Below are 72,089 nucleotides of genomic sequence, written 5' to 3'. Positions count from 1 at the left end.
TGTAGGCAGTTTTGGGCTTTTTTCTTAGACACCTGATAGGCCTTTTGTTGCAGATGTTTTAAAAAGACATGGGTTCCAACAGCACAGCCTTGGTAGTTGGCACTTCCAAGGATGAGGTCATCTACACATTGGAGGAGAAAACAGTTATGGCTTCTGGTTTAAAGGATTTGAAATCACTGGCCAGTGCTTGTCCAAAAATAGTGGGTGCATTTTTAAATCCCTGAGGGAGTTGTGTCCAACTTAGCTGCTGCTTTTCACTGGAGGTCAGATTGTCCCAGGTAAAGGTGAAAATCATTTGACTCTGGAGTGCTATCTGAATGCAGAAGAAGGCATCTTCATGACCCAGTCATGAAAAGTACATTACCAATGTGCATATCAATCTGAGGAGGGTGTGCAGATTAGGGACTGCAAGATATAGAGTTATTACTGCTGAGCTGACTGCTTGCAAGTCCTGGACTGGGCAGTAATCCCCATTAGCCTTTTTAACGGGGAAGAGTGGAGTATTCCATGGAGATTGGCATGGCTTTAGTATGCCTTCATTTAGCAATCTCTAAATATGTAGCCAGACTTTTTCTTGCCCTTCAGGTGAAACTGGATATTGCTTTATGCTAACTTGGCTGGGTGTTCGCTTTGTTTCAATAATACTTGGAAGAATGTCATGTACCATCCAATTTGGGTTGCCCATCTGCCCATATTTTGGGCACATCTTTGAAGGGGAGCTGTGTGGCCACAGATTGGCAAGTTTCCCTGAGGCCAAACAGTCTCCATTCCTCCTGCAGAGGGAGGGTTAGCTCTATTTTTGGAGGGTTTGGTGGCTCAGTGTTACTGTGGATTGCCCCGTGGCATTAAAGATAATTTGAGCCTGTAGTTTAGACAGCAAGTCTCAATCCAGGAGGGGGCACTCTGGGAGATATAAGAATTCATGAATGACGTCCTAACCTCCAATGTTACAGGTCCTGGTATGGAGAAATGGCCACTGGGGACTCTAACCAGTTGCCCCTACGATAGTGGCTTGTCTTTTTTATATTTTTGTAATGACTGGTTTGGTCATTACAGAGAGCTTAGTCCCAGGGTTGACTATCATATGTATGGAGAAACCCCAATTTGGACTCCAACCATAGGCTCTGTGGGGCAGAGAAAATAGGAACCTGGTTTGTCCTAATAATCACAATCAGTGTCTTCTATTCCTATAAGTCCAATGAAGTGATCTGCAGGTCTTCCTACTGAATTTCTGCTAACTCAGTGTTTAGTTTTTGACACTCGACTAGCTCTCCTGGCTAATGTTTTGGTTGCTTTTTTTTCCAGTAATGGGGTAGAGTGGCCTGCTGGTACATTCCTTCTTCAAGTATTCCTCCTCCCCACAATATGTACACTGATTTCACCCTAGGGGTGGGCCCCTCTCTCTTCTTGGGGCAGGGGTTTCCCAGTTTACTTCCCTTGACACAGGATTGCTTCTTTTAATGATTGTTGCTGGGAGAATGTCTACTTTTTTTCATCTTCTGGTTCCCTTCCCTCCTTGTCTTTATATCGCGGTTGATGTAAACCTTGGTGGCTATCTCCAAGAACTGAGAAATATTCATTCCAGTGAAGCCATCCAACTTTTGTAGTTTTCTGAGATGTCAGCCTGTGATTTGGCAACAAATGCTGCATTGACCATTGTTTAGCTTTTGGGAGAATCTTGATTAAAGATGTGTATACACAAAATGCCTACCACAGTCTCTCATAGAATTGAGCCAGACTTTCATTGAGAGTTTGTAGGACTTGTGTGGTTTTTGCCATGTTTACTGCTTTTTGGCTCCCAGCTCTGAAACCTTCAACTATGGCCCTATGGAAAGTTTCTGGTCAGTTGAACCGAGTCATGTTACTGGGATCCCATTGGTGGTCCTTGTCTGGGAACTGGGTGTGGGCATTTTGGTCACTGCCCAAGGTTTCCCCAGGTGGGTGCTCTTTGAGGCAAGTTATAGCCCCTTGTGTGGCCCCCATTCTTTCTTAAAAGTTAAGTAAGGTCATAACGAGTTGTTTACAATCAGCACTGGTGGGTTTGATGGACTGGAAGAGGTCAGCCCTGAACTGAGGCTTCTCCAAGTATGGTGGGGTATGGCTTTTCCAGTTAAATTAGTCCATTGTAGTAAAGGGCTGTACACATATGTATGTTTTCCCCTTGAATCTGGCCATCTCCATCATAATAAATTTGAGCTTGGGCTTCAGAGTAGGGATGCCCTTCTCCCTGCTCCCCCTGCCTCTGAGGCTCGCCATGATATGAGTTTTTGTTTTCAGGGATTCCTTCTTCATTGATGGTCAGCACTGGGCTGCTAGGGGCAAATGGCTGTGTGGGTGGCTTTGCTGCATTTCTCAGTGCACATGGTGACAAAGAGAGCTGAGGGGACGGTGTGGGTGGACTTCCTGGTGCAGATTGCAATAGAGGCAGCTGTGGGGATGGTGCAGGTGCAATCCCTGGTGTGGATGGTGGTAAAGACAGCTGTGGGGATGGTGTGGGTGGTGCACTTCCCAGCACAGATGACAACAGGGGAGTGCTGCTTAGGGAAATTGGCTCATCACCGTTCCTTAGCACGACCACTGTAGGAGCAATTGCATAGGGTGGTAGGAGGTAATTTTCATTTGGCCCTTCTAGAATGGGTGGGTTGGCACTGCATTTGGAGCTCACTTCCTCTGGACACTTTATACAGTGCTTGTTTGGCCTGGTTCCTGGAACAGCTCTCCTGGGATTTTGTATTAGGCAAATTCTCGTTTCTTTAGTTGTAACTTTCCCTAATCAGGGTGGATTTTGACTTATAACATCTTGCAAGGCATCAATGGAAGGGAATTGGTCAAGGTGTCCTGGTTTTCTGGTTACTATGTTGTGGACTTTATGGATGATCTGGGGGTCAAAGGTGCCCTCCTGGGGCCAGCCCATGCCAAAAGTTGGCCATTCTAATTCAGAATTTTAAACTTTCCTGCCTGGAACTTCATGATAAATACATCTCTACAGAATGCTCAGGGAAAGTTTTTTAGCATACAACCTAATGTGGTCCTACTTTGTGTGTTTCCCATGTTTCCACCCTGTGCCAATGCTGCACAACACACACTCAGCCTTAAGTTTCATCCATTTCCAACCACCTCCCTTTCAGGAGTTTATGACACCTCTTAGCCTTAGCAAATCGGTATAAACCTCCAACTCAGAAGAGGGTCCCTTTGCACGGAGGCTATCCAAACCACCCTTGACCAGATGAGCTCATCAGAGAACCAAGGATCAGGACTCTGCGATGGCCCTGCAGAAGTGTGTTTCTGCATCTCACTCAGTCTCCACAATCACACACACACACACCACCCCTTTTCTTTTCTCGGCCCTAGAGAAGACAGCTTCTTCTCTTTTCCCCAGGAGTACTGGGGTCTCCTCTCAAGAGCTGATCAGGATCCCCTCCTATTTTTTTCAGAATTATGCTTTTCCTGTGTTTTGCCCCTGGGTGTCTTACATTTCTGGCATGCAGCACTCATTGATTCATTCTCAGGGTCTCTTGAACCCTCCAGTGACTCTCGGTTCTGCAGGAGGGCTCTTGTGGAGTCCACAACCTCTTTCTAAAGTAAAGGAGAGTCAGGGGCACCCAGGGCAAGGGTTCACCTGGGCCCTCCCAGACTTCCTAGAGATGTTCTGGAGGGGCAATCAACTGTTGCTGCCTCTGACCATCCCAGATGAGCTCCCAGAGATGTTGTAGCAGAGGGAAGTCAGATGTCCATGATATTGAAGTCCAGGAGGTGATAATTCTGAGAAGAAAGATATATTACAACTTACCAAATTTGGAAGACTCTTGTTCTAATAAAAACTGAGACCTGACTAAGAATTTTGGGTCCTTTTTATACAGAGGTTGTAGGAGTGGGGAGTCAAATGGTGCTTATATGCAAAAGGAATGTTTGTTAGTTTCTTCAAGTGTTTTATCTGTGTATCAGATATGCTATATCCTCTAGGTGAACTTCAATTAACACATATTCTCTACATTCCAGGCAAGCTTTTAGCATGAATCCTCCACATTCCAGTTAATCTTTAAGTAACACCTCCCTGAATATCCAAAGCCTATAGAGTTTATTCTTCTCAGTTGACTTTCCAGGGAACTAGGCATACTTGGATATAGAATAAGTTTGAATTTATGCACAGGCCATATTAACATGAGGTTGAGTGTGTAGGAAATGAAGCCTAGGCTTGGATCTAGACCTGGCTTAAGTACAAGGGGTAGTGACAACATTTCTATTAATACTTGGGTTCCATGTGGGGGAAAAGAGGCAGTAGGCTGGACCAGATCTTGAAGGTCTTTTAATGCTGGCCTAGGAGGCAATTATTATCTCTGGAAGTGATTAAGTCATACCTTCATCTGGTAACCATATGTGGTTTAAAGCAGAATGATCACAGACCCTAGCAGAAAAGGTAAAAGGAAAGAGAATTGATCAGAATTATTGGAAGTCTTGTATAGAGGAAAACTGCCTGGTGTTTGGCAACTACTTCAGGGTTTTATCTTAACTAGAAAGCAAAAACAAACTATATTGAAGCAGCATATGTGGGATCCAGTGGGGGGTGAAAGGGAAAAGAATTAAGGTAAAGCAAAATAGGATGCTGAATTGACCCCCATTTCAAGGGAAAAAAGGATTATTGCCAGAAAAGTGACCAAGCTCAGGAATGTGTTACTTCTAACATTTAAGATGAACACCTTCACATGATTATTTTCTTCTACAGTACCTTCATAAGTGTTTCTGGAAATTCAATAAATCCTGAATTCAATGCTAATATTTTCTTGCTTGTTTTATTGTGTTATAATTTGGCACTTTGTCAGTAATCTGACCATTGTGGTTCCTGGAAAAACTAATAAATCCTTCATAGCCTGCAAATTCACCACAATGTATTTATGGGTGGCTTGATTTTTATTCACTCTACCTATCATATATTGGCTATCTTTTAAATGCAAAAAAAAACCTATCATGTTTTGGAAATTTCTCTTACATTATTTCTTCAAATTTGGATTTTCAGTTATTCATGCTGCTTTTTCTGTCTCAAACATTTTTAGTGCTGGAATTACTCTAGAGAAACTCTGTCAGTCTTATTTTCTTAAAAATATTCATCTCTTTCACACTTTATTGTGATGTCTTGATAATTTCCACAGAATTATGTCTCAATTGTCAAACTTCTGATGAGAATGTTCAGCTCCAGTAAAGAATTTGCTCTTCATATTTCAATTTGATAATTTATTTTGACTAGTATATTCATTGTTTTCATGCTCTCTATTTTTCTTTATCATATCTGTTCATGATTTGTATATGCCTTTTAAAATGTATTTTTAATTGTATTTCTTGAATAAACATGCAACCCAAAAAATGTTGCCTTTCTACACATGCCTCTTCTGTCACTTTTATGTAACCTGTGGTTGGCACTAGGGTTGGTGTATACTCAGGAGACTTGAATCTCTGGACTGTCCATGTACAAGCTGGGCCCTGAGCCTCTGCAGTCTTGCAAATCCTACCCTCAGGTTCACTGGACTTACACAGGCCAGCTAACAGGGAGGTGAAGATGGTCAACCACCAAACCAGGGAACTGAGAGTGCTTACAACTGCCTGCAGGAAAAATGCATCCAACATCCGTGTGGAATCTAAGCCCCCTCTTGATATAGATGTAGAGTGGACATCACCATCCCAGGGTCCACAGGATGGAGGAATAAATATGGATTAGAGGAGACTTAATGATATTCTACTATGGAAATATTGTGACCAGTAATGGAAGAAATTATAGCACCAATCTGGGGAAAGAGGTCACTGTAGTTGCTGGGAGCACATTGAGGGAAGAAATCATGTGATAAGGGGACATTTTCAGGACTTGGAGTTACCATGAATGATGTTGCAGGAACAGATGCTGGACATTATACATCCTGCTACAACACACTGGATAGACTATGGAAGAGTGTAAACTACGAAGTGGACTGTTATCCACATGGCGTGGTGGTGCTCCAGGGTGTGTTTGCCAAATGCAATGAGTGTGCTGTGGTGGTTGAGGGGGGTTGTTGATGTCAGAGGTTTAGGGTGAGGGTGGGGGTATATGGGAAACACTTATATTTTTAATGTAACATTAATAAATAAAAATAAATATAAAAGAGAAAGAAGTATATGAGGTGCCCATATAACACACACCCCACCTTACCCTACTCCCCCCACATCAACAATCTCTTTTATCATTGTGGCACATTCATTGCATTTGGTGAATACATTTCATAGCATTGCTGCATTGCATGGAAAGGAGTTTACATTTCTGGTTTACACTCTCTCCCAGTCCAATTAGTGGGTTATGGCAGTATGCATAATGTCCAGCACCTGCCTATGCAATATGCTTTAGGACAACTCCAAGAACCATAAATGTCCCCAATCATATCTCAAAGAAGCAACGAATGTTATGTATAAAAAGAAACAAATCTTATGAAACCTGAAATAAGAACAAGGCCTAGAACTGCAGGGTGCCTAAGAGTTACCTCCTGAGAGCCTCCATGTTGCTAAAATGTGTCCAGTCTCGAAGCCAAATTCAGCATGTAAAAGTGTTGCTTTCCTCCCAGGCATGGGACATGACTCCCAGGGATGAACCTCCCTGGCACCGAGGAATAACTACTAAGTACCAGCTGATGATGTAACTCGAAAATGACCTTAAATAAAGGGTCAACTCAGATCAGCAGAATATCTCAATCTGCATGTAATACCAGGAGTTAAAAATGCTTTCTGACCTGAATAAAAGGGGGAAATGGAAAGGACAAATGAGTTTATATGGCTATGAGTCTCCAAAAAGAGCTGGGAGGTTATCAGATGGATCACCCTTATGCACACCTCAGTGCAGCCCCAGGGATAGATAAAGTATATGTGAGCTCAGCTATTGGTTTTTCTGAGGGCTGCAGAGACCCACAGGTTCTATGGACATGGTAGATGGACTTCAGTGCCATGTCAGTTGGCCCTACTTTGGAGTTTGAGTTTCTGTGTGATGGAGCTGGACTCAGATGTGATCTTTGTTCACAAGCCTCTCCTGTTACTTTTATCGGATCTGTAGTTGGCACTGGGGTTTAGTGTATATCCAGGGGACCTGAATCTCTGGACTGACCATGTGATAGCCAGGCCCTGAGCCTCAACAGACTTGTAACTCCTACACTCTCTTTTATTGGACTTACCTCGCTCAGCTAACATGGAGGTGAAGAAGGTCAACCACCACACCAGGGAGCCAAGAGTGCCTACACCTGAAAGCAGAAGAATTGCATCCAGCATCCATGTGGAATCTAAGCCCTCTCTTGATATAGATGTTGACTGGACATACCCATTCCATGGCCACAGGGTGGAGGAATAGAGTAAGGATTAGAGTGGACTTACTGATATTCTATTCATGAACTATTATGATTAGTAATCAAAGAAAATGTGGCATTGGTGTAGAGAAAGTGGCCATGGTGGCTGCTGGGGGTAGGGAGTGCGAGGAAGAGATGCGATCTCGGGGGGTTTTCGGGACTTGGAGTTGTCCTGGGTCATGCTGTGGGGACAGTTACCAGACATTGTTTGTTCTCCGAGGGCCCACTGGGTGGACTGTGGGAGATTGTGGGCTTTGGTGTGGACCATTGACCATGAGGTACAGTGGTGCTCAGAGATGTATTCACCAAGTGCGATGAACGTCTCATGATGATGGAGGAGGTTGTTGTTATGGGGGAGGAGTGGAGTGAGGGGGTTGGGGGGTATATGGGACTTCATATTTTTTTAATGTAACATTAAACAAAGACAAGAAAAGAAAAAAAAAGCACACATGTCTATCACATGCTTCCTTGAGGATCTTACTTACATTTCATTTAAATTCATGTTTAAATTCACATTAGATATATTTTTCCTAAGTGAATCAATCTCCCATTTGTTGACTGCTGAGCTAAGTTTATTACTAATAATTTTCCTCATGTGCACTGCAATATTAATATGCTATCTTAAGTAGTACACATTTTTCTCTCTCCGTTCAAGATTCACTCCTGTGTGCGTCAATGAACTCTCATGAACATTTAACACAGAAGTAGGATTTCCATAAATATTCAATTATAGTTTTTAAAATTACAAGCTCAGTCCTCTGTGATCTGTTATTTTTTTAAATCAATTTTATTGTCACATATCAATAAAATATAAATTCATCGAAAGTGTACAATCAATGCTATTTGATGTAGTTACATATTTGAGCATTCATTACTTCATTCTTAGAGCATTCTCATTATTCCAATAATAAAAAATAAAAAAAATCATGACCTCTCAATCTCCCTATGCTTCCCATCATACACAACAGCTCTTCTTTTTATTCTCTCTATTTTATTTGTATTTATGTTTTTCAAAACTGTCCTATAAACACAATAAACTGTTATCCTTTATGTATGTTTATATTTTGTTCTGTATGTTCCCCCAGTGTCTTATTTTTTTCACTCTATTTTCAATGAACTTTTAGGTTACAGAAAAGTCTCTTTGAACGTATAGGAAATTCCCATTTCTTCCAATCCTTCCCTCTCTCATATTTTCCCCTATGAATAACATCTTGTAACACTGATATAAAGAGAGTTGTCACCAGAGGTTCTGAAGGGAGGGAGAGGGAAGAATAGGTACAACATTGGTCATCTTGGGGACATTGGAATTGTTCTGCATGAATTTGTAATGAAAGATACAAGCCATTATAAATGACAAAACCCATAAAATTGCATGGTGCAAAGTGTGAGCCATAATGCTGACTATAGTCTATGGTTTACAGCAATTCTTCAATATACATTCACCAATTGACACAAGTGTTTCACACTAATGAAAGATGTTATTCATAGGGGAAAATATGAATGGGGGAGTTAGAAGAGCCATTGATATTCCCTATGTTTTTGCTCTAACATTTCTATAATCTAAAACTACTTTAAAAATAAAGTTAAAAAGCTCCAAGCTCACACTCTGAAAACTCTATTTATACCTGATTCAGAAGATTTCAAGGCTTTAATCTTCCTCTCAGATTCTAGAATTATCTCCTTTCTGAGCAAATGCATTGCTCAGTCCCATGTCAAAAGTTGGAATCTCAATTCCTAATCCCACACTATTGCACATTAGCCTCCTTATCATATCTAGACCCAAGCAACAAATTCTTGGAAAAGTAGTATCATTGAAATTTCAGTCACAAAGTCAGGAATTAAGAAGAGAAAAATTCTATTACTTGGTATGTCTTCTTTAGTCCATCATGTATTGGAAAAGGAGATATTTTACCTCATTATCACCAGGGAAGTAAATGCGATATGATTGCATTTACATTTTGATACCTCTTTCTGCTAATTTTGAACCCTTGGACCACACACATCACATTAAGCTTTGGAAAAATATCCATCTCTATATATCCTCAAATATGAAAGGAACTTGCCAGCATCTATGACAGCTAAATAGCCACAGTGGAGCACAGTGATATGTGACCTTCACTCCTACCTGGAAGGGAAATAATAAGTTCTTGTTTTCTGTTTAGGTTGTCTGTTTGTTTCTGGGGTTACATGAGCTCTACTGTCCATAGCTTAAAGGATCATTAACTATCTCTAGTCAGAGAAGGCAAACTTGAGTGTGGTAGACCTTAAATATATGTGGCATTCCCACAACTTAGAATTACTTGCCTTTGAGCATTGATTACTTGTAAGTGGATGTGCCCGCCTAATGGGCACATATTTAAATTCCCTTCAAAGTCAGTTGTCATACGCCCCCCCCCTCTTTTTTTAATACCAGGGTAATAGAAATCCATACTTGTTGCATGTGCCATAGATGTTCAATGTGGTAGAGAGTGTGGGGAGCTGTCCAGCTAATTTTCTCTGTCTTATGTTGAGAAAAAATAAGAATTTCCAGCATAAGGACATGCTCCCACGAAAGTGCAAATATTAGAGGAAAGCAATCTGGAGGTGGAGGAATGGATCAGTATAACTTGTTGATCTATGGGTTTAAGATGGTTTATAAGGACTGAGGTGTAGATACATGTGTCAATTTCAGTAATTCATAATGCACATTTATTTCTACATTGTTCTTAAGTTATTGATTTGTAAGTTTTTACTTTAGCATGAATGTTTCTTATCCAGGCACAGACACATTGACTTGTGGGTGACTCTGATCAAATGAAAGGCATGCAGACTTGGGTCTGCCATATTGTATATGGTGTGTACTACAGTGGGACCTATGTGTTTTAGGATGCCCATCTCTATGGACTCTGGAGTCCATGATCCCAGAATGCTCTTCCGAAATCTTGACCAGCATAAGTCCTTCCTAACACAACATTCTTTTGGTGCAATGGGCACTAGTTCATTGAATACACTTATTGTACTGACTAGGCTTAGGCTAAAACTTCCTGGAGAGAAGGAAGTCCCTGGAGCTTTATTATCCATGGACTTGATGAAATCATAGCACCTATGGGTGAAGAGGATAATCCAAACATGTTTTCAACCATTGGTTTTCACCTGGGCACAGGACCTCAGATGCAGAGCCCAAGGGCAAAATATGTTCAATTCCCCCTATTGTCTTTGAGGATTTGGAAAAGCTTAGCAGAAAGAGGTCATTGAAGAAATTAGGTCCCCTTTCCAGGTCATAATATCCTGCACAAACACACATACACACACAAAAACACACGCACACTTATATAGGTATATTTACATATATATTTGTTTGTGGCCACAGGAACCATTTCAGCTGTCTGATGAATAATTTGCACACACTTAAAGATTTGGCTGTGATTCATGGAGACACTTCTGTGATGTACCCACTGATTTTTATTTTCCTGCTCCTTCAGCTTCCCCTCTCTGCGTGGCGATTAACTGATCCTAACTGCTTCCACAGAATGAAACCCAGTGTATTTAAGGATGGAGATCTGATTATAGGTGGCTTTTTCCCCCTTTATACATTTCTAACAAATGATGGGATCACCCAGCCTACAAAGGAAGTCTATTTACAGCAGTAAGTGCTTTTTCATTCATTTTCTGCATTATTATTAGGTTGAATGCTGCCTAGGCAATTTGCAGATGGCTCGATCAACATTCTCCACATTACCTGCCCTCCCATTCGCACCTGCTACCCACATCCCAGAATGTGAGTAATTTATTTTGTTTCTTCCCACTGCTATTTTTTCTTTCAAAGGGGAATGAGAATATTCTATTTTTCTTCCTCTTAGTTCCCATGTCTTTCCCTTTTCTGTGCTGGGATACAAGTGGGACAGTCCTCTCCAAAATGCTCCACTCTCCTTGCCTTGTCTACTGACTCTGCTGCCACAAGCAGTGTATCAAGTGATATGTCTTAGAAAACCTGTCCTTTGGCATTAGAGCTTGGCTAAAAGGTTTCAGGTAAATGTCTGTTTCCCAAAAAAGGGTTTGCTAATTATTCTTTCCCCATGGGGATAGTGGCTAATATTCTTACCAAGATGACCCAGGTATCTATATCCCCCATGCATGGTCAGATTTCTTACCGTAGGCATCTGGCTACTGTTTGAAATATCTCTGATCATCACCTCTCAGGCTTCATTCATGCCTCCTCGAACAGCCTGCCTGACCAGGTGTAAGAGATGAATCATTTGTGAGATATTTTCAACTCCAGCTTGATTCTGATTCATGTGGGCATTTAAGCTACCTCCGTTTTTAGATTTCTGTGACTGCCAGTTCTATATCTGATGGTGTAACTAATGAATTGATGAAGTGAAACGTCAAGGGATCATGTTTCAAAAAAATTGATTAAAAAACTTTCAGGAGATTCCAGCAGATAGTTCCTGCTCATGTGAAAAGAGGGGATTTCACTCAGTAAAATGATGTGTTAATGCTTTTCTGAATGTTCCTGAAGCATATAATTTGCAAGCAGTTCTGCAAAATTTTGACAGGTGATGGAAAGGTTAGAAATTTGGAACCTTTCTCCTTCGAAGGAGTTTGCAGCTAAATTTTCTGTCTTTCCATTTCTGGATATTGGTCTGCCTATCTCTTCCATTTTTTAATACTCCTCCAATGCTTCCCTGCTTATTTCCTCTCCACAATTTTCCAAAATATATTTGTCCCTTTGTCATCCATGACTGATGCACACACCTCATTCTGAAGGATGCTGCTGGTTGCTGCCTTTTAATGCAGGAGTAGAGCTTGGCTCATTCAGGGACATTTCGACCTGCATTTCATGCGGTAGAAGGCCAGATTTTCTCATCTGTCCCAGCTTGCTTTAAGAACCCTATAAGGCCGAGGGAAAGAGAGGTGTAATGCCTGACAGAAGGGGACTCACTAACTGCTTTTCTTCTTAGACTCTGCTATCCACTCAAACCACCTCAGGGGTGGCGATTTGCCTTTCAGGACTTTGGCCATTTTTCTATTCACTTCTAGGCCTTTTCACTTTTTAAGAATATTGTTGTTAGTGGAATTAACAAGAGCATTTTCATTAAAAATTCATTTCATCATTATTTTGTTGCTAGCTTTAAATATTTTTCCATAAGATATCTTTAAATTAAAAAAAACATGAAATTTCAGTTAAAGTAAATTAGGTATATTTTCTTTTATTTTGAGTGCCTTTCTGGCCATGTCTCCCTAATCTGCAGGTTGCTAAATAGATGTGCTTATTCTACTACTTGTGTTTCCTTTGAGAACTGAAAAGATTTTGCCTCAAGTATGTAGTAGATTACCTCATTTTATATTCCAAAATTATTTACTTTCACCACTAATGAAACAGTTCATTATTCCAAGACCAGCTTGATAATGTGTGAAACAGTCACTTAAACACAGATTGGTTCTCCATTTTCTGTTCTGTCCTGTTGATATATCCATATCTTCCAATGCCATTCCCATTCTGTTTAAAATATTGTGCCTAATTAAATATTGCAATTATTGGTTTTTCTGTTATATTCTCCCCTTAGTGTTCTCAATTATGTCAATAATTTCCTGAACTTACCATATTTCCAGAAACCTCAAGCTGTATTAACATTAACTTTTTAAATGTCTCAATGATTTTAAAAAATAGTTTATAGTAACATATATACCACCCGGATTTTCCAAATGATATTCACATTATTGTGCTGCCATCACCAACATCCATTACTCAAATGTGTACATCATCTCTAAGAATATATCCATACCCACTAAAAAATAATTCTACCTTCTCCTTCACCTCCTCCTCTGTGCCCTGGTAACTGGTAATCTACTAATTGTGTTACCTTTTTTTTAAACAATCAATTTTATTGATACATATTCATAAAGCATACAATTCATCAAAAGTGTACAATCAATGATATTTGGTATTATCACATATTTCTGCATTCATTACTTCAATCATTATTAGAAAACTTCATTAATTCAATAATAATACTACTAAACTTTTATAGAACATTTGTAGATTATTGATGTAGTTGTAATATTTTTGGGGATGTACGAGGGATTGAGTGTGGACATCTTACATGGGAAGCGTGTGCTCAACCACTGAATTAGACCCACTTCCCTGTTTGTTATGCATTTACATTCCTCCGTAGAGCTTTGTGGTCTTGTTCACACGTAACAGACAAATTGATTTATAGGTAAATTTACAGTGAATTTATTGTTAAAATATGTCTTAATAATATCAATTATTAATTATATTAATTATTACTTGTATTAAAATATATAAGTGAAATTGCCCAATATTATACCATTATTAATATTAAGAATTTATTATTAGTCTATTACTATCATATCTATTTCCCATAAAGCTTAATAAATTATTGATATTATATTTAAACATTGTTAAGAGTTGTATATATTTGATTGACTACTTCCTTATCAATTACAAATATTTTTCACATTTTTTCTTGGGTTTCCTATGTGAACCATCTTGCTTCCAGCAAGATTGTGGTTTGCTTCTTTCTTTCCATTCTTTTTTGCCTGTTATTTTACTGCATTTTGTAATAGGCTAGCAATGCCAGTAAGGTACAAAGCAATCCTGGAATTAACAGACCTGATGCTCCCCTTGATTTTAAAGAGAATGCTTTTTGTTCAGGGATTCTTCAAGCACAGGACATACCGCAATACATGAAGCATATGACATTCTGCATCAGCAAACTTGGCTAATGGTTTTGGATCATTCAGATCATGAATGGGGAGAGTATTAGACGTGCAGATCAGCCCCTGTGTGGGGGTAATCCTTCCATGCCTGACCTTCAGCCACCTCCAATTTTGATTCACTATCTTTGCATTAAGGAAAGTCTAATTTCTCAGTTTATGTGCATTTTTGTTTTTGTGTTTAATCATATTAAGAAATTCTCTTCTCCTAAACAAATATATTCAGTTAGATGCTCAATGTTCTTTAATGCTTCATCTACTTATTTGAGTGTGTACTTTTTTGTCATTGCAGAAAAGTGAAGACTGATAAACTATTAACTAATTCGCTAATAGTATTTTTTATGATTATTCCGTATTATTTTCTGCTTGGTGTTTGTCATGGCTACGGTGCTCCTTCTTTTTCTATATTGTGGAAGAGATTCCTACTATATAATTCATTTTTTTCCATAGGGACTATACCATCCTACTTCCTTGTAAAATGTGTTTATAAGACACATGTAAAGAAAAATGAAAACTTGAAAGCCAAAGTGTGTAGCTATAAAGATACCCTAGTTTACTAAAGTTAATAACCATAATTAACCAGAGGTAAGTATATTTATATATGGATGAGGATAAAATGCATCCTTAGGAATTGAGCAGTACATTTGTAATTAAAAAAAGTTCATATCTTCAAAAATGAATAGCAATTATTATAAATATATAAATATATAATATCCTCAAACAAATAAATAATGAAACAAGGTATAAACAAGGCAACATAGTGAGAAATTTCAATATTTCTCTCTAAAATGACAAGATATATCTACTAAACATAAATTATATTTGAAAAATTTGACAAGTTTGATTGATTGAGCACATGTGGAAACCTGTGTCCAACTGTTGAAATATACAGTAAGCGATAGCTATTAGTGTGTTAATCAAGCCTGTGAAAAAGGATGTTTGAAATGGATGCAGGAGACTTTTGTTCTTGGAAATTCAGTTGCCAGGTAAAAATATGAAAGAAATTTCATTTGTCCTGCAAAAGGAGTTATTAATAAAGGAAGTGGAACTGTGCACAAATCAACAATAAAGATGAAAGAGTAAGGGTCATATGAAGGGAGTACAAAGGAAGATCTTGGATTAATTGTTAGTATTATTAGGATTGTAATATTTTGATTAAGAAATGGTTAAGAGACTTTCTAGGCATCATGACACCTTTCCCTTTAGTACACTACAGTGTTTCCAGTCCTGTTAGGTACAGGTAGGGATCACCTTGCACTTCATCAGTTTTCTTCTCCCAAATATTCCTGCCTTGCATGATTCTTCCTATTCTGTGCTCTGACATTCTTCCCAGTATGTCACCGTTGGAAGAGGGCATGTCCACAACTTGATGGGGTAGAACCTAAGGCTAATTGATTATCAGTCTTCTTGTGGACACTTCTCACCAAACAGATGTTACGCCCCTCTGCCTCTCTCATCCAATTCTGCTTATGCTGTGGAACTGAACTTTTGAAGAGATATACCCTTCAGTTGGAATTACTCTAAACTCATAACAATAATCCTGCTATTATATAAACCATTTAATAATGTGATAATGTGAAAAAATAATTCTTGTTTCCTGATATAAAGAATAAATTAAAAATTCTTTATGAATTTTTTCACTCATTACACTTTCTTTTGTATATAGTATCATCTTCCTCCAACGATTCAAAATTCAGTCATAGCCTTCAAATGTCTTTTAGCCCTTTTAGGATTAGCTGATTTCCAAGGCTTCAGAAGAACTAATCTAGAATGAGTCCATTTGTGCTTTCATCCTTAATTTGGTCATTTTATTGAATTTGAATAGAATCATGATTTGAGTCTTCTGCCTAAATATAACTTTCCATTCCATACAGGTTTCAGACCAAGAACTACCAGTATGTTCTGGCCTTGGTTTTTGCTATTGAAGAGATCAACAGGAACCCCCATCTTTTGCCCAACATTACTTTGGGATTTGATCTGTACAATTCACTACACAGTGAACAGAGGACGTTGGAGAATCCCATTATTTGGCAATCAGGGCTGGGCAAGGACATTCCTAATTACACCTGTAGGAAAGAGAGCAAGTCTGTAGCAGCCCTGACAGGAACAACATGGGCAGTTTCTGCCCAGATTGGGACACTGCTGGAACTCTACAAAATTCCACAGGTGAGCCTCAATAGATGGGAGGGAAGATAAATTAATTTTTCCTTTGCTAATTTCAGGGACCTTAAAAGAAAAGGTCAAATGAAGAAATTGTGTTTACTCATATCTCAAAGGGTACAGCCAGTACACAGTGACATGGTGGGATGTTCACATGTCATTTTCTAGAACATATGTGAAACCAAGTGAGTAAGAACCAAAGGAGTTTCCTAGACTGTTGAGACTGATCAAGTAGTTTCCAATATGCTCTCAGGGATTGGGAGATTATTAGAAAGTAAGAAGAGCAAATCTTTCCTTTTTACTTTTTAAAACATTTTTTAATGAACGAGTGAGTAGGATTTACAACTCTTCTGAGGCTCAAGGCCCAGCTGCAATATGGTCATTCTTGACGTTCAAGTCTCCTGGATATGCACCAACCCCAGTGCCAACCACAGGTCCAGTAATAGTGACAGAAGAGGCATGTGTAGAAAGGTCACATCTGAGTCCACCTCTATCACATTGAGGAACACAAATTCCAAAATAGGGTCCACTGACAAGGCACTGAACTCCAGAGTCAGCTGTCATGATTGTAGACCTGTGTGTCTCTGTAGCCCTCAGGAGCACCAGTACCTGGAGTAGTATCTACTTCCCAGGTCAGCTAACAGGGCGGTTGAAGATGGTCAACCACCACAACTAGGAATTCAGAGTGCCTACAACTCAAAGTAGGAGAATCACATCCATCAACCATGTGGGATCTGAGTGCCCTCTTGATATAGAGGTGGAGTGGATTTCACCAATCTAGGGTCCACAGGATGGAGAGGTAAAATATGGATTAGAGTGAACTTACTGGTATTCTACTAAAGAAATATTCTTACTAGTGATGGAAGAAACTGCAGCATTGATCTGGAAAAAGTGGGCACTATAGTTGCTGAGGTCAGGGAGAGTGGAAGAGAGATGGGATGTAGGGGCATTTTGGGGACTTGGAGTTGCCCAAAATTATATTGCAGGGACAGATGCTGGACATTAATATCCTGCCATAACCACTGAATGTACTGGTGGGAGATTATAAACTAAAATGTAGACTGTAATCCATGTGGTGCAGCAGTACTCCAAAATGTATTCACCAAATGCAGTGAATGTGCTACACTGATGAAAGAGGTTGTTGATGTAGGAGGAATGGTGGATTAGGGTGTTGGGTATGTGGGACTCTCATATTTTTTTAAGGTAACATTCTATGTGATCTATGTATCTTAAAAACAAAAGACAATTTAATAAAAAAATAAATTAAAAAATAATACGTTGTTTAATATTCATCAGGGCTGATTTTGTGCTTCTGACCAATCTTCTTTCTCATACCGGCTCTTTCACTCCTACCTTTAGCTTGCTTTTGGCCTCTACGACCCACAACTGAGTAATGATGGCAAGTGGTCGTCTCTTTATCAGATGGCCCCCAAGGACACAACTCTGGCCCTTGCAATGGTCTCAGTGATGCTCCATTTCAGCTGGAACTGGGTGGGACTAGTCATCTCAGAAGACAAGAGAGGTGAGAAGTTTCTTTGGGACTTGAGGGCAGAGATGGACAAAAATGGAGTCTGTGCAGCCTTCTTGGAAATGATCCCTGTCACTGAGAGGACAATTAGCTCAAAAGACTGGCAATATCATTTACGCATCAGAGAATCATCAGTGAATGTGACTGTCATTTACGGTGATTCCGACTCCCTAATGGGATTGAGCTTTTGGAGATGGAGACTCTTAGTTTTAGGGAAAGTTTGGGTTACAACCTCACAGTGGGATTTTACCACCAGTGAGAGAAACTTTTTACTTGACTCACTCCATGGGGCTCTCATTTTTTCACACCACCTTGCTGATATGCCTGGTTTCAAAACTTTCATCCAGACAGTTAAACCTTCAAAATACCCAGAAGACTTTTACCTCACTAAATTGTGGTATGTCTCTTTTAATTGCTTGGTTTCTGAATCTGACTGTAACACTCTGGAGAATTGTCCTCCCAATGCCTCCTTGGAGTTGTTGCCTTGGTGGCTATTTGACAACGACATGAATGAAGGAAGTTATAATGTTTATAATGCAGTGTATGCTGTGGCTCAGAGCCTTCATGAAATTCTTCTTCAACGAGTAGAAATACAGTCAGTGGAAAATGCATTCGGACTGGTGGTTTATCCTTGGCAGGTAATACCTCTTCCATTGAACAGAATGTGTATTTCACTACATGTCATAATCATAAATTTCTTGGAATGCAGCATATGCTCAAGTCAGGAAGTTTAGGGCTGTCTCTTGAAAAGTGCAAGAGATGATTTGCTTGTTCACTGTCTAAGAGGTAAATCTAGCCCTGTGCAGAAACGGTAATGAACAGGAAGGGGCCAATGGCAGGGAGGGAAGGAGTTATTAGTCAATGGCAATGCTTCTTGTTACTAAGGCCCTCAACATTCTGCCCACCTAAAGTTTTAATATAAAATACCTAGACCTCTTCCATTGAACAACTGCATGACAGCAGGGACAAACTAGTTTTTGAATTAGCTTTAGGCACTTTGTTAGATACTGTATATAAATTATATCATTTAATTCTGCAAGCTCTTCAGATATTGATGGCTTTGCTTGGGGAGAATTCAGTTAGCAATTGAGAGTGTTTAGATATGATTCTTCTAATAATGTTTGTCTGTATCCCACACTCACAGATTGTTTTCATCTCGTTGTATTTGGAGTTTTCCCCTGAAACTTAATATTTTATGCTATGACATTTTAGTCCTCCTTAAGGTTTCTTTTTTTTTACTTAATTGAATGTTAATAATAAAATTGCCTTAGGAAGCAGGGATTACAGAGTATCAGGGATGTTCTGACGTTGGTGATCTGTCCTTGATCAGAGGACCCACTTCCTCACAGGTGTGTCTCTTTTAGCTTCACGCATTTCTGAAGAACATCCACTTTAACAATCCTGCTGGTGACCCAGTGTATTTTGATGATGAAGGGAAATTGGAAGCCAGTTATGACATTCTCAACTTTTGGAATTTCCCAGAAGGTTTTGGACTTAAAGTTAAAGTAGGACATTTTGACTCAGCTGTGCCACGAGATCAACAATTGTCTATATCTGAGGAGGTGATAGAATGGGCCATAGGATTTTCAGAGGTGGGTAGGGCCCAATTACCATGCATAGTATTACAATAAAATATCAAAAATCTTGTCATGGAGATTGTAATAGGCAAGTTTCTCTAAGGAAACAGAATCAACAGGAGGTATCTGTGAATAGTATGAGATTCAATAAAATCCCCTCATGTGAACATGGGGATGGCCAAGTCCAGATTCTGCAGGCAGGCTGAAAACAGGGGCTCCAGTGAAGGTCCCATGAAGGCCCTTGATCAGTTCCCAGGAGACGCTGCCTGTCCAAACAGGAGCTGGGAAGTTCTCTCCAAATCCTGAAATCAATTCCTGTTTTAAGGTAGTCTGATTGTAAAAACCTTATTCATTGTTGACAGAAATCTCCCTGGTGGATTGTACATGTAATCAGCCGTTTATGCAGTTTATTACATGATGATTAACATCCATAAATATCCTTTATAACAATTAGCCCAGAGTTTACTTGACGAAACAGTGACCGTGTTAATACATTAACCTAACCAACACAGAGGCTTTATACGCTCCTTCCAGCTAAGTACATGACCAGATTATTAGTTTAACCACTTACCATTTCACTTGATAAATTTTCTCACCTACTATCCAAGGATGGAAAAAGAAAACATTTATTTAAAGATACATATCTAATTTATTATATTTCATATCATGTAATAAACCTGATATCTATTCAATTATTTTGACTTCAGTATTTGAAATTTAAATTTGTTGGTGCTCCAATACCCCAACTATCTAAATACTGATGAATTAAAGGCTCACTGTTAAGAGCATGTATCTGATTTCTTTCCAGACTCCCAAATCTGTATGCAGTGAGGAGTGTTCTCCTGGATTCAGGAAAACCTTTCAGGAGGGAAAGGCTGCCTGTTGTTTTCTTTGCATCCCCTGCCCAGAGAATGAGATTTCCAATGAGACAGGTAAGTTTATGCCCACAAAAAAGTCCCCAAATCTCCTTTATAGCCCCAATTCATACAAGGTATTAGAAAGAATCTGGAGGACAACTACAGAAACAAAATTCTTCCTTCCTTTGTATAGTAATTTCATTTTTACAATAAAAAATATTTCCCTTTGAAATGACACCAATTCTCTGCCCAGAACTAGCTTATCTGAGTCATTGTTCAGACACATGTAAGGCCAAATAGTCTCTAGGAATCCCTTTTGTTGATGCCACCAAATTAATACACCTTTCCTCCCTCTCTTGGAATTTAGTACATGGTGTTACAAGTACCTGATTTTCGTATTGAGTGAAAGCTTGTTTAGATTATATTTAAGCAATGTGTTTAGACCTTCCTCAGTTTTTGTGCCTAAAACTGTTCATGACACAGAGCAGATGCTCAGAATGTTTGGGAATGATTTTAGAAATATTTATTTCTACTGTGTACAAAATGAGGATGATCTAACTTACCCTTAATGAGGAGTTTCAGTTTCCACTCTCCTCAAGTTCCCAGGTAATTGGGGAGAAAAACATAGACTTTTTTTGTCCATGCTTAAAGCACACAGTGAATGTTTGAACAGGAACCTGTTGACCGCATCTTCATTGGGAGGACGGGTCTCATGGGTTCTTCAGAGAGGCAGGAAATTAGTATTATGTAAAATGAGTCAAGGGAGGAATAAAATCTTGGCCAAATTATTATAAATGAAGAAAAGGAAACCACCACTGCATATAATATTCAGAGATTCAGAGTACCCGAAAAGAGTTTCAATGTGACAGGATCACACAGAATATTGAGGATGGGGTTTGAGATATGATATAGAATAGTCTTTAATATTCTTTTCATAATATAATTAACATCTTGAAATTATTCATATTCATGATATTAAATTATAGAATCACTTCTATGGTGGTAAATTTCTAAGTTTCTTTTGGTGATTAGTATGCAATTTAATTCCCTGAAATGGTTACTCTTGTTTCAGTTTTTTGAAACATGTTGTTCTAATGATATAACCTGGATTTAGTCAACTTGGGAAAATGATTCCTGTACACATTGGTTATAAGCAAGTTTGAGTAAATGCTCCATGTGCACACGTAAAAGAATAGTATATCTACAAAGTCAATTCCCACACATTTGGAGATTAAGAAATACACTATTAAATAAACCATGGTTTAAAGTAAATAGTATGATAGGATTTATGAAATGTTTAAAATTGAAATTGCCACATTTTATGTCTTTTATGATAAGGCTAAAGGTATCCTCAGAGAATAACGTTTAATGTTAAATTTTATATACCTATGTATGTATTATTAGTATGCATATTTAAATGTAAAAAAAATCTGATGTTTAAGTATCATGAGCTAAAATAAAAACATTAGAGTACACATAAAGAAAGTGGAAGACTGAAAATAATAAGTATAAAAAGAAAACGTAATAAAAGACAAATATGAAAGGATAAAACTCAAAGCTAAATCTAATGAAAGACAAATTGTTAGATAATGATAAATTGATAGATAATGATTAAGAAAAATTGCATAATAAATAGTGAAAAGACTTAAAAGTGGGATATATGTACAGAAATATTAAATCATAAAGGATAGTAAAAATAACTTCATGTCAATATATTTGAAAATTTAAATGAAATTCTCAAATTTCCACAAAAATAAAGGTTAAGTGTCCCAAGAAAAATGGAAAATCTGAAAATATTCGTATCTACTTAGGATATTAAACCCTAGTTTAAAATGACATATCTACTAAAAAAAAATGGGGGGACCAATGACTTCACTGAAAAATGCAACCAAACTTTCAAGGAAAAAAGAATCCTTATCTACTCAAACTTTTCCAGATATTAGGAAAATCTGGAAAAATGCACATTTAATTTTACTAGAAGAGCTTAACATTGGTACCGAAGTCTGATAACATTGCTGTGAGAAATAAAATATTTGGGTCAATTTTTCTCTTGAGACTAAACTCACATTTGCTGTTAAGAAAACCTGCAATCCAAATCCAGCTGTATAACATAAAGAACTTATTGTGATGAAGTTTATTTTATGCAAAATAAATTGGTACATGAGCACCTCAAAAAGGAGAAACCATCATTTCAAAAAAAATTCAGGAAAACATTGAATAAAAGTGAGCATCCATTCAATATTTAAAAATAAATAGCAAAACCATTGTTTACCAAATTAGAAATAGAAGGGAACAACTTAAGTTGGATAAAATGTGTAAAATAGATCTAGCCAGTGAGAAATCATTCCTAGCATATATAGAGTGCTTTTATTAAAGCACAAGAGAGACAGAAAATACAGCAATAAAAAGGGCATGGCTTGAGCACAAGCTCTTTCCTTAAAAACATCTTGAAATGTGCAATGAACATATGAGCTCGTGTTCAGATTAATTACTCACCAAGAAATTCCAAACAAAAGTCATAGTGAAAAAGCTCAAAGCATCCCCCATTATAGCAAAAATTACACAACATCCATGTCAAGGATCTAAGAGAACATGGTACAACTGGAAAGAATGTTGATTGTGGGAGTTTAAACTAGTGTAACTAGTTGGAAAAGTGGATGGCATTATTTACAAAGATGAATATTTATGTAGCTTATGGCCCAGTAATGGAACATCATATTTGTACTGGATGTCTAAAGATGCCCTTATGAGTATATGTTATCCACCAGTGTATAAGTTTTAAGAAGAACTGAACGAAAACTCAACATTGAATGAAAAGAGCAACTCCTATCCAATTGAAGGTCTGAATGTCGAAAGAAGGTCAGAGCTCTGAGAGAATTGAGGGAAGAAAAATAAACAGATTATAACACACACTTTCTTGAAGTCAATGCAAGTTGACAAAAATGGATAAAATTACCCAATGTGTTTCTTTTAGGGACTTATAAATAAGTTAAAATTACTGAACATGAGCTGATGACACATTGCTTTTCTCACCAGATATGGATGAGTGTGTCAAGTGTGCAGATCATCAGTATGCAAACAGTGAGAGAAATCATTGCCTCCAAAAAGCTGTGACCTTCCTGGCTTATGGAGACCCCCTTGGGGATGGCTCTGGTCTGCACAGCTCTTTGCTTCTCTTTTCTTACTGCGGTTATTCTTGGGGTCTTTTTGAAGCACAGAGACACTCCCATAGTCAAGGCCAATAACAGGATCCTCAGCTACATCCTGCTCATTTCCCTCACCCTGTGCTTCCTCTGCTCCTTACTCTTCATCGGTCGCCCTAACACAGCCATCTGCATGCTCCAACAAATCACATTTGGAATTGTGTTTACTGTGGCTGTGTCCACTGTGTTGGCCAAAACAATCACTGTGGTTCTGGCATTCAAAGTCACTGCTCCAGGGCGAAGGATGAGGCAGTGGCTGGTTTCAGGGGCACCTAACGTTGTTATTCCCATTTGCTCCCTGATCCAGATGGCACTCTGTGGCATCTGGCTGGGAACCTCTCCCCCATTTGTTGATAAAGATGCACACTCTGAGCCTGGTTATATCATCATAGAGTGCAATAAGGGCTCAGTCACTGCCTTCTACTGTGTCCTGGGATACCTGGGCTGCCTGGCTTTTGTGAGCTTCATTGTAGCTTTCCTGGCCAGGAACCTTCCTGACACCTTTAATGAAGCCAAGTTCTTGACCTTCAGCATGTTGGTGTTCTGCAGTGTTTGGGTCACTTTCCTCCCTGTCTACCACAGCACCAAGGGGAAGGTCATGGCAGCTGTGGAGATCTTCTCCATCTTGGCCTCCAGTGCTGGATTACTAGGCTGCATCTTTGCCCCAAAGTGCTATATTATTTTTTTAAAGCCAGATAGGAACACACACCATGGGTTATGGAATAAAACACATTCTGGGGGCAATAAGTCTTCTTAAGTTTTATCTCATTTGGTTCCTAAAACAAATCAGGGGACTGATGAAAATCTACTCCATGCTTGCATTCAGCTATTAGATAAAAATATAATGTAATTTACCATCAATTAACACATGATTTTCCTACATTCTCTCAAAGTGTTCAGGAACACATCTTTCAGCCATCTAAATTTTTAACTTTAAATTAGGTTTTTGTTTCCTCATATCAAATACACTGATGAATATGGGTGCTCTGCATTCATTGTGTGTGTAATAACCAAATTTACACATATTCTCCCACTTTGTTTTGCACTTCTGTTTTTCTAATTTCCCTTATAAACACTATCAGCATTTCCTTTCTTTCATCTCTTTATGGTAGTCTTAGTGATCCAATAACATTTATGGAATATTCCTTATTAGCTCCCAGATTTCCATGACCAGATTTTAAGAATAATAAATTCTTATGTATAAATAACTCATTTTTCTGAACTCCCTAATGTATTTATTTGACTTTCCCCCTCTTGAACAAAAACCACGATGTTTTACTATGCTCAATATGATTACAACTTTTATTTTATACTTGATAGTACATTTCCTTCCTAATTACAGCACCATTTCTGGATTTGTATTGGAGAGAATAACCTCAATGTGTCTAAGCCACTCAAAAGCCTGTCTGGCAGAAATGCTAATTGTAGTGAAGATGATCTAAAAGAGACGGGATTTGTGTTCTCCTTTCTAGCTTCTGTAAATTCCAGGTCTGATCATTCAGAGAATGACAGAAGCTTTATGTGCTGAGCATTAGATTCTGAAATGCAGTGAGTTTAATGTTTTACCCTGATTTCAAGAAATAATCATGGAATATTATTCCATTTTATTAGTTGTAAAACTTATGATGTACTATGTTCACTTTGCAATTCAGATTCTTAATTAAATTAGGGTTCCTAATTAAGAACATATTTTAGAGATGATTTCTAAGAATATCTGACATTTTTTTTCTGAGAAAATAACATATTCTTCTTTTCCGATTATTGAGAATTGAATTACTTACTAGTATCAAGTAACTCAGAATCAAATTTGATTCTCAGCCTTAGCAAGTAGATCAAAGAATTTGAATCATTTTCCATCCCATTGTGTTGAATTTCTCTTTCTCTTTTATTAGCCAAGTATGTAAATTTTGTTGAAAAGAATGGAGGAAAAAGAAAGTCAATAAGAGAGAGAGAAAGGGAGGGAGGGAGGGAAGAAAGAAGGAAGGAAGGGAGGAAGGAAGGAAGGAAGGAAGGAAGGAAGGAAGGAAGGAAGGAAGGGAGGGAGGGAGGGAGGGAGGGAGGGAGGGAGGGAAGGTAGGGTAAGAACTCTATTGTAATTAATTTGAAGATGCAAATTTCTGCCCAATGGAAATACAGTGGTAATGATGATATTTATGATCCTTTCGTCTTACTCAGATTGTTCATTTTCAAAGAGCCTTTTTCAAGATTGTTACCTCTGAGATTTCACATAAATGAAATGGATCTGCTTTATAAGCCTAGACCCTATTTGGTCTTTGAAAAGTCACTTAATCTCCTAAACCTCAGTATAATACCACCTGTCATGCTTATCTAATATAAAGTGCTATGTGGATCAAACAAATTGATGACTGCCTTTTTTTTAAAGATTTATTTATTTATTTCACCCCGTACTCCAGCGCCCCCCCCCCCCCCCCCCCCGCCAGCGGTTTGTTCTCTATGTCCATTAGCTTCACCTTCTTCTTTGTCCGCTTCTGTTGTTGTCAATGGCACGGGAATCTGTGGGGTGTTTTTTTGTTGTTGTTGCATCATCTTGTTGTGTCAGCTCTCCGTGTGGGTGGCACCACTCCTATTCAGGCTGCACTTTTCTTTGCACTGGGCAGCTTTCCTGCGTGTCAGGGCACTCCTTGTGCACATCAGCACTGTGCTTGGGCCAGCTCCACACGGGTCAAGGAGGCATGGGCTTTGAACCATGGACCTCCCATGTGGTCGACGAGGTCGACGAGCGCCCTAACCACTGGGCCAAGTCCGCTTCCCGATGTCTGCCTTTTGAAATGAGGGACTTTGAAAAAGTCTTTGGGGTTAATTTTCAAATTTACGTAAGTACTGCTTTATGAGAAAAATGCAACTGGAGGAGGAAGGACGAGCAGTAAAATTAATTAAGCACTGTGCTGTATACTTTCTGTTTGCCCATCGCATCCATTCTCCAGCTTTCTCCCCTAGGAAATCAAGATGGAATAAAACAATTTAAGTAAGGAGGACTGGTGTTGCTACCTAAGGCTGTTTTTGTTTATTTTCTTTCATTTGGCCTTTGGAAATGGCTTGTCAGAAGCTATAACAAAATACTATTAGATTTGGGTTGGAAATAAATTTAAGTCATCGATTAATTTGTGGGAAAGCTGATATATTTGCAACAGGCAAGTTTTCTCTCTCAGGGATTGGCTATCTCTTTCCATTCTCTCCTCTACTAATCACCATTCATTGATAATTTATGTAAATATGTGTATTTTGCATATTTATTTTTTTACATACAAGGACAATAAATTCTCCTATTGGTTGTAGGTCATATGAAGGTCTTTTTTTCTCTGCTATATTTTCAAAGGTTATTCATGTTATATACAAAAAGTATATCTCTTACTTCTTGGTTCATATATATTTTATAGGCAACTTCACCTTTCCTTTTCTTTCCAAATCTTTATCTCTCTTATTTCTTTATTTGTTGAATATGATTCGTAATCTTAGAGTTGCTAATGGAACTCCTTCTATTTCTCATGTCTTAAGTGGGAAATTTGTCAAAGCTTTCATGATCACCCAGGTTTAGTGGCAAATTGTTTTATCATAACTGTTTAAGATAAAAACTATGTCTTTCATTTTCAGATTGTTCAGAAATTTATAAAGATTTGGACAATGTATTTTTTTCTTTTTTCATAGCGTATATTTTTTCCCTTTACCTGTTAACTTTAAAAATTTCATTAATAAAACTGAATATGAATTATTGGGAAAAACTTTAATGGGCCATTTTGTGATGTTCTTCTATTAGACTGAAGTAAATTTGCATGAGGAGTATATTGCATCTGTTTAAATTTACATTAGCTTATAATTTTTCTTTCTAGTGCAATCCTAATTGGATTCTTAAGCATACAAATGAGAGTAAAAATGTTCATTAAATTAATGAATGGGAGGATTGACTGGATAGAAGGGTGGATGAATGGAGAGAGAGAGTCAAAGGGAAAAATTTGGAATGAATTGAGGGAAAGACAGAAAGAGAGAGGAATAGAAAAAGGACTACATAGAGGAATAGAAGATTAGTACAATTGATGAATAGAGAGACTAAATTAAGGTAGTGTGAGATAAGACTGAACAGGTGAGCAAATAGAGGAAGAAGAAACAGAATATCTAAAATAAAATCAGTCTTACTTTTGACTGTCTATATTAGATAGACCCAGTGATGCTCTCATAAATTCTGTCATAATTATATAAAGTCACTGAATAACCTGGATAACTTTTGGTTTCAAGCAAAAGAAAACAAAACTTAAATTTGCTTAAGCAGAAGAATGAAGTTCATTGCATGTATAAATTATGTCTTCTCCATCATTCTTGAAATGTACTTCCTCCCATTGCTGAAATTGGACCACATGCTCATTTTTGACCCATGGACTGTACCAGATCAAAAGGAATAGTCTAATAGCTTAAGACAAAAGAGGTGATGCCGGGGGTGTAGGTCAGTTTGATAGAACCCAACCACGTATTTTCTGCACAATGAGAAAGAAGCAATTCCCTCAAAATCTGGGGTTTCAGAATTGGAATAAGACTCACATAGATATTGGGAGGTATTCAATAATTGTTCAAAGCATACACATTATTTCATTTTAAAATTCCAACCATGGTGTTAATGTTAATATGTTAATTAAACTGAAATGCTTTTGAAGAGCATGTCTGCATGGATCACATTATATCACACCCACAAAGGAAATAACTGGGTTGTTATATTAGGAAGAAATCCTCATGGCAATAAGAGATAAAAATAAAACAGAGTACTGTATAAAATGAAGGGTGTCCACACTCTAGGAGAAAATATTCTCAATACATATACCTGAAAAACTCCATGATGCATTAATATATGCTGAATAGCCCACATCAGAAATGGACAAAAACTTAAACAATTTTGCAATTTATGATATAAAAATGGCCAATAATACTTACAAAGGAGCTCAATATATTAAAAGCCTTGATGACCACAAGGTATTCTAACCTACTAGAATGACTAAAAGTGATTTTTTTTTCCTTTCAAAATGAAGAAATGAATCAGATGATGACATAGAACAGCTTATAACTTTTAGATTGATCTATTACTTCTTTTGCCAAATGATTTGGCTGGTTTTTCCATCTCCATATGTGAGTTTCTGGGAAGGGAATAAAGAGAATTAGAATTGAAAGAGTAAGAATAGAGTGATATCTGAAATCACCTGATAAACTGCTAAGATTCTTAGGAAGTGTAGAGCCCAGGGAATGTTTCAGTGTATTTCCTTCTATGTTTTATGTATTTCATTTACTTACAGCAAGTCACAGGAGCACTGGTCTGAAACTGAGCATAAGGATGCTGTAATCTGTACACCTTGTCTCTCAGATGAGTCAACTGAGCCCCAAACCACAGCAAATTAGCTGTGGAACAGTAAGCAAGATCTACTGTTAAAGGAAATCCATTTATTTATCCCTTAATTTTTCCATCATCATCATCATCATTAAGAAGAAGTGGTTCAAAGGCCTTATCACTTCCTTCATGTACTATTTTGCCTGTACCAACATGATAATCTATGTTCTTTTGACCACTGTTGTACAATGTGTTCCACAATGTGCAAAAATGTTTTCTATGGGGAAAAAATACAGGACATTCAGAAAAAAAACTATTGCTTTTGTTTTTCAGTCACAAATCATAAGCAAATGTGTTCAAGGTCACTGTAAATTTAGAGTAAAGCAACCTGTCTGATACCTTTGAGGAAATTGTGAACCACTTATCAAAGATAAGTGTTTTGTATAACTCCAGGGTTTGGACTCAAATAGAAACCAATAATCCTAGAAATGAAAAATCATTCCTAGCATAGATAGTGCTTGGATAAGCACCACAACATTCCTAGCACTGGAGATTGTCACAGTCGAGATATAGAGTAAGCTAACAAATAAACATTAATCGGTTTCTGTGGCAAGAACCAGAAAAAGATCCCATCACTACAGGCAGGATGACCAACTGCAGGCAGGAGTGAGTAGCTCATACACCCAGCATGAACTGGGGGGTGAAGAAGCTGTGTTCCCACATGGGTGTGGGTGGTGGAGGTGGGCAGTATACAGCTCTCAGATTTCGTCATCGTATCATCCTAATCCACCTTTGTACACCTCTCTCACCTGAAACATTTTTCAATGAGCACATTTGCTTAGTAAAATTACTAAAGTGGAAGTTGGGATCAGATTATTCTCATACTTCTTTTGAGTCTAATTTAAGTGCATACTATTATATTATTGATACTGCATTATTGATCCATAAGGAATTCCTCTCTGAAGTGAAATTATGACTATAAATCCTCAAATCTTCAGAGGAAATGCTTTCTATGCACATGGCCTGGTGCATAATAGACATCAATATATTAGTTGAATAAATTTGTAAATGTGTATTTTCATTCACTCAACATATAGGATATTAGTATCTTTAAAGTATTGTGTTTTGTGTTTATATAAAAGTGAACACAATAGGACCTCATGCTCCCCTCACAAATCTAGTTGAAAAGATGATTGGATGGCATTGGCTTGTGAAGGGAAGTTGAGGGTGCAATGAGAGAATAGAGGGGAATGTCTGCACTTAGTTATAGCAAGTGAGGAAAAAGAAAAACACGAGAAGGTACCTGGAGAATGAGCAGGAGTAGGGTAGAAACTGGCACTTAGGAGTAGGCAGGGGAAAGGAAAAGAGAGATAGAAAAGAAATTTACAAGCATGGGACATCCTAAGCAAAGGCCCTGAGGTTGCCAGGTGCAGAGAGGAAACAGAGTCTCCAGGACTTAATGAGGAAGGAGAAGGTGTGAGATGAGAAAGCCCCTAGTCAGATTGTACAGATGGTGTAGTTCATTTAAGGCTTTGAAATTTATTCTAAGAACAAGGAAGGTCATTGAAAGATTGACAAGAGGAGTGGGAGATGTTTGTTAAAAAGGCTCTCATTTTGGAAGCACAATATTTAGAGTATAATTACCAACAGTGAAATTTATAGGTAAAAGGCAAAACTTTAAGTTACATAGGTTATTAGAAAAAATTAAAAGATAAAAAAATTAAAAGATAAAATTAAAAGATTTTAAGATAACACAGAACAGAGTGAGCCTTTTGGAGACAAAAGACTACAATTAATAGTGTTAGTATAAGGATGTTCTTGTATGAATTATAATGGGTATATGGCATGTTTAATAAAAGAGGTAATTATAGGCTGCTATATGTGAAGAAATAGATATTATGTAAACTTTGGTTGATAGTGAATAATACTATTTAAATAATCTTTCATGAACTATAATAAAGGAAACCCACTAATGCAAAGTGCCAAGGATATGGGGCCATAAGGGAATGCTGTATTTTTTTTCAAACCTACAACATCTCAAATTTAAATTAATACAATAACCACAGGAAGCATTTCACAGGCCTTTGTATTGGGTGTTTTAAATGAAGTAATTCATGTAATTTGCTTTTCATGGTGTCTAGAATATAAACTCACTCTTTGAGTTCTGGCTACTTCTGTAAAATATAGGACATTATAAAATGGTGTTATCATCAATTGTAATCAATGTTTCATATGAATGGGAGAGGTTGGTGGTGGGGTGCTATAGGGAAATCCTCCATTTTCTGCATCAATGTTATGCAAAAACAAAATTTATTTAATTTAAAAACTAATCTTATGTATTCACTGAATGCAATGGATGTGCCACAATGATGAAGGAGGCTGTTGATGTGGGAAGAGAGGTGGGTAGGGTGTGGGGTACGTGAAAATATCTTACACTTTTTTCTCTTTGTTATTTTCTCTTAAATATTACATTAAAAAATATGAGGCCCCATATCCCACCCACCCCACTCACTCCACCCCTCCCACATCAACAACCTCTTCCAACATTGCGGCACATCCACTGCACCTGGCGAATACATTCTGGAGCACCACTGCAGCACATGGACAGTGGTCCGCATCGTAGTCCACACTCTCCCCCAGTACACCCAGTGGGCCATGTGAGGGCACACAACGTTCAGCATCCATCCCTGCAGCACCAGCCAAGACAACACCAAATCCTGAAAATACCCGCACACAATATCTCTTCTTCCATCTCTCTACCATCAGCCACTACCGTGGCCACCCTATCCACATCACTACTAAAATTTCTTCCCTTACTAATCACAATAGTTCCTCAACAGAACACCAGTAATTCCACTCTAATCCATACACTATTCCTCCATCCTGTGGATACTGGTTTGGTTATGTCCAGGCCCCTCTACATAAAGAAGGGGCTTAGATTCCACATGGATGATTGGTGAAATTCTCCTGCTTGGATCTGTAGTCATTCTTCGCTCCCTGATGTAGTGATTGACCCTCTTCACCAGGGTAAGTCCAAGAAACCAGAAGGTGGAGCTGCAATGCAAGTCTGCTGATGTCCAGGGCTAGGCCAGCCTATAGACAGTTTAGAGATTCTGGTATCCTGAGTATACACCAACCCCTCTGACAACCACAGGTCCTGGAAAAGTAACAGAAGAAGCATGTGTAGAAAGGTCACATCTGAGTCCAACTCCATCACACTCAGGAACACAAACTCCAAAGTAGGGCCAACTGACATGGCCCTGAATTCCAGAGCCATCTGCTATGATGATGGTAACTATGGTCTCTGCAGCCCTCAGGAGAACCAGCACCTGAGTTTCAATCTACCTTGGCTGTCTCTGATACCCTGCTGAGGCATGCATAAGCATCACCCCCTAATGACCTCCTGAGTATTTTTTGGAAACTCTTAGCAAAATAAACATACTTGTCCTTTCCATTTCCCCCTTTTTATCCAAAGTCAAAATGCAGTTTTTAACACCTGTTATTACATGTAGGCTGAGATATTCTGCTGATCTGAATTGACCTCTTTGTTCATGGTGTATCTGTAGTTACATCATCAGCTGGTGCTTGGTAGTAATCCCTTGGTGCCAGGGAGGCTCATCCCCGGGAGTCATGCCCAATGCTTGGGGGAAGGCAATGCATCTGTATGCTGAGTTTGGCTTAGAGAGTGTCCACATTTGAGCAACATGGAGGGTCTCAGGAAGTAACTCTTAGGCATCCCAAAGCTCTAGGTCTAGTACATATTTCAGGCACACGGGCTCATAATCGGAGCCATCAGAATCAAGGACTCATCGTTGCACCATACATCTTTATTGGTCTTTGCCATTGCACTTTGGCTATTTGGGGCCTCTTTCCTTTCCTAATAAATTTCATAGGTAGTTTTTCTAGTTCCTTAAAGAATGCTGTGTTGATTTTTATTGGAATTGCATTGAATGTGTAGATTAGTTTTGGTAGGATAGACATCTTAATAATATTTAGTCTTCCTATCCATGAACAGGGAATATTCTTCCACTTATTTAGGTATTCTTTGATTTCCTTGAACAGTCTTGTGTAGTTCTCTGTGTATATGTTTTTCACATCTTTAGTTAAATTTATTCCTAGTTATTCGATTTTTTTATTGACTATTGTAAATGGTATTTGTTTCTTGATTTCATTCTGAGCTTGTTCTTTATTGGGGTACAGAAATGCTACTGAATTTTGCACATTGATCTTATAACCTGCGACTTTACTAAACTCATTTAGGAGTTACAGAGGCTTGGTTTTAGACTTCTCAGGTTTTTCTATGTATAGGATCATATCATCTGCAAATAGTGAAATTTTGACTTCTTCCTTTCCAATTTGAATGCCTTTTATATATGATTCTTGCCTCAGTGCTCAAGCAAATACTTCTAAGACTGTTAAATAGAAGAGGTGATAGTGGGCATCCTTGCTTGTTTGTGAAATTAGAGGGAAAGATTTTAGGATTTCACTATTGTAAATGATGTTGGCTGTGGGTTTTTCATATATACTCTTTATCATGTTAAAAAAATTTGCTTGTATTCCGATCTTTTGCAGTGTTTTTATCAAGAAAGGGTGCTGTATTTTGTCAAATGCTTTCTCTGCATCTATAGATATAATCACGTGGGGTTTTTTCTTCAATCTGTTTACATGATGTATTACATTGATTGATTTTCTTATGTTGAACCATCCTTTCATACCCGAAATGAATACCACTTGGTCATGGTGTATAATTCATTTATTGTGTTGTTGAATAGAGTTAGCAAGTATTTTGTTGAGGATTTTTGTGTCTAGGTTCATTAGAGAAATTGGTCTGTAATTTTCCTTTCTCGTGGTGTTTTGTTTGGCTTTGGTACTAGGGTAATGTTGGCATTATAGAAAGTGTTAGGTAATGTTCCTTCTGTTTTGATTTTTGGAAGACTTTTAGCAAGATTGGCATTACTTCTTTCTGGAATGTTTTGTAGAATTCACAGTGAAGCAGTCTCGCCCAGGGCTCTTCTAAGTTGGAAGGTTTTTAATGACTGATTCTATCTCTTTACTTGTGATTGGTTTGTTGAGATCGTCAATTTCTTCTTTCATCAATAGAGGCTGCTTATGTGTTTCTAGGAATTTGTCCATTTCCTCTGAATTGTCGTTTTTGTTGGAATATAGTTTTTCAAAGTATCCTCTTATGATAGTCTTTATTCTGTGGGGTCAGTGGTGATATCTCCTTTCTCATTTCTTATTGTGTGTATTTGCATCTTCTCTCTTTTTCTTTCTCAGTCTTGCTAAGGGTTTGTAAATTTTATTGATTTTCTCTAAGAATCAACTCTTTGTTTTGTTTATCTTTTTAAGTGCTTTCTTATTTTCTATTTCATTTAGTTCTGCTCTTATCTTTGTTATTTCTTTCTTTCTTCCTCCTGTGGGGTTACTTTTTTGTTTTTTTATGAATTCCTCCAAATGCACAGTTAGTTCTTCAATTTTTGCTCTTTCTTCTTTTTTGATGTATGAATTTATGGCTATAAATTTCCCTCTCAGTACTGTTTTTGCTGTATCCCATAACCTTTGGTATTTTGTGTTATCATTTTCCCTAGTTTCATGGTAGTTATTAATTTCTTTTGAGATTTCCTCTTTGATCCACTGTTTTTCTAAGAGTGTGCTGTTTAATTTCCATATCTTGGTGTGAAATCTGTGCCTCTGGCCCTTGCAGATTTCCAGCTTCACTCCACTGTGGTCAGAATAATTATTTTGTGTGATTTCAATCTTTCTGAATTCGTTGAGCATTTCCTTGTGACATAGCATATTGTCTATCTTGGAGAATGATCCATGTGCACTTGAGAAAAATGTATATCCTGCTGTATTTGGGTGTAAGGATCTGTATATATCTATTAGGTCCAGCTCCTCTAATATACTGCTCAAAGTTTTTGTTTCTTTATAGATTCTCTTTTGAAATGATCTGTCCAAAGTTGATAGTGGTGTATTAAAGTCTGCCTCTATAATTGTAGAGGCATCTATTCTTTCACTTAGTTTTTCCAGTGTTTTCCTCATGTATTTGGAGGCACCCTTGTTAGGAGCATAAATATTTATGATTGTTCATTCTTCTTGAAAGATTATCCCTTTCACTAATATATAGTATCCCTCTTTGTCTCTCACAATCGTTTAACATTTAAAGTCTATCTTGTCTGATATTAATATAGCTATTCCTGCCTTTTTTTTTGGTTATTATTTGCTTGTAAGATTGTTTTCCAGCCATTCACTTTCAACCTCCTTGAATCCCTGGGTCTAAGATGTGTTTCTTGTAGACAGCATATAGATGGGTCATATTTCCTTATCCAATCTTCCAGTCTGAGTCTCCTGACAGGTCAGTTTAATCCATTGACATTCAGTGTTATTACTTTCAAGGAATTATTTGTGTTAGCCATATTTTCTTTGGACTTGTGTTTGTCATATTTTGTTTGTTTTCTTCCCTCTCTTTTTGTCTTTTTTGTTGCACTTACACTCTCCTCCAACTCTGCTTCTCCTGTTTTTTTCCTTTCTTCCTTCAGAATTCCCTTTAGTATTTCTTGAAGAGCAGGGTTCTTGTTGGCATACTCTTTCAATTTCTGTTTATCTGTGAATATTTTGAACTCTCCATCATTTTTGAATGTTAGCTTAGCTGGGTACAGTATTCTTGGTTGGAAATTTTTTTCTTTTAGTACCTTGACTATATGATATCACTGCCTTCTTGCCTCCATGGTTTCAGATGAGAAATCAGCCCTTAATCTTATGGAGCCTCCCTTGTATGTGATGGTTCTCTTTTGTCAATTTGCCTACAGGGCAACACTTATTGCAGTGATGGCAGGCAAAACATCAAAAACAAAGCTTTTGCATTTTAAAATTTTTAATACCCCAATTTATGTTTACCTTAATTTTTCTAAATTAATATGTATTCTATATCTATCCTTCAAACTCATCACTATATTCTGTTTTACTATTAATGGAACCTGGCAATATATTGGGCTTTATTTTTGAAGAAGTTTTGGATCACAGAGAGTTTCAACAATGGCAGGGGAGGAATACTAGTGTGGGATGTTATTGACAGGGAACATATGTTTGGGAAGGAGTTCTCCAGGGCATGTATCCAGGGTACATAAAAATGTTTGGATATTTTCATAGTGGTTACAATTAAAGACAACAACTGAGTGAGTGCTGAGTTCCTAGCCAGGGGAGCTCTATCACTGTCTCTAATGAACAGCAACAATCCCCCAAGTGCAACTGCAAAGACCAAAAAAGAAGGAAGGTCCAACAATGAGCCCTTGATACTAATGACTATGCTTGTAAGCCTGTGAACCTTAAATAAGAACAAGGCCTAGTGCTGCAGGGTGCCTAAGAGTTACCTCCTGAGAACCTTCTTGTTCCTCAAATGTGGCCAGTCTCGAAGCAAAACTCAGCATGTAAATGTGTTGCCTTCCCCCAGCATGGGACATGACTCCTGGGGATGAGCCTCCCTGGTGCCAAGGGATTACTACCAAGAACCAGCTGATGATGTAACTAGAAAATGACTTTGAATAAAAAGGTCAACTCAGAGCAGCAGAATATCTCAGTCTACATATAATACCAGGAGTTAATTTGACCTGAATTAAAGGGGGAAATGGAAAGGACAAATGAGTTTATATCACTATGAATCTCCAAAAGAGCTGGGAGGTTATCAGAGGGGTTGCCCTTATGCACACCTGAGCAGAGTCCCAGAGACAGAAAAAAGCAGATGCAACCCCAGGTATTGGTTCTTCTGAGGGCTGCAGAGACCCACAGGTTCTATGGTCACGGCAGATGGAGTTCAGTGCCATCTCAGTTGGCCCTACTTTGGAGATTGTGTTTCTGTGTGATGGAGCTGGACTCAGATGTGATCTTTGTTCACCAACCTCTCCTGTTACTTTTCCTGAACTGTAATTGGTGCTGGGATTTAATGTATAACCAGGGGACCTGAATCTCTGGACTGACCATGTGATAGCCAGGCCCTGGGCCTCAACAGACATGCAGCTCCAACACTCTGGTTTATTGGACTTACCCCACTCAGCTAACATGGAGGTGAAGAAGGTCAACAACCACAGCAGGGAGCCAAGAGTGCCTACAACTGAAAGCAGGAGAATTGCATCCAGCATCCAAGTGGAATCTAAGCCCCCTCTTGATATAGATGTGGAGTGGACACGGCCATTCTCGGGTCCCCAGGATGGAGGAAAAGAGTGGATTTACTGATATTCTATTCATGAACTTTTGTGATTAGTAATCAAAGAAACGTGGCATTGGTGTGGAGAAAGTGGCCATGGGGGCTACTGTGGGTAGGGAGTGGGAGGAAGAGATGAGATGTGGGGACATTGTCAGGGGTTGGAGTTGTCTTGGATGGTGCTGCAGGGACAGTTACCAGACATTGTATGTACTCCCATGGCCCACTGGGTTTACTGTGGGAGAGTGTGGGCTATGGTGTGGACCATTGACCATGAGTTGCAGCGGTGCTCAGAGATGTATTCATCAAATGCAATGAATGTCTCTTGATGATGGAGGAGGTTGTTTTTATGGGTGTAGGAATGAGGTAAGGGGGGTGGGGGGTATATGGGGACCTCATATTTTTTAAATGTAACATTAAAAAGTAAATAAAGACCAAAAAATTAGACCAAGTACCTAAATATAGGAGCTAAAGCTATAAAATTCTTTGAAGATGATTAAGGGACAAATCTTCATGAACTGAGACTTGGCAATGAATTATTCAGGCAAAAAAGGGAAAAATATGTTAATATTATTTCCTTAAAAATATTTATCAAATTAAATTATAAAGGGAGTGAAAAGACAACCAGAAGAAAAGGAGAATATAGCTTCAAATGATATCACAAATGAGGCCATAATACATAGAATATATAAATTATATTACATTGCCATAACAAAAAGAAAAACAATCAAATTTTAAAATTTGACAGTGAACTTGAAGAGACATTTCTCTGAAGAAAGTATATGAATGGGTAATAATTACATGAAAAGATGCTCAACATTACTAGTCATTAGGGGCATGCAAATTATATCTGCAATGAAATAACTTCAAGCCCACAAGAAGGGCTATTATAATATATTCAGAAAAAAAAGTGTTGTGGATTATGAAAAGAAATTGAAACTCTAGAGGATTATTAGTGGGATATAAATTGGTGTAGCCACTGAGGACAATAATATTTCACATCCTCAAAAATTCATCTCTCAGTACATTGGACCACATCCATGAGCATTCCCCCAGCCTTCCCGACTGGGATATAGATCAGTGCCTAGAGGTTCAGCCCATTGTCTGTGATCATGAGAATGAAAACCACACAATTAATTAATGACCTGACACCATACTCAATTTTCATTGAGCTATTGTCCTAGTTCTGGGCTCTCTTACTCTAGACTTGTGATTTGTGGGTTAAGAAAGCCTTAATTTCTGAAAGACATTATTATCTTTGAACTTTCTTTACCTTGCAGCTAAATTCCAACCCTAAATAAATTCACTGATCATGATGCAATATAGAAGAATTTAAATTGTATCAACCATAAAAGAGTTGCAAAGGGATTGAAATGGTTATATTCCCTGCAAACCATATAATAATAAATTCGTTTACTGGATATTATCATTTGCTGACTGCTGGGCACTAAGAAATTCCTTGAAAATCATAATAGTTCCACAAAAGAGTCTAGTATAGAAGAAAATCCAAAACATGACAAAGGAAAACCTCCTGAAGACAAGGAATCATTTTATTGGCATAAGAGAATACTTGGTCATGAAATTTAGGATTAACTGCAAGAAAATTTGCCAGAGATACTGCAGTATCACTTCCAGCTATCTCTACTGGCAACATTGGAGTGTCCACCTCCCCCTTCTCTACTAAATCCCCATTTCTCTTCAACGCTTTTATTTAAGAAAGGACCAAACTAATTCTGACAGAAGAATTGACCAAAAGATTCAAAACTATATCATTTTTCTAATTCCTAATTCTTCATTCCATATTTCCATTTTAAACATCACCTCCTCCCAGTAGGACCCAACATCCCCAGTTACCACTACTAGAATTGAAATCTTAATTAATCCATTAATGAGCAGTTCTGTCAAATGACAAAATATATGCAAGAAAACAGGCTGGTAACAGTGAAACAGGAAATACAAAGCTCTGGTAATCTGTGAGCCAAACAAGGGTTCCTAGAATATAACAGGAAATCTTGGGGGTGGGGGGGGGTGGGGAAGCTGATATTTTGTCTTCTTCTAAACATTGTGAGCAATGCAGTAGGGGAAAGTTGGGAATATTTACATCTAAGAATGCCATTCGTTCTGGAATAGAATATCCCAATAAAACAATTGCACTGAAATGAGTACCTGTACAAGTCTCACTGAATAGATGGCCCCATTCCTCCAACATTCTTTTATCAATATCTTTTGCAATAAGACTGAGCAGCTCCATCCAAAAGGTGAAGTCCCTTTTGCCACCTGAAATGAGGATCTTTTATTTGATTTGACCAACAGAATATAGTGTTATTAACAGCATACCTCAAGAAATCTCTGTGTATTTTTGTTTTTCACTCTTAGATTCCTAACTCAGCCATGTGAACAAGTCCAGTCTGGCCTGCTGGAAGATGAGAGGACATGTGTAGGGAAGGTCAGTGTCCCAGTTAAGGCCTCTCTAGACTAGTCTAAAGATAATTAGTTCAAAAATATGTGAGAGAGCGAAACCAAGAAGATCAAAGCATCCCGAGTTGACTCACACCTGACCACAGACCCATAAGAAAATGGAAGAGATTTGAAGAATTCCAAGTCATAGACTCCCATAGAATGATAAAATCGGCATCTTTTTGACTCATGTTATGCAACAATGGCTAAGCAACACCGTTATTAATATTTAGATCAGTCTGAATGTTATTTAGGCAGGTATATTCAGATAAGCCTGACTCTTCTTAGTGTTTGCATTCTTTCAGACATTTGAATGCCACTGAGGATCCTCTGTTTATTCAAGTTTTCTTTATATAACTGCACTTAAAAGTAACCACGAATAAGTTTCAATTCCAGATAACTAGGGGAATTTGGAAAGACATTCATATTTCTTCCTGCATAACTGGTGGCCCTGAATCAGAAGTCTGAATTACCAGGGGTATCTTGTGGGCAGGAACCCAAACTGTTATGTGAGCCATCCTTTGATCATGAGGATGGAAGAGAATTTTGAATCAAGTATGATAAATAGTATCTTAGTAAGTACATAGTTTGTTCCCTCACCTGCCATTTCCTGTATTCATTTTTTTTTACTTTTTTACTTTTTTTTTTCAAATATCACATTAAAAAGATAGGAAGTCCCATATACTCCCCATCCTCCTCACTTCAGTTCTCCCACATCAACAACCTCTTTCATTATCATGGGGCATTCAATGCATTTGGTGAATAGCTTTGGGAGCACTGCTGCACCACATGGATAGTGGTTTACATTGTAGTTTACACTCTCCCCAAGTCCACCCAGTGGGCCAAGGAAGGACATACAATGCCCAGCATCTGTCTCTGCAGCACCACCCAGGACAACTCCAAATCCTGAAAATGCCCCCACATCATATCTCTTCTTCCCTCTCCCTACCCTCAGCAGATATCGTGGTTACTTTCTCCACATTAATGCTATAATTTCTTCCATTACTAATCACAATAGTTCCTTAGTACAATATCAGTAATTCCACACTAATCCATGCTCTATTCTTCCATCTCTGGGATGGTTATGTCCACTCCACCTCTTTATCAAGAGGGGCTTAGATTCCACATTGATGATGGATGCAATTCTCCTGCTTGTAATTGTAGGCTCTCTTGGCTCCCTGGTGTGGTGGTTGACCTTCTTCACCTCCCTGTTAGCTGGCCAGGGTAAGTCCAAAAAACCAGACTGTATTCATATTTTAAAATACCAAGCACCTTTCTTAGAGGAATATAAGGACTCATGTTTGTAGGCATCGAAGGAAGTTTACAAGAAAAAGATGGGAATATGTTACAATAAAATAAAAAAAGAACATAGAATATTGTCTTGCAACCAATTAATATACCACCTTGTATATGGTCACCAAGGTTCCTTACTTCAGTGAATATATGCACATCCTCAAAAAGAAATATTTTATTGTAAAATAATGCATGATTCAATATTTTCTATCTCAATACTTAAGATCAGTTGTGATGCTATGGCCATGCCATTTCCAATACTTATACAAATTTGCCTTCTTCTAGATTCCAGTTAAAGATGTGCATTTAATTAATAATTTCGTGCTGTGCCAGAGGTATGAAAATTACTGTGGGCTGTGAGCTGAATAAGAAAACAGGATCCTAAAGAAGAAGTAAAATGAAATGATCAGATTTAAGAAGGAAAGGTGTGAGAAAGTTGGTATTTTCTGAAAGATTTTTTAAATTTGAGGAAATATGTACACATATTTAAAGGAAAGATGTACAAAAAACTGTAGCAGTAACAGATTTTCATGTAAATTAAATAATATTAATGGGCTTATAAGTGATGTGTAGTTTCTTCAATAGTAGCAGAACAACTCATATCTACCCTTTCAGTAAAACAAAGAAAACATTGCTTGTGAGACTTCACAAATATATATATTCTTTAAGAAATCCATGTTTGAGATATGTTGGAATTTCCAAATTATTTCTCTTACAAGATTGAGAATTATATTGGGAAATTGGAAAAATGGACAAAGGGAAAATTGTTGGATATCTAAGAGTCAGAGAATGTTTAATAAAAGAAGCAGCTTAAAATCCAAAACATGGAAATTCTGAAATGAATAGAAAGAGACAGTTTTTGCTTCCATATTTTGACCAAAGAATTACAATGTCTGGATTTTTCATTGAGTGCTGCATTCACAGGCAATTTCTCAACCCAAGGAATAATGACACTTTTATATTTTCCACCCGAAGAATTTTTTCAGAGCACCCTTTATGTCTTTATTCCTCAGACTGTAGATGAAGGGGTTCAGCATGGGTGTGACCACAGTGTACATCACTGAAGCTGGAGCAACTGAATGTGTGTTGTGTGAAACAGCAGAACTAAGGTACACTCCTATGCTGGCACAATAAAACAAGGAAACCACCAAGAGGTGACATGCACAGGTGGAAAATGCTTTATACTTCCCCAAAACTGATGAGATTGCACGTATGGAGGAAACAATCTTAGAGTAAGAGAAAAGGATCCCAACAAGGGGACCCCCTCCTAGCACTCCAGCTGCAAAATACATCACTATGACATTGATGAATGTGTCAGAACAGGCAAGTTGGATCATCTGATTAAGTTCACAGAAAAAGTGGGAGATTTCCATGTGTGTACAAAAGGACAACTGCAACACCATTGAGCCCTGTAACACGGAATTCAGTACACTCATGATCCAAGACCCTAGAACCAGCAGGACACAGATCTGGGGGTTCATGACGACAGAGTATTGCAGGGGATGACAGATGGCCACAAAGCGGTCATAGGCCATTGCAGCCAGGAGAAAGTCCTCCAATCCTCCATAGAGCACAAAAAGGTACATCTGAATTAGGCAGCCTGCATAGGTTATTACTCTCCTCCCTGTCTGAATGTTCATCAGCATCTTGGGGACAGTGGTGGAGGAGAAACAAATGTCACAAAGGGACAGGTTGGAGAGGAAAAAGTACATGGGAGTGTGGAGGTGGGAGTCGGAGATAATGGCCAGGATGATGAGCAGGTTCCCAAAGATGGTAACCAGGTAGATGGACAGGAACAACCAAAAGAAGAGGGTTTGCAATTCTGGATCCTCTGATAATCCCAAGAGTAGAAATTCTGAGAATCTGGTATCATTTCTTTGCATAATGGGATTGTTGTAAGTACCTATAAAGAAAGAATATCAATAATTTTCACACAAACAAGCACTACTATTGTAGCAGAAGTGCTAACATTGCTGTTTTAAAGTCAACATAATGTATATATTTTGATTAGGCATCTGGTTCCTTGGGGACTTCTGGTGCCATCCCTGTTAAAGTTTCCCTTTTCCACTCTCATCCTTTACTTCAAGCAGACATGAAATCCATGGTTTCAATGAAATATCATTTCATTCACCTGAAGTCTGTATATTTATTCTTGGTAATATGTCAGGCAATGTCTAGACAATTAAAATAAAGTGCAGAAAAATGAGGAAAATAGGGAAAGAATGTAAGGAAATTAAAAGTAATCATATAGAATATCAGATGGCAACATTTTTAAAAAGGAAAATAGGAGTTAGATAAATGGAGACAGTCATATGGGGCTGCTATGTTTTACTAGTCTTCAAACAGGTTCAGTAGATAAGGAGCCATTTTAAGAGAGACCTCTCCATGAGAAGTTGGGAACCACAAGGAAACCTTGGGTATGTGAAACCAGCTGAGAGAACGGCCAAGCACAATGCACTAAGAAAGGGTTGTTTCCAGCGTTCAAGGTGAACAAGGAAGCCTGTGTGGTCAGGGAGAGAAGAAGAGGAAGAGTGTTAAGAGATGATGTCAGGGAAGGTATAAGAATGAGGTGAGCTCACTGCTGCTGCTTACACTTCAAAGCAGAGTCCTTGGCCACACATTTCACCTCTTCTCCTTATTGAATTGGTTTCCAAAGATGCCCCCAAAATAGAAATGAATATATACTTTATTTTTAAATACAGATTTTCATCATGGACTTTGTGTTGTAAGGCACATATTTTGGAATATGATCTCATGTAGCTTTGCTCTGAAGACAGGACAGATCACAACAGATACCAAGATAGAAGACCATGGCTGTTAGGTCTGTGTTGATGGTATTATCACCAACATGCAGAGTGATCACCATTTGATACAAGGGCTGCACATTCAATTTATCCTTCCATCAAAGTTTTAAATCACAATGGACACATAATATATGGGCTTCACTTTAATGTTACTACTTGTATTCCTTGTTTAAAAATAAAAGTAAAAAAAAGTTCTTTAACACAGAGACATAAGTGAAGAGAAAATAAGATAAACTCAGGTCATCCTTGAGCCACTGTGTTTAAGAGATTGGTGAAGAAAGTGCTTCCTTTTCCTAGCAGCAGTGCTACCCTAGTTAGAGTCCCTGCAGGCCCAGAAACAGCCTCAAGGTAGTCCCAAACTAAGTAGAAAGAAAGAAATAACAAACATCAGATCACAAGTAAATGAAATTGATAATGAAAAATAGAATCAACAAAACCAAAATTTTATGCTTTGATGGAAGATCAACAAAATTGACAAACATTTGGGTAGACTGACAAAAAAAAAGATGTAGGTAAATAAAATCAGAAATTGGGGTGGGAATTACTACTGACCACACAAAAAGATCATGAGCTGATGCTATAAACATATAAGCTTATCCCTACAAAACATATAAGCTTATATAAGCTTATCCCTACAAAACAGATAGAGGAAATGGAAAAATTCCTAGAAATGCACAAACTCCTTACACTGACTCTAGAAGAAATAGAAGACCTCAACAAAGCAATCACATGTAAAAAGTGTGAATCAGTCATCAAATATTTCCCAAGAATAAAGTCCCATGACCAGATGGCTTCTGAGGCGAATTTTATGGCTCATTTTCAAGAAGAATAAATCTCAAACCTTCTCAAACTCTTCCAAAAATTTGAAGTGGAGGGAACATCACTTACCTTGTACTATGAAGCCAATCTTACCTTAATATTAAAGCCAGATTAAGATAATACAAGAAAAGAATTTACAGAGAAATCACAGCAATGAAAGTAGATGCAAAAATCCTAAACCAAATACTTGCAAATTGAATCCATTAGTATATGAAAATAGTTATACACCAAGATCAAGTTGATTTTATCCCACATATGCAATTGTGGTTAAACAGAAGAAAATCAAATTGACATAATCAACCACATTAACAAATCAAATAGGAAGAAGCACATGATCATCTTGATTGATGCGGTATAGGCATGTCACAAAATCCAGCATCCTTTCTTCTTTAGAAAACTTTCTTGTTTAGAAGACAGGATTAGAAAGACATTTCCTCAACGTGATATATGGCATATAAGAAAAACCTACTTTATATTTTAACATAATAAATAAAATATTAATTCATTAGTCAGTCAAGCAAACAAGGGTGGAGGCATCAAGGTTATCTTATTTTAGTTCTTGGCTAGGTTAGACAAACTTGCATTAAAGTTTTTTGGCTTCTATTCTCTCTGACCCATCCTGTATTACCTCTTGTGCTCTCTTACTCACATGTATGGCATTTGCTTGAGTAGGACACCATGTATAAGTCTGGATTTCTCCCTGGGAGGTTGATGATGGAGACTAAACCTCTATCCCCAGACAAGTCAGCAAAAAGGTGCAGTCATTGGTTTGCTTGCCAGAGTTATGACCCCAAAGAAACAACCATATCCTTTCAGCACAATTTGCATAGCCAAAGGGACAGCACAAGAGGAGATATTTACAGCTCTTCTTTAGTTGCTTATTAACACATTTCCCTCTTCATCACAAAAGCAAATTTCCATATTGCTTCACCCCCTGAGTCATCAATTCCCTTTAGAACACTGGTCAGGCGAGAATGGAAATGGTTCTTGTTCACTCTCTTTTCCCAAGAGATGAGGTGGTACCAGGAGAATCCAGCTTTCATCATTCCTCCTCCTAATGAATTTTTCTTCCTTATGAAGGTCTAATTTTCTAGCACCATTGAGATCATTCAAATTAAAATTTTCACCATATCTATGACTGAAGAAGCCATTTCCATTACACACTTGATCACTAAAGCCTTGTCTTGTGGTGACAGCACAGCCCCTGTTGTTCTTTCTAGAACATTATTTTCCTCTTTGAACGATGTAGAGAAGAGTGCTTCTTAGATATGAAACTAAAAGTCATAGTCACAGCTTGCCTTAATCATACTTTTTACAATCAATTAATAATGTCCTGCCAATAATGCAAGCTACAATATGACATTTAGTCCGTTATTTAAATAATATTTATTGTTTATATGAGATATATTTTCATTTCATTATGCAATATTACCTGGGCTAAGCACATTTAAATGGACTGTCCCATTAACTCCTGCAAAAAACCCATTCTGTAATAGCAGTGCTATTATGAACCCAATTCTACATTTGCAGAAATGGATGTGGTCCAAATGGCTAAATACTGCTTAAAGATATAAACTAAGTAAGGGCTAGGGCATTGTTGGAGACCCTGAAAGATGTTTCCACTGAAGTCTCTAGGCCCCTGTTTTTCAACTCTGGGTGATTCTGGGCATCTGGACTATATGGCAATGCTTGCAACTTTTGACAAATTTGAATAATGCTGCTATGAATACCCAAGTGCAAATATCTGTGTAACATCATGCTTTCAATTCTTTTGGATATATACCTAGTGGTGGGATTTCTGGGTCATATGATAAGTTTATAGTTGGCTTTATGAAGAACCACAACACTGTCTTATCCTATGTCTGCACCATTTTACATTGATACCAGCAGTGAATGAATGTTGCTATTTCTCCACATCCTCTCCAACACTTGTTATGTTCTGTTTTTCTTCTTAAAGCAGACATTCTAATGTGTATGAAATTATATCACTTTGTGATTCTAATTTGCATTTACTGGATGGGTAATGAGGTTGAGCATATTTTCATGTTCTTTCAGACCATTTGTATATCTTCTTTTGAGGGTTATCTGTCCAAATCTTTTGCCCATTTTTTCTTTTATTTATTGCTATAATTTATATAAATGTTTTTATTTTTAAAAGATAGTTATGTTACATAAAAGTTACATTAAAAATATATGGAATTCTCAGAAAACCAGCAAGACAGTCGCAAAGTAAGGAGCTCCTAGAGTCAGCTCCTACTATTGGACAGTTAGTAAACACCCAGAGCCCTCTAGAGTTAGCTGAAGCACCTGTTTGGAGGGCTGCAAGAAGCCAGAAGAGCATCCCACAACATCCTTGAAGGAATGGAAGGAGGAGACTGTCCATCTGCAGAGAATACTCATATGTAGAGTGCTCCATGCCAAGAAGGCCAGTGTCCTTCCTCCACTGGAGGCACAAGCCCCCTTGGAAGCTGTTCCACAGCTGGAACTGAAAGCTCCACTTCTCAAAAATGGGGGAGGAAGGGGCAATTGGGCACCAGTTTCAACTATTGATTAGTAAATTCAGTAGTCTAAAGTATAACCATGAGAACATCTAAAGTTTGAGCCTGTCCATGTCAGAGAGAGGCCATGAGCTGCCATCTTAACTTCATACCTGTCATGAAGGGAAGTGGGGAAAACTGACAATCACAGTCCTGGTGGGGACAGATTTCTTTCCATCCAGATCAGATTGCAGCTCGTGCCTAGTCCTAAGCCCCACCTCCAGCAGGGAGGAAGCTGCATGGACATGTGCCAGCTGCTTTGGGAAATTACTGGCCAAGCCACACAGGCTGGTGATTATCCTACTTTGACAGCAAGAGCTGCCCCAGGAGCTATTCTGTGACTGGAATTGGAAATTCCATTTCCCAAAAAAAGGGGATGAAGAGACGGCTGGCCACCGATTTTGCCTACTGATTAGTAGACTCAGCTAGCTAAGATATAACTCTGGGAACAGCTGGGGTGTGAATCTCCCCAAGTCAGAAAGAGGGCAGTGGCCGCCATTTTGACTCTGCCCCCAGAATAATGAAAGCTGGGCAGACCAAAAATCTCAGTGATGGGAGCAACCAGTTTATTTCACCAGGATCAGCCTGCAGCCGTAGCCTAGGATTCAGCCACACCTCTAGCTGGGAGGAGGCTGGCAGGCCCTGCAGCAGCCTATCCAGGTAAATGCAGTTAGCTTTGGATGGCACAGATTGAAAACTGAAAGTCTAACAGGGCAAATGTAGTCATCTTGGACCTGCAATGGATAGATTGCTACCCAAACCTGCAGGTCCATCCCCACCGCAGGCAGGGGAGAAGGGTGTGAAAATTCATCAGTCTCATTGGACAATGACAGTCTAGGCCTGCACAAACTGGATTGTTCCACACAGCTTTGAATCTCTCCCTGCCCCTGGCAAAAAAGGAAGTTGGAAGAAGCTTCATTGTTCCCTGGTGCAATGAGGGCAGTTTGAGACTCTACAGTTTACAACACCAACTACATCCTTGGCTCCTACTGCACAACCAGCAAGGGAGAAACACCAAGAAGCCCTAAACTAAAAAGAAAAACTACACCCAGAATAAATACTTTAGTCAGTCAGATACTAAGACACCAACCAAAAATTACAATCCACACCAAGAAACAGGAGGTTATGGCTCAGTTAAAGGAACAACATAAGCCTCCAGATGACATAAAGGAGTTGAGACAACTAATCATAGACGTTCAAACAAATCTCCTTAGTAAGTTCAATGAGATGACTAAAGAGATTAGGATGTTAAGAAGAAACTGGATGAGCACAAAGAAGACTTTGAAAGCATACACAGAAAAATAGCAAATTTTAGGGGAATGAAAGGTGCCATAAATGAAATTTTTAAAAAAACACTGGAATCTTGTAATACCAGATTTGAGAAGGCAGAAGAAAAGATTGATGAACTGGAAGAAAGGGCCTCTGGAAGTGAATATACAAAAGAACAGATGAAGAAAAGAACGCAAAATTTTTAACAAGTTCTCAGGGAAATAAATGACAGCAAAAGACATGCAAACATACATGTCATAGGTGTCCCAGAAGGAGAAGAGAAGGGAAAAGGGGCAGAGGATTATTTTAGAAATAATGGTAGAAAATTTCCCTACACTATTTAAGGACATAACATCCATGTCCAAGAAGCAGAATGTACTCCCATTAGAAAAATCTGAACAGACCAACTCCAAGACACATAATCATCAGAATGTCAAATGCCAAAGATGAAGATAGAATTTTGAGAACAGCAAGAGAAACACAATGCATAATGTATAAGGGATACCCAATAAGATTTGTTGATTTCACACCAGAAACCATGGAGGCAAGAAGACAGTGGTCTGATACATTTAAGATACTAAAAGAGAAAAACTTCCAGCCAAGAACCTTATATCCAGCAAGACTGTCTCAAAAATGAGGGTGAGATTAGAATATTCACAGACAAACAGAAACTGAGAATTTCTAAGCAAGAGTTCAGATTTTTAAGAAATACTAAAAGGTGTGCTAGAGCCTAAAAAGAAAAGACAGTACAGTAGAGCCTGGAAGAGAGTCTAGAAATGAAGATTATATCAATAAAAGTAACTAGAAGTGTCAAAAGTGACTAAAATAAAGTATGATAGATAAAACTCAAATAATCAGGAATAAACTCAACCAACAATGTAAAGCACTAGTATTCAGAAAACTGCAACTCAATGTTAAAAGAATAAAAAAGACCTAAATAACTGGAATAATATTCCATGCTCATGGATTGGAAGATTAAATATCATTAAGATGTCAATTCTACTCAAATTGATATACATATTTAATGCAATCCAGATAAAAATTCCACCAGCATTAAAGAAAAAAATTGACAACACAATCATCAAATTTATTTGGAAGGGTAAGGGGTCCTGAATAACCAGAAATATCATAAAAAGGAAAAGTGAACTCTCATCTCCAGACTTTAAATCTTATTCCCTAGCTATAGAGGTAAAAACAGCATGGTCCTGGCCTAAAGACAGACACAATACCAAAGGAACCAAATTCATGGTTCAGAAACAGACCCTCACATGTAAGGTCAAGTGATTTTGACTAGACTGTCAAACTCACACAGCTCGGGCAGAACAATCCATTCAACAAATGGTGTTGTAAGAATTGGATATCCATAGCCAAAAGAAAGAAAGAGGACCCCTGTTTCATACCTTATCCAAATATTAACTCAAAATGGGTCAAAAACCTAAAAATAAAAGCAAGAACAATAAAACTTCTAGAAGAAATTGTAGGAAAATATCTTCAAGATCCCGTGGTAAGTGGTGGATTCTTAAAGGAGATAAGAGGAGGACTGAGTGGACTACTGATGTTTAAATATATAGAAGTTTAAATTAGCTTTACTGTAAAAGTGTGGAAATGGATAGAGTAGATGGTAACACACAGTAAATGGGGATGTGACTGAAAATGGTAGTCTAGGTATGCCAACGACAATTTACAGAATGCTAGAAAGTAATCTAGGAACTGAATAGCACAGTGAACTGAGAGATGGGTGAGGTGGTTGATGGTACAGATGCAAAAGTGTCCTCTGTGAGCCAGAACAAATGTATATCACTACTGTGGGGTGTTGGAAATGTGGAAAAACGTGGGGGCAAATACAGCTGGAGTGATATATGGATTGTGGTTAGGAATAATAATATAATATCCTTGCATCTATGTGAAAGATGCACAGTGTTTTTAATGAGGCTGTACTGAAAAAGTGAGCCAATTGTACACTATGGACATGGTGACTGTCAGATTATATTATCTTATCTGTAGCAAATGTTCCACCACAATGTGGTATGCTGATGGACGGGTGTTGTTTTATAAGTGTAAAACTTGTCATAAAAATTATATTTTAAAAAAATGATAATAGGGTGGGTAGGGGGGAAAACACACCAAATGTATCAGGACTATGATTAGTAGTAAGAGTTTGATAACATTCTTTCATAATTTCTAACAAACATATCATGACAATGGAAGGTGTTGATGAAGCATTGATGTATGGGGCCACTATATGATGTTATGCATGTTTGCCTTATAAGTTCACAACTTTTATTATACACTTAATTGTTTATGTATGTACATATATAAATGATATAAAGATAATAATAGGGTAAGTTGAGGGGAAATGCCTTGGTTCTTAGTAATATTTTGACAATGCTCTTTAATCACTAGTAAAAAGGTTTAAAAACAATGCAATTTATTGGGGGTAGGGTGATTTATAAGAGTCCTGTATGATGTCATATACGTTTGTTTTGTAAGTTCAAAACTATTATTATACACTTATTTTTTATGTATGACTGATATACTTCAATCTCGATATAGAGGGGAAGTGGACATAACCACCCCATGATCCACAGGATGAAGGAATAGAGTATGGATTAGAGTGGACTTACTGATATTGTACTATGGAACTATTGTGGTTTGTAATGGAAGAAATTGTGGCACTGATGTGGAGACAGTAGCCATGGTGGCTGCTGATGGTAGGGATTTGAATAAGAGATATGATGTGGGGACATTTTCAGGACCTGGAGTTGCCCTGGGTGGTACTGCAAGGACAGACGCTGGACAATGTATGACCTAGCATGGCCCACTGGGTGGACTGAGGGAGAGCTTAAACTACAATGTAAATCATTACCCATGTGGTGCAGCAGTGCTCCCAAATGTATTCACCAAATGCAATGAATGTGCCACGATGATGAAAGAGGCTGTTGATGTGGGAGGAGTGGGGTGAGGGGGGTGGGGGGGTATATGGAGACCTCATGTTTTTTAATGTAACATTTTAAAAAAATAAAGAAGGAAAAAAAGAAAAAATGTGGAATTCTCATATGCCCCTATCCCAACCCCTACCACAATTTCCCACATTAACGACATCCTTCATTAGTGTGGTATATTTGTAACAATTAATAAAAACATTTTCTAACATTGCCAGTAAGAATGGATTATAGTTCCCATCGTACTTTATACTCTCTTTCACAAAACTTGGTAAGTTTTGACGAGATATTTAATGGCCTGTATTTGTCATTGCAATGTCATTCAGAACAGTTCCTAAATCCTGAGAATGCTCCCAATACATCTACTTTTCCTCTTCCTCCCCTCCGAAACTCCAGTGACCACTGCCTCCACATCAATGAGAAATGTCTTCACTGTTAGAATCACAGTAAGACTATAGTTGAACCTCAGTGCAAACTATGGACTTTAGCCAAAAATATAATTCTAATAATATTAATTTAACAATTATGAGTTGTGCTGCAATAATGTACAATGGTAATTAAAAAGTAAATTTTGTGGGTGGGTTTATCAGAGTTATTAGAGAACTCGTACATTCTGCAAAAATTTTCTTTAAACCTATAACTGCTGTAAAATAAAGTTTATTAAAGAAATAAAAAATAGTAGATCCTGATAAGCTTCCAATGTGAATTTATGTGTGGTTTTATGGTTAGGCTTCATCAGTTGTAAAATTAGATTTGACTACTTATTATTTATAAGGGTCATGTTATATTCAAATGATATTACATATTTGTATATGATTTGCAAGAAATGAATCAACATAAAAGTCAGCATGACAGAGAAACAAAAACAATTGGAATATGAATCAATTGAAATTGCTTAACTCTTACAGCCTCAATTTGCTCACTCCACAAAAAAAGTAATGATTATAGCAATTGCTTATAATATTGTCTTGGTATTTTCCAAATTCTTAGTATTGTAGTGCTACTAAACCAACTTTTGATTTCTCATTTAACCTGCCAGATGCTAAATGACTATATTTCCATTTATGATTCCAGTGACCATCTGTAGTCACCCTCTTTCGGGTAGATCACTTTCATAGTATAAGTTTTATCATGGCAATTTTCTATTAAAGAGCAGAGAACTTCTGAAGGTACAAATCTAAAAAATGAATGGTTATTTCTAATGAATAAAGTAACTTTACATAACCATGGATTTTATAAAATCTTTATAAGCATGACATGAAATTGATAAGCCAGAAGACAAATATGAGTAAAATTAGATTCCATAAAAAATAAAGATTTCTTTTGCAAGGAAGCTCCTAAATATAATAATAAATTACATCTTGGTAAAAAAATATATAAAGTCAAACAGTAGGGTATATTTTAAGAGACCTAATGTGTTTTATGAACTCTTCAAAATAGATAAGAACAATTTGAAGACTCCAATGAAAAAATGCACAAAGAGGAAAATTACACACTTGTATAGTTTACTAGCTGTTTAAACAAATACCACATAACAGGTAGGCTTAACAAGGAATGTAATGCCTTGGGGTTCCAAAGGCTAAAAGATTTGCTTCCTCTCAGGTTTGGGATCTCCTGGCTGCAACCTACCTTTAGGGCTTCTGTTTTTTCTGTCATAAGGCAATGAATTTAGAGGGTTTTCTCCTTCCTCCTTCAATTCTGTTCACTTCCAGCTTCTCACTGCTCCCCATGGCTTCCTCTCTGTTTCCAATTTCCTTTACATATAAGACCTTTAGCCATTTTGGATTAAAGCCCACACCCATTCTGATCAGACACAGCTTAACTAATAACATCATCAAAGGTTCTAACTAAAGATGGGTTCATACGCACAGGATCAGAGATTGGGACCTGAATATACCTTTCGTGGGGGACATGATTCAATTCCCAACATTAGCCTATATAAAATATATCCAGTTTCCAATAAATGCATTCACCAAAAATTTTGAAATATTAAAAACAGTGATAATCGTTTCTGAGAAAGAAAGGATGAGGCAAATTAGACTGTCTGTCATTATTAATGTGGATACAAAATAGAGTAACAATTTTAGTAGAGAATTTAGAAATAATTCTCAGAAAATTTAAACTATGCATACAGTCTAAATAGTATTTCCTTTTCTGATGACATCTATAAGGAAAGAACACAACAAACAAACAAAGTTGCAGGCATATAGACTTTCATCAGTATGAAAGTTGTCCCAAACTAGAGGGTAGAGTAATAGTAGGTTAGTTAAGGAAATTATGATAAAATAAAAGGCCTACAAACATCAGAATACATCTTGCAATAAGGAAAATAAATTGAGTATGTTATTAAAGGAATCTAATTTTTGTCTTTATGTAATTTAACTGGTGCAATAATAATGAATTTATGTTTTTATAACATACTAATGGATTTATGTACACTTATATATAATAGGAAAAAGATACCTATGAAGATTTATGCCCAAAAATATAAAGTGAATATCTCTGGATTATGTACTTACACTTGATTTGGTTTTTTTTTTTTGTCCCATTGCTTACATTTTTCCAGTAAAATATTATATTTTTGTATAAAGGAAAAGACAGTTTACATTTTTTGCTATAAATAGATGGCAAACCCCTAACTTTCTGATACACATGTTGGAAGAGAAGGGTCAATACAAGTCCCAGTGTTCTGCCAGGAAACATCTCCCAAAACTGTGGCAACAAGTTAAGTTTTGTTTTTCTTGGATAAGTTTATTTTCTCACCAAATAGAAAATAGGTCTGAAATGTACTTCAAGCATGCAGAGGAATTTCTGAGACGAAGAGACAATTTAGAGACCTTTCTTCATACTATGGTTACAATCTTTCTCTTCTTTGATCTACAAAACGTTGGCATAGCTATGTCCAACTACTTAGTCCCAGCACATTTGTCATTGTTAGTGGTGGTGGTGAGGGGGGTGGTGGTGATGGTGTGCATGTGTGTGTTGGGAGAGGTTGGTGTAGAAGGCGAGGGGGAAAATGGGTCAAAGAAACAATAATTGGAAGATTATATCAGAAAACCCAAAGCTTGGCAAGTTCTTGCAATCCATCCCAAATGGGGCAAACAATTGAAACTGTTTTACCACTGTGGCAAACCAGGCTGCCTCTGTTAGACACTAATGGAAATTCAAGGAAAACTTTGAAAGCAGATGGTTGAAAACAACTGTCACCATCATGTCTGGCTGAGGAGACTTGCAAGTCATGTAGTGCCCATAGAAGTTTGTTGAGTATGTAAGGGAATGAAAGTGACTGTGGCATTTGGGACATAGCCTGCTGGGAACACACAATGAGATGTTTAATCATGAGCTGTACTAGATTAGACATGCATATGATTAACCAGGAAAATAAATTCATGGATTATGATTCATTGTTAATTCTGCATCAGGACTAGAAACAGAGGAATATATATGGGGAGAAAACTAATAAAGGAAACTTCTTTAAGCATGCAACTGCAGTGTATGCGTTTACTTTCTTCAGGCATCTGAGTCTTGCTGGACAAGACTCTTCCCAATTCTAAACCTCGACATGCCACTGGAGTGTGATATTGGTAGTAAATCAATAAAGATATTATTGCTCAGATAAATGACTAATTCTGTATTGAATTTCCCACCACATTTTAAAGATTTTAGTGGGTGGGAATTTTCAATCATGGTAACAACCTCTTAACCTTTATCAAATATGATTACCAGTATTAACTACATGCTCTTATAATGATCTCTTCATGAAAAAAAACTGAAATGCTCTACATAGAGCCTTGAACTCAAGCCAGTAGCAATAGTTCATTTGCCTACCTGAATTTCTATGCTTTGTCTGGAAAATGAAGGGACAGTACTGGGACAGGATAGTGAAAAACACAAGGTTGACCCCAGGCAAACACTGAAAACCAAAAAGAATGTACAGATTCCAACTTTTCATCTAAATTATGTTTTATGTCTCTTTATTTTCATTTATCAAGATTCAAACTGCTCCAATTCAAGGTACTTTGATCATAAATGAAACAATTAGTACATCTTGCCTGCTGTGACAAAACATTTTCAACACAGACCTACAACTATGTGGAGGAAAGAAAGGCAAACATAACCCTCAGCTTGTTTTGAATGGAGGGGTGAAATAGCAATGGTAAGTGAGTTTCCCAATAATGAAGAGAGTATCATATCCTGAATATAGGCCAAAGATATTTTATCTTGTGTCAGGCTAATATAAATTTGAATCTCTAATTCACCAGTTTCAAGGTAGATGATTTTGGATGTGCTTAGAACTTCTTTAGTTGATTTCTCTTCAAATTTAAATGGAAATATTAAATTTATAGTATGTGTTTATTATAATGAAACACAAGAAAACAATTTGAACCCTTGCAGATTGGTGCCACATTACCTGCCAAAGTGGAAGTTTTGAAGAAACAGGTTTGGATTCCGAATAGATTTGGATTAAGCTTTGGTTGCAGGAAAAAAAAAAGAGAGAGAGAGCTGAAAATTATTGTATAACACTAGAAAACGACATGGAATATAAACACCAGATTTAGTCATCAATAATGTCCCCTGGGGAAAACCTAGAATGAAGGGCTGCACTGCACCTTAGTGGTAAATATTATTGTCTAAATGGATGGCACCAAAGTTTCTCTTAAAAGGGTTTTAAATAATTACTAGAGAAATAGAATTTCTTTTTTCACCAAATATAAGTTAGTACTGTCCATCAAGTTCATTAACCATTCATCCAACATATTTTTACATTGTGACTACCACACATACAAACATGCACTGTCAACCATGTCTCTAGAGGAAAATATACACATAAAAACCCTCATATCACAAAGTGAGGTATGGTAGAATGTTGACATGTTGCTGGCCATAACCTGGTTAATTTCCTGTTTTCTTCCTTATTCCAAATGTTCCTGTTATATGTAACAAGGTCTCCCTTCGTTGTCCCCAAAATTCAGGTTGCCATAAGAGTAGAAAAGATTATGATGCTCCTGTGATATGTTATTTATATCATGTTCTGGAAGAAAGCATTTTAAAAACAATACAGAAAAATGCAATGATATGTCAAAATAGAATATTTTCCCTTAGAAATTCAGAAGGAATTAGATAAACCAAAATTACCTAGTTGTATAGAATGTGACTTGAGTTTCTAGAAAAGGGAAGTAGAGGCAACCAATGATACTAGGAAGAAAACCAGAAAATAACTGATAAAGGAAATCATTCATACAATTTATTTCTGTATTTTACATATTGCTTTTTTTTACAAAAAAGAACAGTGAATGTGGAAATTTTTCTGCAATTTATGGTCCTAATCATTACAGCAATAATACCAGTTAATCAAGGAGGATTTCCCAAGACCATCCAAGCTTGGAAATATTACTAGACAAATAGAACAGCCTGAATGCATTATTATAAAAAGGAAAATCTAGAAATAGCTGTGTATAATAATAGCTAGATGCTGATATTTCACCATTTTTCCATTTTAGATCAGGAAGGTTGACCAGTGAATTAATGGTTTACTTTTCTCTTCCCATTTCAGAATGAAAAGAAGTCTGGGGAGTTATTAAAGTATTGCAAAGCCAGCATTTACTTTGAAAAATTCTTTCAGAGAATATATAATGAGATTTTCCCCCTAATCCCAGGTAACTTAGTAAAAGTCCTTTCTTCTTATACCATCCACCTTTATTGATAGGTCCCAAAAATATGTGCCTGTGAAATTATTAGATTCTGAGGGGTGCACTTTCAAAATCTGATTTTGTGGGTTTGGTAGAACACTGGGAATCTATATTTTTAGTAGATTCCACTGGGTGTTTATAATGCTATTAACCCACAGAGCAGGCAGGGCAAGATGGCATCTGAGTAAGTGCACCATCATTATCTCTCTTACAAAAGACCAACAGTGTGGTGACAGAGTCCTACTGGAGCAGGCTATTTTGGGAACCTGCAGGGCGGGAGGTATCTGGACACTGATCTGGCAAGACTGAAGCAGAAGCGGTGTTTGCTCAAGGTAGAATGGTGGGTTTCTAACACTGAACTGGGAAGCCATGGGAAGGTAAACCCCTTCCCCCTAGGATTAAGAGCCATGATGTTCACTGAGAACTGCTGGTCATGGGGCAGAGTTTCCAAGCCCTGTGTTTCTCAAATGCATGAACCCCAAGCCAGTGTCCCCTGAACCTCCACTACCCGTGTTTCATAGACCTACATACCCCAAGTCCACATTCTTCTGGGCCTCTGATTCCTGAGCCCAAAATTCCCAGAAATCCAGCATTGCCCTACCCCTCTGGTCATGGACTAACTCCAGGAGTGGGGCAGTTTAGGTGGGAGGTGCAGAGGGGCCAAAGAGTGCAGGTTCAATTTTCTGGTCCCCCCTTTTATTGAGTTTGGAGGAGCATATCAACTGAATTAGAGAGAATCTAGGAAGAGGGGAGAGGGAAATCTGGTGAGAGAACCTAATTTACCTAAACACCTGGGATAGAAAACTTGGTCTGGGAGAAGGTGGTATCAGAAAATTAACTAGCCTGCTGGTAGCATACCTAAGGGAGAGGGGCAGTAGGATGTGCTTTACAGGCTTCCAATAGCATATTTAGCATTCCAAGCAAGGAGAGGGTGCTCTCTCAAGAAATTAAAAATGAGTATTTTCTCAGGTGAGTTGGTTCACCAGGGACTCATTTGAATTTCCTATTTAAGCTCTCATGCAGCCTTCCTGAGGCTTTGGGAGAGAGGAAAGTGGGGAAGGGAGAAAGGGGGAAGGTCAGACTTCTAAAGAGTTTATTCAATTGCAAAGAGAATTCTTTGCCTGAGACCTTGTCTGGTCTTTTTGTTGGCTTGTTTTCTTGTTTTATTCTAACTCTTTATCTCAGCCACCACACTTTTTTTTCTTTTTCTTTTTCTTTTTTCCCTTCTTTTTTCTTGCTCAGCTTTTTTTTCTTCTTTCTTTATCCTTTATTTTTCTTTTTTTATATTAGTGCTGCAGGCAACATTTCTTATTTGCTGTGCTTCCTCATCCTCAATTCTCTCTTTTCTGTTTGTACTGATTTCAGCTACAAATGCTATCCCCTTTCCTTTACTTCATTCTCTCCACCATTTATTTTTCTCTTACATTCCACCTCTCTCTGTTTAGCCCCCAGTATTCCTGACTTTTTATCTCTAATGCCTCTAATCTGTTTTCTATAATTTATTCACCCTTTATATTATTGTCCTCTCTTTTCTTTTTCCCTCTCTGCTGACCACACTGACATTTTAATTCATAGTATATTCCTCCCCATAATCAGTTTAATATCTCATTATAGGTACTCCACTTTTTTATGGTTATGACTATACAAAGCTTCCATCTGTTTATATCATTCTCCTAGATCTCACATGGATTTTCTGCTAGCATTCACTATTATATTTTTCTTTTCTTACCCCTTTTGCTTTCTCTAGACCTAATATTTTCCTTCAAGGGAGTTTAGCTAACAACAAGGAAATAGAACAAGAAGGAAAAAGTCACAAAGAGAAGACTTAACACACACACAAAAACAGCAACTAATTAAACCCCAAGACTAAAAGAAAAAGATAACCAACAAAATAAACCCAACAAGATAAAATGATGACCAGACAACAACAAAAAAGTACAGACCATACCAATAATCAGGAAAACTTGGCCCAATCCAATGAACAAACTAAAAGACCAGGAAGAGAAGTGAAACATTGAACAAGTAATTAAAGCTCTCAAAACATGTATCATGGACAAATTCAATGAAGTAAAGGAAGAGATTAAGCATATTAAGAAAAAACTTGGAGACCATACATAAGAAATTGTGACCATGTACAAAAAGATCACAGAGATCATGGGGATCAATAGCACAATCCAAGAAATCAAAAATACACTCTCAGAAAATAACAGCAGATTCAAAGAGTCAGAGGAAAGAATTAGTGATTTGGAAGACAGTACATCTGAAATCAAACAGTAGAAACAATTGATAAAAAGAAGGGGTGTTGGAGGAAATAATGGCCGAAACATTCTCAAACCTATTGAGGGAGATTCATGTAAATGTCTAGGAAGCACAGCACACCCAGAGCACCATAAATCCAAACAGGCCTACCCCAAGACATATACTTGTCAAATTATCCAATGCACAAGACAAAGAGAAAATACTAAAAGCAGCAAGAGAAAAGAGAACCATCACATACAAGGGAGGCTCCATAAAGATTAAGTGCTGATCTCCCATCTGAAACCATGGAGGCAAGAAGGCAGTGATATTACATAGCCAAGGTAATAAAAGAAAAGAATTCCCAACCAAGAATATTCTATCCAGCAAAGCTACATTTAAAAATGATGGTGTGTTCAAAATATTCACAGATAAACAGAAACTAAGAGAGCATGCCAACAAGAAATTTGTCCTTCAAGAAACATGAAAGCAAGTTCTGCAGGAGGAAAGAAAAAACAGGAGAGACAGAGTTGGAGAAGAGTGTAAGAACAACTAAAACTACAAAAAGGGGAAAAATAAAACAACATAAGACAAACACAAATCCAAAGACAAAATGCCTAATATAAGTAATTTCTTGAAAGTAATAACACTAAATGTCAATGGATTAAACACACCTCTTAAGAGACACAGATTGGAAGAATGGATAAAGAAATATGAGCCATCTATATGTTGTCTACAAGAAACTCATCTTAGATCCAGGGATTCAAGGAGATTGAAAGTGAATGGCTGGAAAACAATCTTACAGGTGAAAAATAACCGAAAAAGGGCAGAGGTAGCTATATTAATATCAGTCAAAATAGACTTTAAATGCAAAACAATTGTGAGATGCAAAAATGGACACTATGTATTAGTGAAAGGAATAATCTTTCAAGAAGAAAGAATAAGCATAAACATTTACCCCTAACAAGGGCACCTCCAAATACATGAAGCAAACACAGCAGAAACTTAGTGAAGGAATAGATGCCTCTACAGTTATAGTGGGGGACTTTAACACAACACTATCACCACTGGACAGAGCATCTCAAAAGATAATCAGTAAAAATCAAGGACTTAGAACAATATAGTACAGGATCTTGACCTAATAGGCATATACCAAACATTACTCCCAAATACATGAGGATATACATTTTTCTCAGGTGCACATGGTTCATTCTCCAAGATAGAAAGATAGGCCACATGCTAGGCCACAAATACAGTCTCAATGAATTCAGAAAGATTGAAATAATAAAAAATAATTTCTCTGACCACAGTGGAATGAAGCTGGAAATTGCAAGGCCAGATACCCAAATTTAGCACCAGTATATGAAACTGAAACAACATACTCTTAGAAAAAAAGAGGGTCAAGGAGGAAATTCAACAGAAATAAATAACTACCTTGAAACTAATGACAATGATGACACAACATATCAAAACTTATGGGATGCAGCAAAAACTGTACAGAGAGGGAAATTCATGGCCATGAAATCATACAGCAAAAAAATGAGAAAGAGCTAAAATTGAAGAACTAACTGAACAATTGGAGGAATTAGGAAAAACAACAACAACAACAACAAACTAATCCCAAAGAAAGAAATAACAAAGATCAGGGCAGAACTAAATGAAATAGAAAAAAGGAAATCACTAGAAAAGAATAAACAAAACAAAGAGCTGGTTCTTTGATAAGATCAATAAAACTGACAAACTCTTAGCTAGACTAACCAAGAAAAAAGAGAGAAGACGCACATACACAAAATAAGAAACAAGAAGGGTGATATCACCACTGACTCCACCGAAATAAAGACTATCACAGGAGGATAATTTGAAAAACTGTATTCGAATAAGAAAGACAATTTAGAGGAAATGGACAAATTCCTAGAAACACATAAGCACCCTACATTAACAAAAGAAGAAATTGATGATCTCAACAAACCAATCACAAGTAAAGAGGTAGAGTCAGTCATTAAAAACCTCCCAACAAAGAAGAGCCCAGGGACAGATGGCCTGACAGGTGAATTCAACCAAGCATTCTGGAAAGAACGATTTCGCTTAAACTCTTCCAAAAAATTGAAATAGAAGGAACATTGCCTAATTCATTTTATGATGCCAAAATTACCCTAATACCAAAGCCAAAAAAAAGACACCACAAGAAAGAAAAATTACAGACCAATCACTCTAATGAACCTAGATGCGAAAATGCTCAACAAAATACTTGTTAATTATATTCAACAACTCATTAAATGAATTATACACTACTACCAATTGGGTTTCTTTCCTGGTATGGAAGGATGGTTCAAAATAAGAAAATCAATTAATGTAATATACCACATAAACAGATAAAAGGAAAACAGTCAAATGATCATATCTATAGATGCAGAAAAAGCATTTGACAAAATACAGCACCCTTTCTCAATAAGAACACTGCAAAGGATAGGAATAGAAGGAAATTTTCTGAACATAATAAATGGTATATATGAAAAATGCACAGCTAACATCATTTACATTGGTGAAATCCTAAAATCCCGTAAGATCTGGAACAAGAAAAGATGCCCACTATCACACTTTCTATTTAACATTGTGTTGGAAGTACTTGCTTGACCACTGAGACAAGACCCAGATATAAAAGGAATCCAAATAGGAAAGAAAGAAATCAAAATTACATTATTTGCAGAAGACATGATCCTATACATAGAAAACCTTGAGAAGTCTACAACAAAGCTTTTAGAATTTATATACGAGTTCAGTTAAGTTGGAGGGTTTAATATCAATGCACAAAAATGAGTAGCAATTCTGTACACTAATAATGAGAAATTTGAGGAGGAAGTAAAGAAACAAATACCATTTACAATTGTAAATAGAAAAAATCAAATACCTAGGAATAAATTTAACCAAAGATGTAAAAGTTTCTGTTATACACAGAAAACTACACAAAAGTTTTCGAGGAAATCAAAAAAGACTTAAATAAATGGAAGAATATCCCCAATTCATGGATAGGAAGACTAAATATTATTAAGATATCTATCCTACAAAAATTGATCTACACATTCAATGCAATCCCAATAAAAATCAACACAGCATATTTTATTTTTTTTTTTATTTTTCAAATTCTACTCAATTTATTCATTTTTTAAAAGATATTACATTAAAAAAAATATGAGGTCCCCATTCGCCCCCACCACCCCCACCCCACCACTCCACCCCAATAACACTCTCCCCCATCATCATGTCACATCCATTGCGTCTGTTGAGCACATCTCCAGGCATCGCTGCACCCCATGTCCCGTGTTCCACACCATAGCCCACACTTTTCCATGTTCCATACAGTGGGCCATGGGAGGACATACAACATCCGGCAATTGTCCCTAGAGCACCACCCATGACAACATCAAGTCCCAAGAATGCCTCCACATCTCTTCTCTTCCTCCCCTTCCCCACACCCAGCAGCCACCCTGGACACTTTTTCAACATCAATGCCACATTTTCTCGATTATTAACCACAATAATTCATGAATAGAATATCATTAAGTCCACTCTGATCCTTATTGTATTCCTCCTTATTGTGGACCTTGGCTTGGCCATGTCCACTCCACATATATGTCAAGAGGGGGTCCAGATTCCACATGGATATTGGATGCAATCCTCCTGCTTTCAGTTATAGGCACTCTAGGCTCCATGTTGTGTTGGCTGGCATTCTTCAATTCCATGTTAGCTGAGTGGAGTGAGTCCAATAAATCAGAGTGTAGGAGCTCAAGTCTATTGAGGTCAGGGCCTGGCTATCATATTGTCAGTCCAGAGATTCAAATCCCCTAGATATACCTTAAGCCACAGCACCAAATACAATTCCAGTAAAGTAGCATGATAGGCTTGTGAAAAGAGATCCCATCTGAGTCCAGCTCCATCACACAGAAACACCAGCTCCAAAGAAGGGCCAACTGACATGACAGTGAACCCCATCTGCCATGACCATAGAACCTGTGGGTCTCTTTAGCCCTCAAAAGAACCAATACCTGGGGTTGTATCTACTTTATCTGTCTCTGAGACTCTGCTCAGGTGTGCATAAGGGCAATCCTTCTGACAACCTCCAGACTCTTTTTTAGAGACTCACAGCCATATAAACTCATTTGTCTTTTCCATTTGCCCCTTACTTTAGGTCCAACAGCATTTTTAACTCCTGTTATTATATGTGGACAGGGATATTCTGCTGGTCCCAGTTGAACCTTTAATTAATGGTCATTTTCTAGTTGCATCATCAGCTGGTACTTGGTAGTGATCCCTCGGTGCCAAGGAGGCTCATCCCTGGGTGTCATGTCCCATGCTGGGGGGAAGGCATTGCATTTACATGCTGAGTTTGGATTCGAGAACAGTCACATTTGAGTAACACGGAGGCTGTCAGGAGGGAACTCATAGGCACAGTGCTGCTCTAGGCCTTGTTCTTATTTCAAGTGTATAGGCTCACAAGCATAGTCATTAGTATCAGGGGCTCACTGTTGGACCCTCATTCCTTCCTGGTCCTTACTGTTGCACCTGGGGGACTGCCGCTGCTCCCCTAGGGACCATGACAGAGCCCCCCCCCCCCGGCCAGTAACCCAGTACACACCAGCTGTTGTTTTAAATTGTTTCCACTATGAGTATATCCAAATATTTCCATGCATCCTGGACATATGCCCTGTATAACTCCCTGTCAACCATATATCGCCTGTCAGTAACATCCCATACCAGTATTCCTCTTCTGCGATTGTTTAACCACTCTGTGATCCAAAACATCCGAGAAAAGTGAAGCCCAATATAATGTCAGGTTCTCTTACTAGTAAAATGGAATTTAGTGATGAGTTTAAAGGTTAGATATAGAATACATATTGATTTGGAAAAATTCTACATCCTATCTGTTTCTTTTCTTTTTCCCTAATTATTGAGCTTCTCTTCACAGGAGCCCTAGACCACAGTAATTCATATATACAAAATACAGTACTCCCACACATCCACCATAAAACCTTTTCACTTCCACAGTGATAATCTTTTAACTTATTCATATCATATTTACTGAAACTGATGTACAGACCCTGAGACAATAGCTTTCAAACAAGGTGACATCTGTGCTTACATTGTGGTCCATACTTTAGGATAGAGTTTTCAAAGTTTTTTAGTTATCCTATGTTTTACATTATGGTTTACATTATTAGTCTTTCATCCCCTATATGTTTTTGGTGTAATATTACATGTTTTATATTCATCCTTGTCTACTCTCGTGAAATTCCGCTCTTGCCCCCACATTTACCTTGGTTCCATCCCTTCAACATCCATTTTCCCCTCCCCTTGGGGCCCACAGCGACAACCAATCTCCATTTCTGGAGGAGCCATGTCCAGAGATACTTGCAACAGTGTTCAGGGCCTGACTTGCTCAACTGCCCTAATGCCCTGGGAGCCACCCTTTCTCTCGAGAGATACAGTTCACTCTATTTGATGGCATTAGTCCTCCCCAGGATGTGGGTCCACCCCCACTCTCACTACTTGGGTCTCTACCCAATGGTACAACCCACCCTGGCAAAATAAGCATTCAGACATTCCCCAGGAGTCCGTCCCACGTCAGACCATCCCCTCTGAGCATCCTAAACAGGTAACCCTCAATTATATTTTGATATGGTTTTCTCAGCATTTTACTCTCAACCAACACCTGACACTCTCCTATGTTCGTATGTTGCCCCTCGCTCCTCCCAATTTTGGGGGCAATATTACCCATCCACCCATCCCCAGCCCCCCTCAAACACAAAAAATCCCATCCAAAGGCAACCCCTTGCCCCATTTTATCTCTTCTTTGTGCTCATACTTACCGCCAGCTCATCATAGATTCCACCCCTGCAGACGTCAACTCACAACCTTCCTTCACCTCCCGATTTCCTGTAAGCCTATCTTGCAGTCTCTAGCTCTCTGAGGCAGCTTGCTTATTTCATATCATTGAGGTCATGTACTATTTGTCCTTCAATGCCTGGGTTGCTTCAATTAACATAAGGTTCTCAAGATTCATCCATGTTATCATGTGTGTTTGTAGTGTATTTGTTCTTAAAGCTGAGTAGTATTCCATTGTATGTATATACCACATTTTATTGATCCACTCATCTGTTGATGGGCATTTGGGTTGATTCCAACTTTTGACGATAGTCAACAATGTTGCTCTGAACATTGGTGTGCATATATCGGTTTGTGTCCTTGTTTTCAGTTCTGCTGGGTATATAGCCAGCAGTGGTATTGCTGGGTCATATGGCAAATCTATGGTTAGTTTTTTGAGGAACCTCCAAACTGTCCTCCAGAATGGTTGGATCCTTCTACATTCCCACCAGCAGTGGATGAGTGTTCCCATTTCTTCACATCCTCTCCAGCATTTGTATTCTTCTGTATTTTTCATAGCTGCCAATCTTATGGGAGTAAGATGGTATCTCATTGTAGTTTTGATTTGCATTTCCCTGATAGCTAGAGATTTGGAGCATTTTTTCATGTGCTTTTTATCCATTTGTATTTCTTCTTTGGAGAAGTGTCTGTTTAAATCTTTTTCCCATTTTTTATATGTGTTGTTTATCTTTTTATTTTCAAGATATAGGAGTTCTTTATATATGCAAGTTATAAGTCTCTCATCAGATATATGGTTGCCAAATATTTTCTCCCATTGTGCGGGTTCCCTTTTTACTTTCTTGACAAACTCCTTTGAGGTGCAGAAGGCTTTAATTTTGAGGAAGTCCCATTTATCTATTTGTTCTTTTGCTGCTCGTGCTTTTGGTGTGATATTCATGAATCCATTTCCTATTACAAGGTCTTGTAGATGTTTCCCTACACTGCTTTCCAAGGTCTTTATGGTCTTGGCTCTTATATTTAGGTCTTTGATCCATCTTGAGTTGATCTTTGTATAAGGTGTGAGATGGTAATCCTCTTTCATTCTTTCACATATGGATGTCCAGTTCTCCAGGCACCATTTGTTGAATAGGCCATTCTCTCCCCGTTGAGAGGTTCTGGTGGTTTTATCGAATATTACATGGCTATATATATGAGGTTCTATATGAGAACTTTCAATTTGATTCCATTGCTTTGTGTGTCTCCCCTCATGCCAGTACCATGTTGTTTTCACTACTGTAGCTTTGTAGTATGTTTTGAAGTCTGGTAGTGTGATTCCTCCAATTTCATTTTTCTTTTTCAATATGTCTTTGGCTATTCAGGGCCTCTTTCCTTTCCAAATAAATTTCATAGTTATTTTTTCTAGTTCCTTAAAGAAGGGTGTGTTGATTTTTATTGGGATTGCATTGTATGTGTAGATCAGTTTGGGTAGGATAGACATGTTAGTAATATTTAGTCTTCCTATCCATGAACAGGGAATATTCTTCCATTAATTTAGGTCTTCTTTGATTTCCTTGAACAGTCTTGTGTAGTTCTCAGTGTATAAATTTTTTACATCTTTAGTTAAATTTATTCCTAAATACTTGATTTTTTTATTTACTATTGTGAATCTTGCTCCTGATCTTGCTCATTATTGGTGTACAGAAATGCTACTGATTTTTGCACATTGATCTTATAACCTGTGACATTACTAAACTCATTTATGAGTTCTAGAAGCTTTGTTGTAGACTTCTCAGTGTTTTCTATGTAGAGGATCATGTCATCTGCAAATAATGAAATTTTGAATTCTTCCTTTCCAATTTGAATGCCTTTTATATCTGGTTTTTGCCTCAGTGCTTCAGCAAGTACTTCAATGACAATGTTAAATTGAATGGGAGACAGTGGGCATCCTTGTATTGTGCCTGACTTTAGAGGGAAGGATTTTAGGATTTCTCCTTTGTAAACAATGTTGGCTGTAGGTTTTTCATATATACTCTTTATCATGTTCAAAAAATTTCCTTGTATTCCAATCTTTTGAAATGTTTTTATCAAGAAAGTTTGCTGTATTTTGTCAAATGCTTTTTCTGCATCTATAGATATAATCATGTGATTTTTTCCCTTCAATCTGTTTATATGGTGTATTACATTGATTGATTTTCTTATGTTGAACCATCCTTGCATACCTGGAATGAATCCCACTTGGTCGTGGTGTATAATTCGTTTAATGTGTTGTTGAATACGATTAGCAAGTATTTTGTTAAGTATTTTTGTGTCTAGGCTCATTAGAGAAATTGGTCTGTAATTTTCCTTTCTTGTGGTGTCTTTGTTTGGCTTTGGTACTAAGGTAATGTTGGCATCATAGAAGGAGTTAGGCAATGTTCCTTCTGTTTCAATTTTTTGGAAGAGTTTCAGCAGGATTGGTGTTACTTCTTTCCGGAATGTTTTGTAGAATTCACCTGTGAAGCCATCTGTCCCTGGGCTCTTCTTAGTTGGGAGGTTTTTAATGACTGATTCTATCTCTTTACTTGCAATTGGTTTGTTGAGATCATCAATTTCTTCTTTCATCAATATAGGCTGCTTATGTGTTTCTAGGAATTTGTCCATTTCCTCTGAATTGTCAATTTTGTTGGAATATAGTTTTTCAAAGTATCCTCTTATGATAGTCTTTATTTCTGTGGGGTCAGTAGTGGTATCTCCTTTCTCATTTCTTATTTTGTGTATTTGCATCTTCTCTCTTTTTTTCTATGTTAGTCTCACTAAAGGTTTGTCAATTTTATTGATCTTCTCAAAAAACCAGCCCTTGGTCTTGTTTATCTTTTAAATTGCTTTCTTATTTTCTATTTCATTTAGTTCTGCTCTTATCTTTTTTATTTCCTTCTTTCTTCTTTCTGTTGGATTACTTTGTTGTTTTTTTAATAATTCCTCCAAATGTGCAGTTAGTTCTTCAATTTTTGCTCTTTCTTCTTTTTTGATGTATGAATTTATGGCTATAAATTTCCCTCTCAGTACTGCTTTTGCTTCATCCCATAAATTTTGGTATGTTGTGGTATCATTATCATTTGCTTCAAGGTAGTCATTAATTTCTTTTGAGATTTTCTCTTTGACCTGCTGTTTTTCTAATAGTATACTGTATAATTTCCAAATCGTGGTGTGAAATCTGGGCCTCTGGCCCTTGCAGATTTGCAGCTTCACTCCACTGTGGTCAGAGATATTCTTTGGTATGATTTTGATCTTTCTGAATTGATTAAGCCTTTCTTTCTGGCCTAGCATATTGTCTATCTTGAAAAATGATCCATGTGCACTTGAGAAAAATGTATATCCTGCTGTGTTTGGGTATAATGATCTGTATATGTCTATTAGATCCAGGTCCTCTAATATACTGTTCAAATGTCTTGTTTCTTTAGTGATTCTCTTTTGAGATGTTCTGTCCAGAGTTGATAGTGGTGTATTAAAATCCCACACTATAATTTTAGATGCATCTATTCTTTCACTTAGTTTTTCCAGCATTTGCCTCATGTATTTAGAGGTGCCCTTGTTAGGAGCATAAATATTTGTGATTGTTTGATCTTCTTGACAGATTTTCCTTTTCACTAATATGTAGTATCCTTCTTTGTCTCTCACAATTGTTTTGCATTTAAAGTCTATTTTGTCTGATATTAATATAGCTACTCCTGCCTTTTTTTGGTTATTGTTTGCTTGTAAGACTGTTTTCTAACCATTCACTTTCAGCCTCCATGAGTCTCTGGGTCTAAGATGTGTCCCTTGTAGACAGCATATAGATGGGTTATATTTCCTTATCTAATGTCCCAGTCTGAATCTTTTGATAGGTGAGTTTAATCCATTGACATTCAGTGTTATTGCTTTCAAGGAATTATTTATGTCATATTTTGATTGGACTTGTGTTTGTCATATTTTTTTTGTTTGTTTTTTTCCCTTCACTTTTTGTCTTTTTTGTTACTCTTACACTCTCCTCCAACTCTGCCTGTCCTGTTTTTTCCTTTCTGCCTGCAGAACTCCCTTTAGAATTTCTTGAAGGGGAGGTTGCTTTTTGGCATACTCTTTCTGTTTCTGTTTATTTGTGAATATTTTGAACTCTCCATCATTTTTGAATGCTAATTTAGCTGGATAGAGTATTCTTGGTTGGAAACTTTTTTCTTTAAGTACCTTGACTATATCATACCACTGCTTTCTTGCTTCCATGGTTTCAGATAAGAATTCAGCAGTTAATCTTATGGAGCTTCCCTTGTATGTGATGGTTTTCTTTTCTCTTGCTGCTTTTAGAATTTTCTCTTTGTCTTGAGCATTGGATAATTTGACAAGTATATGTCTTGGGGTGGGCCTGTTGGGGTTGATGACGATTGGGGTGCGGTGTGCTTCTTGGATATGTACATCTGTCTCTTTCAGTAGATTTGGGAAGTTTTCAGCCATTATTTCCTGCAACACTCCTTCTGACCCCTTTCCCTTCTTTTCTCCTTGTGCAAAGCCTATAATACATATATTTGAGCATTTTGCATTGTCATTCAGGTCTCTAAGTCCTAGCTGGATTTTTCTATCTTTTTATCGATCAATTCTACTATCTGTTTGATTTTTGATGTACTGTCTTCCACATCGCTAATTCTCTGCTCTGCTTCTTCTAGTCTGCTGATATTTGCTGTGAGTGTATTTTTGATTTCTTGAACTGTGGTGTTCATTCCCATCATTTCTCTTATCTTTTTGCGTATGTCTGCAATTTCCCCTCCAAGTGTCGTCTTCCCATTGTTAACCTCTTCCTTTACTTCATTAAATTTGTCGGTGATAAATGTTCTGAGAACTTTAATTACTTTTGCGAAGTTCTGCTCCCCTTCCTGGTTTTTAGTTTGTTGATTGGATTCAGCCATGTTTTCCTGATTACTGGTTTGGTTTGTAGATTTTTGTTGCTGTCTCGTCATCATATTATCTTGATGGGTTTAATCAGTTCCTTAGCTTCTTTGTCTAGTCTTGGGGATTAATTAGCTGTGGTCTTTGCATAAGTGTTATATCTTCTCTTTGTCACTTTGTTCTTCTAATCTAATTTCTTATTGCTGGTTGAGTTCACTTTAAAGAAAAATATTAGGGCCAGGGAAAGGTAATTGTGTAAGCAAGGAAAAAGTGTAAAGTAATATTGGTGATAAATGTTAACAGAGCAACAATATGAGATCTGGGAGGATGGATATTAGATTCATGTAAGTTGTGTAGAGTTATAGCAGTAGGTAGAGTACCTATAATGAGATAGTCGACTGAATATGGGAGGAATATGGTATGAATTAAAAAGCTAGTGTTTTCATGGGAGAGGGAAAGAGAAAAGAAAGGCAATAGTTTCAAGAGTGGATAAAAGACAGAAAACAAAACAGAGGTATTAGAAATTAAGAGTTAGACACTTTGGGGATCAAAGAAAGGGAGGTGGAATATAGGAGAGACAGTAGATGATGGGGGATATCAAGATGTAGGGGAAAGGGGATAGTGTAGGTAGCCAAAATCAATTCACAAAGAAATAAGGAAACCCAGCAAATATGAGGTGTTCTCTGCAGCACCTTTTGTGTAATTAAGATAAAATAAAATAAAAAGAAAATGAGAGTCAAGAGAAAGGAAAAAATAGTAATGAAAGGAAGAAAGAAAAAGGAGGTGGGAAAAGGGAGGGCAACACATAGGGAAAAGAAAAAAAAAGATATAGAACAACCACAACAGCAACAACAAAAGAACCCCCCTAAATAACTGGAAAAAAAAATACTTTGGGGGATACACTGGGAGAAAAGACTATGAGATAATGCAATGTTAGCAATCAGGACCTTAAAAAATAAAAAAATAAAATAAAATAAAAATAAAAACACAACAAAACAAAACAGAAAAGGAAAAACACAAACATTGAGGATTAGGACATTCAAGGACCTCAGATGGACCTCAGGGCATGATGGATTCAGGGATGGAAAGTCTGAGATATTGAAGACTCAAGAGGTGTGAGTCTCTGGGGTGTGGGCCACCAGGGTTTAGGGGACTCAGGCCTAGCAACCACAAATCTGGTTAACAGGGAGCCTGGGAGCACCACAGTGCAACACAGCCTTCAGGGATCCCCACAGCTGGGTGCCAGCCCTATGGGAGAGGCCACATCTGCAAACTCTAACCTATGTGTCTGAACCCTTCAATTCACTCACTCATTGGGTCTATTCTGTGATTGTATCACCAATTCAACTTCAGTACACCTCCCACCCTGTAAGCCCCTGGAATGGCCACCTGGGGGCGCCTCTACACTGCAGCCAATTTAATATTGCAGATCAGTAGCCAGGTCCAGAGGTGGGGCTCCAGCCAGAAATGCCGATAACAGAGTCCAAAACTGAAATTCCCACGCTTCGCAAAATATTCCCTAATTGGCTTCCAGACGTCTCCCACCCTGCAGACCCTGAAACAGTCTCCTGGTGATGTCTCTTTATTGTGAAAAATTTAATGGTGCTTCAGATCAGCAGCTGGCCTTGGCGGGGGCGGGGCTCTAGGTGGAAGTGCTATTATTTGTGTCCGCAATCAAAAATTCCCCACTTCGCAATAAAACTCCCGTTTGTCTCCCCAAATCAGTCTGTAAAGGCCTCCTGTCCTGTTAACCCCTCAATAGCCCACTCAGGGCTTTTGAATTTCCCAGTACTGCAGAGCCTCCAGAAATCACCGCTGCAGCACCGGTGCCACGGCTCCGCCCACCCCAGAAGGGAGCGACCCGTGTGCATCTCCCACCTCCATGTAATAGAGTCTCAATTATATCTTATACATGAATTTTCTCTGTTACATTCCCACCAAATCGATGTCCAGACACCTCCTGCCCTGCAAAATCCCAAAACAGCCTGGTCCCGAAGTATCTCCAATGCTGCCCAGCCACTTTTTGCAGGAGAGAATGTCAGGTGTGCTCACTCAGCCACCATCTTGCCCCACCCCCAAAATAAACCTTTTTAAAAGGGTAGAAGAGGAACAGTACAAAGAAACTGAAATATTAGCATGAATAAGAAGTACAGAGGGAGAAGTTTAGAAAAGTGGAATAGAAATGAAACAAGAAACAGAATAGAGAAAAATACATAGAATGACTTTAAAAACCAGAATGGTGAGATCAGGCAGAAAAGAAAAAAGTAAGGAGGGAAAAAAAGGTAAAAAAAAAAGGAAAAAAACAGGGTAGAAAGGAGAGAGAAATTTTTTTAAAGTGGAGACCAATAAAAAAGACAACAGAAAACAGAAGATA

General features: G+C 37.7%; 1 protein-coding gene across 1 annotated transcript; it reads left to right on the top strand.

Moving 5' to 3' along the window:
- Positions 1-15,256: 15,256 nt before the first annotated feature.
- On the top strand, positions 15,257-41,027 carry LOC131273020 (vomeronasal type-2 receptor 116-like). Its single transcript, XM_071212778.1, has 7 exons — positions 15,257-15,309; positions 15,944-16,235; positions 17,589-18,395; positions 19,122-19,349; positions 23,405-24,063; positions 39,294-39,363; positions 40,953-41,027. Exons 1-7 carry the CDS (start codon positions 15,257-15,259, stop codon positions 41,025-41,027), a joined length of 2,184 nt encoding a protein of 727 aa, XP_071068879.1.
- The last annotated feature ends 31,062 nt before the right edge of the window (positions 41,028-72,089 follow it).

Source organism: Dasypus novemcinctus, chromosome 30, assembly GCF_030445035.2.
Source record: "Dasypus novemcinctus isolate mDasNov1 chromosome 30, mDasNov1.1.hap2, whole genome shotgun sequence".
In the NCBI taxonomy this organism is placed as follows: domain Eukaryota; kingdom Metazoa; phylum Chordata; class Mammalia; order Cingulata; family Dasypodidae; genus Dasypus; species Dasypus novemcinctus.
This window is presented reverse-complemented; position numbering and strand designations above follow the sequence as displayed.

Coding starts and splice junctions, on each gene's coding strand:
- LOC131273020 (XM_071212778.1), top strand. CDS start 15,257: ATGACACCTTTCCCTTTAGTACACTACAGTGTTTCCAGTCCTGTTAGG. Junction 16,236..17,588: donor AACTCTACAAAATTCCACAG/GTGAGCCTCAAT, acceptor TCCTACCTTTAG/CTTGCTTTTGGCCTCTACGA. Junction 24,064..39,293: donor GGCTGCATCTTTGCCCCAAA/GTGCTATATTAT, acceptor TTTCACTCTTAG/ATTCCTAACTCAGCCATGTG.